Source organism: Bufo bufo, chromosome 1 (genome assembly GCF_905171765.1).
Source record: "Bufo bufo chromosome 1, aBufBuf1.1, whole genome shotgun sequence".
In the NCBI taxonomy this organism is placed as follows: Eukaryota; Metazoa; Chordata; class Amphibia; order Anura; family Bufonidae; genus Bufo; species Bufo bufo.
Window position 1 is genome coordinate 156,843,838 of NC_053389.1, and position 72,089 is coordinate 156,915,926.

Consider the following 72,089-nt stretch of genomic DNA (forward strand, 5'->3'; position numbering starts at 1 on the left):
ACGCTGCTCTGCACCTCATTTGCTTGGGTGAACTGAGTCACACAGGGGAGGAACTGCTCCATGTCCTTCAGCAAGAAATCGAATCCTGGATTTCTTCGCGACAACTGAAAATCGGAACCATGGTGACCGACAACGGGAAGAACATTGTGTCGGTGCTGCTTCAAGGAGGGCTGAGCCATGCGCCCTGCATGGCACACGTGTTCAATTTGGTTGTCAAGTGGTTCCTGAAGTCCTCAACCCATCTGCAAGACATCACAAAAATGGCCAGGAAACTTTGCATGTACTTCAGCCACTCGTACACCTCAAAGCACACCCTCCTTGAGCTTCAGCAGCAGAACGACATCCCCCAACATAGGCATCCCCCAACATCCCACCCGTTGGAATTCCACCCTCCATATGTTGGACCGACTGTACGAACAGAGAAAGGCCATAAACAATTTCCTGATGCTCCAAGCGGACAGGAGTACTCCCCTGTGTAACTTCGATGTCAGCCAGTGGCAGCTCACGCGTGACACCTGCTGTTTGCTCAGGCCCTTTGAGGAGGCCACGTTATTTGTCAGTCGCTAGGACTACGGGATGAACGATATCATTCCACTGCTTCATGTCCTGGAACAGATGCTGATAAATCTGTCTGGTCAGGGGACTGGAGATGTGGCGCCTCGATCTCACGTCCACATGAGCCTTGTGGGGGCTGAATTGGAGGAGGAGGAGGACATTGGAGCACAAGCAATGTGTAGCGAAATATGTGGTTTTTCTACACAGGTGACAGGAGAGGAGGAGCAGGAGCATGCAGAGGAGCTACAGGGCGATGAGCAAGATGAGGCAGAGGCCCCAGACACACCGTGGCAGCATGCAGTGAAGATGGAGGCAGGGAGTCCTTCCGAATCACTTGCGCAAATGGCCCGCTGCATGCTCACTTGCTTGGGTAGTCACAGCCGAATTGTCACCATTTGTCAGAGAGATGACTTCTGGCTCTCCACGTTGTTGGACCCTCGCTACTGATCCAAAATGGGGGCCTTTTTTACACCCGGTGAAAGGGAGGACAAACTGAACTACTATAGAAACATCATATGTAGTCAGTTGGCCGCTGCCTATCTGCGCCAACGTCCATCCTCTCGCAGGTCTGACCTGGGGGGCCCTCTGCGCTCACGTTCCACTGCCATGGCTGCTGGGGTGGGGTGGCAGCAGCAGTACCAGCTCCATCAGCAGCAGCCTGAGTCTAGAGTCGCTGATGAGCAGCTTTCTTCAACTGCATAGTGAAGAAACTACTCATCAGCAGCTAGACATAGAGCAGAACCTGAACCAGCAGGTGGTGTCATACTTAGAGTGCACCCTGTCAGCCGTCATTGAAGATCCGGTGGACTACAGGGCAGCCAAACTGGATTTGTGGCCGCAACTGGCCGAGTTTGCCCTGGAAAAGCTGTCCTGCCCGGCCAGTAGTGTGGTATCAGAGCGGGTGTTTAGTGCAGCGGGGGCAATAGTTACCCCAAGAAGAACTCGTCTGTCCACCCAAAATGTGGAGAGACTGACTTCTGTCAAGATGAATCAGGCGTGGATAAGCCAGGATTTCCACCCACCAATTCCTGATGCATCAGACTACATCATCCATGGTGGCACACCAACACTTTGACAAAAGAGACTGGTTTCTTCTGGCTACCTGCCTCAGCTACTATTCTGATGTGCCACATAGTGTTGATCACGAATATTCGAATTTTGAATTTTTATTGCGAATATAGTTATATATATTCGAAATTTCGAATATTCAAATTTTTTCTGTTTTTTTTTTTTTTATCAGTACACATAATCCCTCACTGCTTCTAGCTTGTGGGCCAATAAGAAGGCTGCAATATATTTGACTTTAGGAGTAGTAGTGTTTGCGAATTTTGCTCTATATTAGTTTTTTTGGAATATTCGCTATATTGCTATATATTCTTGTTTTAGAATATTACGAATATTCGAAAAAACAAAGTTATAGCAATATAGAGAATATTCGAAAAAAATCGAATAGAGCAGTTTAGCTAATATAGTGATATAATCTTCTTTGTCTAATAGTTGTAAGTTGAAAAATTCGCAATAAAAAATTCAAATCCGAAAATTCGCATATTACACAATCATTACCTTTCCGATTTTTTGAGTAAAAAAAAAAATTTCGACGAATATTCTACAAAATATTCGTGAAATATCGCGAATTCGAATATGACCCCTGCCGCTCATCACTAGTGCCACACGCCTGATGCCACACATCTGATGCCAAGTGCTCCTTCTTTTACCCACCATCTTCAGCGGATACTGGTATTGCCACCCACCTCCACACTATGTCACCTTGCCCCTCTGTGGACTTCTGATGCTGCCGCCACCTCCAAACTATGTCACCTTGCCACTCTGTGGTCTCCTGATGCTGCTGCCACCTCCACACTATGTCACCTTGCCACTCTGTGGTCTCCTCATGCTGCTGCCACCTCCACACTATGTGACCTTGCCACTCTGTGGCCTCCTGATACTGCTGCCACCTCCACACTATGTCACCTTGCCACTTTGTGGTCTTCTGATGCTGCCGCCACCTTCATACTCTTTCATTGGGCCACTCTGTGGTCTTCTCATGCTGCTTCCACCTCACCACTATGTCATAGGGCCACTCTGTGGACTTCTCATGCTGTTCTCACCCTCCCCACTTCATGACTGGACCACAACAGATCCTGTCTGTGTTGTATCTGTAAGGCCTGTATGGTCCCATTAGAATTGGCTTGTGATTTGAAAGCAGGAGTGGGTACAAAACACAGAAGACATACAAATATTCCGTTCACGTGTCATCTCTGTTTTGGATCCACTCCTGTTATTTTTTGCATTAGCAATACTGATGGATTACTGACCAAATGCTGACCGAGGGAAGGCGGATGCTCCACAGAAAGGATCTGTTTTTTGTTGGTTATTGTTCTGATGGATCAGAGGAAGGGCAAAATAATCAGTGACGTCAACACAAACTTACTGCTGACACCCTCTCCACTCTGTCGGTGGGGGGGGGGGGGGGGGCGGGGGGCGGCGGGCTCTACTTGTATAAGCGTTTAATAGAACAGTTTCTGTTGACATCTATGTGGAATAAGCTGACGACGGTGTAAAAGGAGTGCACATCTTGGCGCTAACATCGACCTGTAAGGCTGAGTTCATACTTGCGTTATTTGGTCAGTTTTGGCCCCGTGACTGCCCAAATACACTGAAGTGTGCAGTGATTCTAAGAGCGATACCTGTTATCTGCATGTCATATGGACTCACAGTATTATTTCACTACCAAAGCAGACTCCCTATGCGTGTTACTGCAAGGCACAGTGTTCTACGCCACTATAAAGGCTTTCTGCAGCCAGGAAATAGCATTTTTTTAAATGTAATTCACCGCAAATAAATTCGGATCGATTTTTTAAAAATTTGCTCATCTCTATTTAGCATAGTAGAAGGATAAAGCTGAATATTCACGTTTGCCTGCCAGTTTATCCCAAAGCCTGCTGAAACCAAGAAAAGACCGAATATTGTCTGGCTGCAAATTTATTCCAGTAAAGCTGTTGAACTTTTACCAAGTCTGGACTTAACTTATTCTCCACCTCATACAACTTTCCCCTTTATTGCTCCAGAGCCTAACCCTGGGGAGTGACGGTACCCAGGTTGGAGCACCATGACTCACACAAAAACTATTAAGGCTGCACCACATCACTTGGCCTTCCTATAAAGCTGCGACACAATCGGCCCTGGGGGGTTGTGCGTTGCATACAGAACAGGCAAACAAGCTAACAGTGCACCTTTACAGGAAACTAGCATACTAGAACCTATTGCTTAGGCATTCTCCCACAGGGGGAGTTATCTCAACTACCAAGGGTAGCCAGCCATTCGAGGGGAGAAATTAAGGTGCACACATTGTACCTTTAAAAGTCAGAGAGAAAACAAGTGCACTTTCTATGGGCAATAAGAGGCATTGTCGTTAAGAAGCAGGCCTCAGCCTGCACGGGAGGATAACTTTACTCCAGAGACCAGGACAGCTGGGCAAAGAAAAAGGGATGCCAACAAGACTGGAGCTCCAGAGCCCTGAAACTATAGAGTGGCAAGCAAGATTACAGTGCTTACGAGCCGGAGATGAATGGCGGTGGGCACAGACCACTGCCATGATACTGCTCTATGGGAAGGGACAACAATGAGACTGACCAGTTTTTTTTGATGCAGGAAGTAGCAAAGACCCTGATATAAAGGCCAGCTTAGTGCCAAGACATTCATGTGGTGTACTGCTGTGGGGCATGAAAGGAGGCCTGCTGTAGCTGGTGAACCATGATTTCTCCAACTCCAAACAAGTTTTTCTATTCTGGAGAAAAGTAAGTCGGTGTCGCACCCTAGGCCTAGAGCCATGCCTTCAGTCCATTACTGGGACAGATGGCAGAAGTCACCATAGCAATGGTGACCAAATGTCAGCCTAAAGAGATGAAGTAAGATTGCCCAGAATGAAGACTGCTAGAGAGTGGACCAGAACATCTGGAGAGTTGTAGAACATCAAGTAAGAGACTTCCTGTTTGCCCACAGCATGCCACAGTCAGGCTGCGAAAGGACAGGTGCCGCTAAGATACTGTACATAATACATGTAGTGCAGTCAGTCTACTGTGCTATGTGCCACTTGTGTAGGGACTGTGTGTCCACCTTGCTGGGGAGCCTACCGGGGATATTTACCCCTTTTCCCTATGCGTTAGTCTGTGCCTGATCAACATCATGTGTCAGCTGTCACACACATCTAACTCTAAGATAACTCTGATCCCATATGTTTAATCCCACAGATGCCATAGGCATTAGCTGTGATGGTAAGAAGTTAAGAAGGTTAAATGTGTTTCTAGTGCTTTAGATAATAAAACTAATTAAAAAAACATTCAGGGTGAGAAATATTCAATAATAGTGGGAATATGGAAGTACTTTTTTTTTTCAACTTAAACAAGTTGTATTGCAACGCTGGACCAGCCAGTAACAATACCTTAAAGGGAACCTGTCACCTCCAAAAAAAATCCCAAGCCGCCAGCAGTACCTGACAGTAGCCAGCAAGGTGTTTCCGACGATAATTCTTTTCCTGAAGGCCGATGCGGCTAAAGCTCAGAAAACGTTCTTTTATCCCCTGCCGGTGCGCTTCTCTAGTCATGCTTGAAGTCAAGGGGGTAGCGGCCTCCTTGCTTTAAGTCAAGATAACCACGCCCCCTTCCCTGTGACTGACAGCCGGCAGTTCGGCTGGCTTTGCCGAACTCTCTGCATAAGCGCTGTCAGTCACAGCGAAGGGGCAGGGAAGGGGGCGTGGTTATCTTGACTTAAAGCAAGGAGGCCGCTACCCCCTTGTTTTCAAGCATGACTAGAGAAGCGTAACGGCAAGGGATAAAAGAACGTTTTCTGAGCTTTAGCCGCATTGGCCTTTAGGACGAAAAGTATTGTCGGAAACACGCTGCTGGCTTCTGTCAGGTACTGCTGGCGGCTTGGGATGGTTTTTGGAGGTGACAGGTTTTGTCCGGCCTTGGAGCCAACAACTCCTGGGGTCCTCATCTGTCCTCAGTCCCTTCCGCTACTTCGTTCCTGGCTGCTTTCATTCCCAACAGGACCAGGAAGTGGCTTGGTCCCGTGACCGCTGCCACCAATCACAGACCTCATTGGTCACAAAGGCTTGAATGCTATGTTACAACAGTAATGCATCCTTCAAGCTGCTGTGACCACTGAGGTCTGTGATTGGCCACAGCTGACATGGGACCTGGCCACTTCCTGGACCCATGGGGATCGGCAAGAAGATGGGAATAGAGCAGCAGTGAGAGGGATTTTTTATGTTCATGGGAACAGGGAAGGAACGGGGATTGTTGGCTACAAGGTAATATACTGAACACAGAGTAAATAAATAGCTGAAGAGTTAACTCATTTACATTTGACACTCTCTCCGGTTTGTGTTCCATAAAACTGAAATAGCAGAAGAACCTCAGGCATCTCCTGTAAGAATTAGTGTGGATAAAATATTCCCACCTTCCTTCTAGGCTAGTATCTTAAGAAGTACCGCTGCCATCTGTGAAATAGGCATGTGTGTTCATATGCAGATCACACAGTCAGCAAGTGAAATTTGTCACTCACCAGACACTAATACATCTGCATTGTGTAATAGACTGCTCATGAAATTAATAGGAGCATCAGCCTTATTAATCACCTGCACTCATCCAGTATGCTTTATTACCTACTTATGAGTGGTGCGTAAATCCCAAATTCTCAACCACTGAAGACGCATCTGATTATTACACAGTGATGACACTTGGCTTTTAAGATACGGCAACAGGTGATTTAAACTGTATGAACAGTATTTTATAAATCTTTATAAAGCTGACATTACATTACTTATCCTGTACTGATCCTGTACCGCTCAATATTCTGTTGGTGGAATCACTTGTACATACATTATTTATCCAGTATGGATCCTGATTTACAGACCGTATTATACTCCAGAGCTGTAATTATAATTGTACAGGCTTCAGAGCTGAAACCAACATTATTTACTTGTTCCACATTTGCACAGATGATTCTTTGTTTGTTAAATGGCATTCCAATAAGGGCTCACACACACATCTGTATTTTGTGGTCTGCTAATTTCGGATCTGCAAAATGCAGATACTGGGGATCGTTTAATAAGAATTGCGTTTTAGACGCCAGTCTTAATACCCCTTTAGCTGGCGGTGTATCCACCGCCTGTCTAAATCTACACCAGCTCCCTTGCTGGCATAAATTTAGACCATTTTCTACCCCTAGAAAATGATAAATGAGACGGACCTGCTGGCCCACCCCCTTCCCCGCCCATGCCACGCCCCCTGGTGTGAGTTAGGAAAACTTGCAGATTGCGATGCAAATAACCTTTGCGCCGCAATCTACGACAGATATACGCAAAAAGGTGGCATATATGTGTTTGTAAATGACCCCCACCGTATTGTATCTCCATTTTTTCAGATCCATAAAATTCATTGGGTCCATGGTCCACATTTTGCAGCCAAGTATAGGATATGTTCTAACCCTTTGTGGAACGGACATACGGATGCGGAAAGCACACTGATCATTTCAGTCCTAGTTCTAAGTGTTGTCCTAGCACCTGGGACTTCAGAGTGCCCCCTGCATTATATGAACTCTGCTAATATGTTACATGGGAGTCTGCCCAAAACTTGCCAACTGTTTCCAATACTAATCAGTAGAATTTGACTCCAACTCATAGTATATGCAGCGACCGGGCCATAGGGGCATGAATGGGGTTGGATGGGTGTAGTAGTAGTTGTCCTCATGGTTCTGAAGCTCCCTGGGCCAATGTGAAGTGATGGGAAGCGTGCATCAGTACTTGCCTTTGGGGCACACTCCAATTCTTGGGATCCCTGCCTGATGGCGGTTAAAGTGCCCGTAGTGTTTATGGTGCGAGGCAGGGTCCCTGTTGTTGGGACGTCAACACTTTGAGGTGTAACTGTAGTGCAGGAAGCAATGATGAGGCTGTTATGCAGCAGAACAGTTCTTTGCTGAAAAATTCAAATGCAAACATATCAGGATAGTTCTTATCTTGCCATGGACCAGTAGATGATACACAGAATGCCCTTTCACAGATGTTAAAGGTTTCACAGCTGCACAGGTAGAAAGAGGCCAAATGGTGTCTCATTAAGGTATTTTCTCTTAATTTGTGCTTGCCTAGCTGACTCTGACATAAGCATCCAGACATGGGGTGTTTATTACAGACAATACAATGCAACCAGAGGGCAGTCCCCTCAATGACAGGCAAACACTTCTGCATCTTTTTTGAACAGGTTGGTACACTTACAGTACAGTTGCAGGATATCCACCTTGGGATTTGGAGATTCTCACAGGTGATCAAGCTGCTGTAATGCATATCCAGGCACTGGAGGGTTCTCCTGGACAGCTGTGCCATAGAGCCTAAGTCCTTTTTAGACAGTTATCTCTACTGGACTTCCTCTACATCCCTCCTTTCATCTGGTCTGCTTTTTGTAGTTGTTGGCCCTGTCCTGGGTGGTACCGGGTCCAGAATGAGCTTGCGTATCAGCAATACATTTTTCTCATGTGCTTCCTCTCCCTAGCCCTAGCTAGGCTGAACTGCACTAAATGCAACTCTCAGAGTCCTCTAGTTTAGACTGACTCTAGAATAGTCTGCCCCTTTTATATAGAGGAGGACACCAGCCCCATGTAGGGCTGGCTAAAATTATGGCTGGCTGCCACTATGTGCTCATACAATACAATAACTTTATAGTAAATGCATTTTTGAGATTTGCAATATACTGCCACCTTTAGGAGCATAGAAATAATGACCAGTACAAAATAAGTAATGTAATATATTCACTAAGGTGGGCATATCATTTAGATATGTTTGGTTTACCCTACATATCTAAATCACATACAAGGAATTTACTCTAGGCATGGAGAGCTTCTTCAAATGATTCCTGGGTAATTGTCCACATTTCTCAACAGCGCAAACAATAATCCCAGATAGAGATGAGCGAGGTCAATGCCAGAAACTCACAGCATATCAGTGCGAGGTTCCGTTCTGAACTCCGCTCCTTTGATAGGATCGCACAGCATTATACTGATTTATAATGCTGTTTCACCCTGAGAGTCCAAAAACGTATTCTAATACAATGACAGCGTTATGTCAGTGTGATTCAATATATTCTAGGACTCTCAGGGTTGCACAGCATTGTATGTCAGTATAATGTTGTGCAATCGCTGTGAGTTCCTTGCATTCAACTCGCTCATCTGTGTCTGACCTAAATGTCTACAAACTTTGCATTCATCCAGGTCATAGTATAGCAGTAGCAACCTCAGTAATATGAGAAATGTCTGTATGAAAAAAATGCAATTCTAGTTGCTTTGGTTTATTGATAGTAATACACAAACCATGAAGGGGCCCAGAACATTGTTTCATTTTTTCAGACGTATGTCAGTGGATTTTGTTGGACATCGTTCTCCACGGGACTGGTTTATTATGGCAATCTTCTGTAGAGTGTGTATGGGAGCAAGCCTGCTGGTGAATGTAAGGTATATGTACAGTATGTACTAGCAGCATCATAAACATAATCTGACATAAGACTGGCTGGTAAAGAGCTTCAGGTAGAATATGGGATATGTCTAAATGACCAGCAAAATTACAAACGAAGGGCACCTTCACACGGTCATGATTTGGTCAGTATTTTTGCTTGTGAAAGTGGCCATAGCACCAGAAGTAGCCCTCACCATGCATCAGGATTACCCCAGATTTGCAATATTCCTAGGATTATAACAAATGCAGCATATGAGACTGTGAGTTTTCTCTGCTTCCAGATGGAGTGGCCAATGTAATGACAAATGCGGGAGAACGTCTGGCGGCTGATCGGGAGCATGCTGCTAATGCGTTAATTGGTGCTTAGTCTAAACAGCTCATTAGAAAGGCTGATCCCCAGGCACATATCTGCAGTCTGTGTGACCCGGGAATGACGGCCAAGGAACAGGTCCAGCACAGGCTCTAATTAACAAGCTTGGGTCAGACAAGATGTCTCCAGGATTACTCACACGGAAGTTAGAAGAGATGACTCTTGCCACAAGCAGGCAGCAAAAGTCTGCCCGGTCAGTCATTAGACCAAAGAAAACAAATGCTGGCAGCCGAGACATCTGTGCCTCCCACTCAGTATTCTCATTAAATGAGGCTACATGGAAAGCTTGCGGCCTAATTCCTTGTTTGACCTCAAAGCGCCAGGCCCAGCAAAAGAGGAGACTTCTCCATGGCTCAGGGTGGCACTCTGCCAAATGAATGAATGATAGGATGTCCGTGATTTCATAAGGATAAAATACTTCATAAAGACTACAAAATAACGAGGAGAGATGCAAAGCTGGAGAGACTGTGGATAATGTATACGGAAAAACTTTGGCCTGGAAAATATTAAATGAAGATGTCCAACCATTCTGTAGAATATAACTGCAGCCTCTCACATGTCAATGTCATACACCAGCAGCAAACCAACGGTTCAAAGTCTTCTTTCTGAGTTATCATTACCTAGCAACACACAGTAATATTCTTCTAATATAGCTTTAAAAAACTAGCAACAACAGTTAGATCTATGTGCGGTATAACGAAATGCACTGCTATGCTCTACTAGACTCTGGGGAGATGGATCAAAACTGGTGGAAAAGAGAAATTGAATAACTATTCTATTTTTTTTTTCTTTTGGTGCCATTTCCCTCTTGTTAATTTGGAATCATTTTCAAGATCCCTGTTTTCTGTTGTAAATATGTACACCTACATGCAAAAAACAGCAATAATAATTATAATAATAATAATAATAATAATAATAATAATAATAATAAGGTACTGTGCAATAGATCTGTAAAAGAAAACAGCATCAATTTCTGGTCCACGTTTTTACAGTTAAAGAGGTTTTCCAGAACTTAGATAACCCATTCTCAAGATCAATATGAGACTGGAAGGGGTCACCTGATACCCTTACTGATCAGCTGTTTTGGACGGAGCCAGAAGCAGAAGGCTTCATCCACAATATAGCTGTCATGCAGGGGTACTGCATATGAGCTCCTATTCAAGTGAATGGGTGCTGAGCTGCAGTACAGCGGTGCCAGAATCTATCTGTCAACATGGCCGCCATGGCACCCTGGTCAATATATTAAATTAAACAGCTGCATTACAGAAAGAGAGTAAAGCACAAGGAGAGCTATACTATTAAAGGGCATCTGTCACCGGATAATCAACATTAATCCAGCTGACATGCGACATGTGCACATGTCAGCTGAATGTAATGCTTTTAGTCCCAATTCTTTATGTGGCCTGAATGTGTCAATCTTTTTTAATATGTAAATGAGCTCCTGGGTACTCCCTGAGGCTCCCCTGCCTGCTTTGCCATGATACTGGTGTATTTAGCTTTTAGAGGACGGTCTAGACCAGTTATGGCGAACCTTTTACAGACTGAGTGCCGAAACTGCAACCCAAAAACCACTTATTTATTGCAAAGTGCCAACACGGCAATTTAACCTGAATCATGAAAAGGGGAGCACTGGGGGGTCATTATACTGTATGGGGGCACTGAGGGGTCATTATACTTTATGTAGGGAACTTTGGGTCATTATACTATGTAAGGGACCCTCACACAGTATAATGACCGTCCCCACCCACCTAGTGGCCCGCTCACATTCTCCCAATTTTTGAAAAACACAAAGAGGGACAACATGCGCAGCAAGTTTTTTCATACTAGGCCATGCCTCTAACTCCGCCCAAAACATGATTATACACACCCAGTCCCCATAATGTCCCCACATAGTATTTCTTGCCCCTTTGTGATAGCACACAGTAGTCATATCCACATTTTTCCCCCTTCAAAGTAGTTATGGTCAGTTATGTGCCTCCTCACAATAGTTATGGCCAGATATGTCCCCTTCACAGTTGTTATGACAGATTATGGGCCCCCTTCACAGTAGTTATTCCAGATTATGTTCCCCCTTCACAGTAGTTATACCATATTATGTGTTCCTTCACAGTAGTTGTGCAAGATTATGTGCCCCCTCAAATAGTTATGCCCAGATATGCCCCTTCACAGTAGTTATGCCAGATTATGTGCTCTCTTTGCAGTAGTTATTCTATATTATGTGTCCCCTCATAGTAGTTATACCAGATTATGTGCCCCTTCACAGTAGTTATGCCAGATTATTTGCCCCTTCACAGTAGTTATGCCAGATTATGTCCCCCTTCACAGTAATTATGCCAAATTATGTGCCCCTTCACAGTAATTATAGCAGATTATGTGCCCCCTCACAGTAATTATGACAGATGTGCCCCTTTCATATTAATTATGCCAGATTATGTTCCCCTTTCAGACGATATAAAAAAAAACTGTAAATATTCACCTGGTTCTTCCGATGTTCAGATGCCGGCGCTCCACATCAGCAGCAGCAAGAAACCACCATCATGCTGTTGTGTAGGAGGAGGAGCGCACAGATGATTCCGGTCCCCTCCTTCTGGGAGTACATCGTGCTGCTGAGGATCGCCGGCTGAGGTCATGACGTCACTGCTGGTTGGTGCCTGGAAAAGAGAAGGAGCATGGGGAGATGAGCTGCGGTTAGTGAATGAAAGAACTGCCGGCTCCCCTGCGCTCCAGCATTGAGCGCTTCTTTCTGTAATGATGGAAGTGCTCGTAGCAGCCGCCCCTGTGCGTGTGCCCACAAAGAGGGCTCTGAGTGTCCCCTCTGGGATGAGTGTCATAGGTTCTCCACCACTGGTCTAGACTGTATAAAGCCCCAACTAGGGGAGGAAACGGTTCTGCACAGGCTTTGACTGCGAGCAAAGAGTTTAGAAATGAACAATTGATAAAGAAGATATATTCAAACAGTGGCGGATTACAATAGGGACGTTCGGGTCGGCAGCCCCGGGCCCAGCACCGATGGGGGGCCCAACGCTGACCCGAATGCCCACATACTGCGGCAGGGCACGGGAGTGCATAGCTCTCTGTCCCGTCGCCGATCACCGCCATAGGCTTCAGGCCTTGTAGGCCTGAGGCCTATGCGGTAGTGAAATCCCGGCGCAGGCGTGCGTGATGACGTCATCGCGCGCCTGTGCCGGGACGCAGCACTGTGACGCGCCTGACTCATCCTGCCTTCCTCTGCGAGCAGGCGCCTGGCCCTGGACATAGGTGAGTATTTATCTTTTTCATTTTTTGTTCATTTTATATTTTTTAATTTCATGTGCCTACTTTGGGGGGGGGACACAGGAGGACATATTAGGGAAGATAAATTGAGTACATGGGGGGGGAATGTGGGGGCTGTATGGGGGCAAATTATTATGGGAGGGAATACTATGTGGGGGCAAATTTCTATATGGGGCAGTGTGGGATGAAACTATTGTGTGGGGGTAATTGCTATGTGGGAACAGTGTGGGGAAATTGCTATGTGGGGGGAAATTACTATGTGGGGGCAAATTACTATGTGGGGGCAAATTACTATGTGGGGGCAGTGTGGTGGAAATTACTATGTGGGGGCAGTGTGGGGGCAAATTACTATGTGGGGGCAGTGTGGTGGAAATTACTATGTGGGGGCAGTGTGGGGCAAATTACTGTGTGGGGGCAAACTACTATATGGGGGCAGTTTGGGGGAAATTACTGTGTGGGGGCAAATTACTATGGGGGATTACTATGTGGGGGCAGTGTGGTGGAAATTACTATATGGGGGTGTTGCTATTGGGGAGGCACTGTAGGGGCAATTCTATTATTTCTGGGGACACTATACAGGGATTATTACCTGGAGCACAATATAGGGTGTTATTATTACTGGGGGAACTCTAGGGGACATTATAGCTGCTGTGGACACTATAGGAACATTTGGGGTAATTTATCAAACTGGTGTAACGCAGAACTGGCTTAGTTGCCCATAGCAGCCAATCAGATTCCACCTTTCATATTTGACAGCTCTTTTGGAAATCCAGTTCTACTTTACACCAGTTTGATAAATTACCCCAATTATGTCTATTAGGGTCACTATTTTTTCAGCAGTATAGTTCCTTGGGCATTGGGGAGCACAACGGGCACAGTATTGGGGGTGGCAGGATGACACTGTGGGGACACCAGGATGAGGAGGTTGATGGAAAAATTTAGAAATCTAACATGTCTGTGTTACAAACTGTAGAGACGAGATGCGGCTGAAAGAATTTGCCATGGTGGTCTGGGTCAAATGGAGGCGAAGAGGAAAGAGAAGGTCTACATGACAGGAGATGTCACTGGATGTAAGAGGTATGTGGTGCTGTATTCTCCTCCATGTCTTTTTTATTACAATTATATGTATTTTAAATTTGGCGACCAAATTTTTCAGTTTAGGATCCAATTTGGGGTATTTTTTTTTAGTCTGAAGATGTCATATGGCCTAAGAAGAGACTGTGGCGGCCATGAAGCACCGCAGCCTCTTAATACAAAAAAAAACTAAACTAAAATGGAGGAAGGGGGGGGCCCAAGTTGGGTAGACAGCCCCGGGCCTATCATGCACTTAATCCGCCCCTGTATTCAAAAGTTATAGAATTTTTCTTTATACAGTAACTAAAAGGTTATTAAAGTATAAACAAGTGTTCCCAAATAAACAAGCTTTTACTTACCTCACTGACCCCACTCTGCTGCCATTTCGGTGGCACATACTACACTCCACTTCCTGCTGATGTCTTGACACAGCAGAAAATGGCTGGGATTGCCACTCAGCCAATCACTGGCTGTGGTGGGTCATTGGTACAGCCACTAATTGGCCAGGCAGCATTCTCTGTCATTTCCTGCTGTGTCGAGAAATCTGCAGGAAGTGGATCGCAGCAGGTACCACTGGAAATGCAGTGATATGAAAATAGGATAGATCATCAGTTTAAACAAACTGCAGAACCCCTTTAAAGGGAACCTGTCATGTGGATATTTGATTATAATCTAACTAATTATATACAATCATTAACTACTAAAAAGTGCCTTAGATGTATTCACTTACTGGTGTGACAGATGGTTACCTCATAATATACACACAAAGATGCCGCATGCCACATGCTAATGAGCTGATTTGAGTCCAGCGTGATGTCATTGAGTCCAGCGTATATTTAATTCAGAGCTATAGCCACTCCCCTGCCCACCTGCTGCTGGTTCCTATGGAAACAAACTGTCATTCAGCAGCTGGTGGGCGGGGAGAGTCAGGAGCTCATGAATATTCAGGACTCATCATTATCAGCTGGAGCTTTTCAATACAAGATGTTGGCAGATTGACTGGGTCAATTAAAGAAAGTGACCCAGCATTTTGCTAAAAGAATAAGTCACTTATTTATGTTGCCCTTAGTTAGGACACCATAAAACTGGTGACAGGTTCCCTTTAAACAAAACTAGAAAACTTCTTAATGTCTTGATCTATAAGGGGATCCAGAATATCTCAGCCAGAATTATTGATAATTTTAGTTCTGTTTAATGTGTTGTAAAAGTCACTTTTAGAAAAAGGCAATCGCGTCGTATTCAGTCTAAATTGTTGTCAATGTATGAGCCCTGTCTAGCATGGCATATCTGCATTATTTGGATGCCTCTGACTCAGTGCCGGTGATGAATTACTGCAGATGAAGGGCTGTCACCTCGGACGCGATGTCTTATACATCACACTAGGACAACACTCACTCATTATTCCTGGTGCTGGTGAACAGGCTAATGTACGAGGAAGCTGGAAGCTTTCCGATAATGCTCCACTTCAAGTAATGTGTTAAATAAACAGGCCGTGCCCAGCCTTACTGAATGAGCTGCATGTTCAGAATAAGTGTTACATTACTGCAACGTGACAGCTCATAGGGCTGATCGGGTCCCAGTGTTAGGAATGCCGAGTGTTGATGTGCCCTGATAGTTTTGTGTCACGGTGTTCCTACCTGGATACTGTCACTTCCCCGGGGTTAGGCTTCGTAGCATTCAATGAGTTATAGTTGGTGGAATAAGCCGAGTCCACACTTGATAAAGTTCAACTGTTTTACTTGAATAAACTTATGTCATCCAAACAATACTTGATCTTTCTCTTGGCTAGAGCAGACTAAGGGTAAAGTTGCAGGTGAACTTGAATACTTTGCTTTATCTTTCTCTGCTGTGCTAATCTCTGGCTTCAGTCTGGTTACTGGACTTTCTAGCAGTTCTGGAACCTTTGAGTGGGGTGCCTTTGGCTGTTGACCCCCTCGTAATACTCAGTTTATGAACTGCAAGGGGCCGGGGTGCTGTACGAGTTTCTTCCCCTGGAAGACTCCAACTGCATGAAGGAGGGCGCTCCCCTTACTGTGCCATGTCTCCTCTCTTTCCAACCCTCAACTCTCCTACAGCTTCCTACAAACCCCTCCCTTGGTAGGAAGCAGGGCTAGCCCACTTCCGACTAAAAGGGGGAGAATGGAATGGTAAGTTCCATTCTATCTAAAGGTCTCTCTCTGCTGGACAGCCAGGCACAGTGCATGTAATAACAATACATAAGTTACATAGCAATATTAATAAGGCAAAGAATCAGAGGACCTGGAATTAAATACACACATGACATTCTCTGCTAGCCATTAGAGACAGTAGCTAGGTGTAGGAATAGTAGTGCCCGCTCTGGGGTACTACACAACAGTACTGTCTTGTTGTATGTTTCTGCTAATCCAGCATCAAACAAGAATAAACTGATAAGCTTAATTAGCAGTAAAAGTCACAATCATTCTGCACATTGGACTCAGAATCAGAAGCCTCAGGCCACACAATCATTATGGTGGTGTAATTTATGTAGACTTTTCTGCAAGGAGTTTCTTTCGGCTTTTGCTTTGTTTCGACAACAAACCCGTAATAAAATCTACAGATCCTAACACCACTTTTCCCCTCTGATTCTTGAAGGGCCAGCGTGCACTCTAATCTTCCTCAACCAATAGCTGATCAATAGGAGCACTTAAGATCATGCAGCGACCGGGTAGCAGGGGAAACACAAGAGGCTACGGTGGGCCGACAGGGTTGTAGTTCATTTACTCACGGTTAGCAGAGCGTCCCTGGGCTGGCGTGCAGTGATTGGTAAGACAGCACTAAATCCTCTGGGGCACTTTCTATTGCAGGGAACACCAGCCAGATGAAAGTTGAGGTGATAGTATAGGTGGTTAGGGCGCTTTGGCGGCTGGGCCCCTGTGTTCGTGATGCCAGCACCGTAAGGTGCAGTTGTTGTTGAGAGTAGTAGTAGTAGAAAGGATGTGGTGTCAGTTGTTGTAAAACTGTTGAACACTTACTGAATCACTGGTCTCAGGACAGTAGCTACAGTTCATTTATATATCAAAGGTAATAATCCAGATGTTACTTTAGCTGGAATTCTATAATACAGGTCTGGCAATTGTCAGTTGAAAAATTCTCTTAATGCTGTTACTTTACAAGCAAAGAATGGGTAAATTTGCACTCAGTCCATTATCTAGCACTCAGGTACTGAATATAATGATTTCCTATTTATCTTGAGCAATCCAATAAGGGCGTTCTCTCTCATGGCAGGCAAACTCTCTGCTACATTATTTGATGCAGGATGCTCTCCTGAAATATTCAGGTCCACTATGTCCCAGAAAGCATTTAGTGGAAAAGGACAATTCTGTGCACTAATTATCCATTGGTGTCCAGGTACCTTTAAGTTCCTTCTGGTCACTTGTGCTTATGAAGTCCCTTGGCTAGATTCAGCTCTAATCTTCACTAGACTTGCTTTATATCCATACATAGACTTACTGTCTTGTGCTGGGCTGCTGTGACTCCTTGGTCTATCATCTCCAAGCTTGATCAGAGCCCAGAGGAAAGAAAGGCAGCTACATTGTGGAACTTGCCTATTCTCCTCCTCTATTAACTTCCTTCTCCACTCTGCTTCCTACATTACTCTGAACTAACTTTATTAGCAAACCCCTGGCTATATATAATATCTGGCGCCAGCACCACCTAGGGGAGAATAGATGTAATGACAATGCCAGCCTGATATTAGGAAAATACAGTATATTATATACATTAAATATGACATTTAGCAGCAATTTAAAGTGCCCACGTATAGCACATAAGTGGGACACTGCAGTACCTTCTCCTGTGGGAGTGTGCCTGAGCCCTATGGGCTCCGAGAGGCAGTGCTGTCAGGAAGCAGGCTGCAGACTATGTGATGAGGCAGCAAGCTACTCCGGCAGCCAGGGGAGGGGAGACCAGTGGATCCAAGGCACCAGAGCAATGTAAGTCCAAACGGATCAGTTTGCACTATCATATTATCATGAACAAAAAAAATATATATATATATATTAGTTTTTTTGTTCATGGTAATGCAATCGGATCCGTTCTGAACGGATACAAGCGTTTGCATTATAGGTGTGGATCCGTCTGTGCAGATACCAGACGGATTCGCACCTAAACGCAGGTGTGAAAGTAGCCTTAGTAGAAGGTCAATTGAGGGTTAAATTTTTTTAAAACAATTAACTCACCTCCTCCATAGCTGCCGGTCTCTGCTCTTTCTTCAGGACCTGTGGTGACGTCACTGAGCTCATCACATGGTCCAATCACATGGTCCATCATCACGGTGATGGGCCATGTGATTGGACCATGTGATGTGATCTCACCACAGGTCCTTTAGCCGGCAGCTCATGATTAAAGAAGAAGAGATCGGCAACTACGCGATCAAGAGGAGGAGGTGAGTAAATATTTTTTTATTTTTAATCCCTCAATCCACATTTTACTTAGCATTCTATATTGAGAATGCTATTATTTTCCCTTATAACAATGTTATAAGGGAAAATAATAAAGATCGGGTCCCCATCCCAATCGTCACCTAGCAACCATGCGTGAAAATCGCACCGCATCCGCACTTGCTTGCAGATGCTTGCGATTTTCACGCAGCCCCATTCACTTCTATGGGGCATGCGTTGCGTGAAAAACGCACAAAATAGAGCATGCTGCGATTTTAATGCAACGCACAAGTGATGTGTGAAAATCACCGCTCATGTGCACAGCCCCATAGAAATGAATGGGTCCGGATTTAGTGCGGGTGCAATGCATTCACCTCACGCATTGCACCCACGCGGAAATCTCGCCCGTGTGAAAGAGGCCTTAGGCCGAATGCACACGGCCGTGTTCCGCGGCCGAGAGCGGTCCGTGGTATGCCGGGCTGGATTCCTGTTCAGAGCAGGAGCGCACGGCATCATTGGTTGATATGACGCTGTGCGCTCCTGCTCTGAACAGGAATCCAGCCCGGCATACCACGGACCGCTCTCAGCCGCGGAACACGGCCGTGTGCATTCGGCCTAAGTCTGTGCCTTGTGAGGAACCCAACGCATTGAAAATAAGCCTATTGGAAAATTCTCTGGATGTAAAGATTCTTATCAATATGCATAGCAAATCCCTGCATCAGTCAATCACATCAACAGACATTTAAGGCAATCATGACCCAATCCCTAGAGAGAGCAGAATCAACTTTTCAGCACAAGCTGTCAATGTAAAATGACATTAACCTACACGCCTGGATCACTTAATCAGAGTTGTTTACCTGATCCAAATTCCACTACTATTGATCTAACAATGTCTCTTCCAGATGGAGATTATTACTACTACATCATATACTGGTACTAGGTGTGGTGAGGAACTTTCCGAATAGACAAAATATTCCAGTTAAATGTAGCCTGTATGAATGACTTAACTAAACGGTAGAAGAAGATTTTATTATATTATATACACTATACTCTATATATTTTATTATATTATAGACTCTATTATAGAGTATAATACAGGATGTTACTTAGGATCAGTAAGGCAATGTATGTACACAATGACAGCACCAGCAGAATAGTGAGTGCAGCTCTGGAGTATAATACAGGATGTAACCTAGGATCAGCACAGGATAAGTAATGTATGTACACAGTGACTCCACCATCAGAATAGTGAGTGCAGCTCTGGAGTATAATATAGGATGTAACCTAGGATCAGCACAGGATAAGTAATGTATGTACACAGTGACTCCACCAGCAGAATAGTGAGTGCAGCTCTGGAGTATAATACAGGATGCAACAGTTTATGTCCCGTGCATATGGGTGCCGATTTTCTATGAATTAGGACCATTGTCCATTTTATCTCACCTCAGTTGCAGTACTGCAAGAGTTAACCTTCTTTTGCTTTGTGCGTTCACCTGTTTTCTATTGAGCTAAACAATTCTGCCATATTCTGTGTTGTGTTTCACCTGCTGTGCCTGAGCAATAGATTCTGACTGTTCTTCCTAGTCTGCTGGATCCTGAGAAGGAGCTATTATCTGTTTGTCTGTCTGTGGATCATGTTCTGTCCTGAGACCGTCTGTCACCTGGTCTGTGCCTGTTACTGTGATCTGTTCTTTTGCATGTGCTGCATCTTCTGCCTTTTGCCTTGATTTTAATCCCATGTTGCCATGGACACTTTTACAGATTTGCACAAATTGTGCCAGCCCTCTCCTCAGTCTGTGTCTTGACTATGAGTATTGCCTGATTCATGGGTGCTTTGCACTGGTGGCTTTGCAAACTACACCATGACTATTCCAAGAGGTAGCCTGGTGGCTCCTCTGCAGCGAATGCTGATCCCTGTATAGGGGTTAAAGGGTGAAAACCAGGGAACCACCAGGACAACACCATAATGGCATAACCCAAAGTCAAACTGGTTAGTTGGCACAGTGGTTCCACAACAATTGTCTGTAAAAGCTTCCGGACCAAAGAAGATAGGGCATAAGGGAGGGGGAGTACTTTTTCAATGATGGTTTATCGCTGCAGCTGTCCCATGCGAACCACTGATGGCGTTCTGGGCCATTGTTTATTGCATTTCACCTCAGTTGAAGCACTGCAAGTGTTCCACTGTTTTCTATTGGGCTAATCAGCCTTGCCATATATTCTGTGTTGGGTTTCACACGACGGGCCTGAGCAATAGGTTCTGTCTGATCTTTCTGGATCCTGTAAATCCATTTGTCTGTCTGTGGACAATATTCTGCCTGACTACAGAGTCTCTCTGTCTGCCTCCTGACCTGTGCCTATTACCCTGATTTGTTCATCTGCTTGTGTTCTGTCTTCTGCCTTTTGTAGGGATTTTGATCCTGTGCCGCCTTGGACTGTTTCACAGATTTGCATGAACAATGACAGCCCTGAGCTCAGCCTGTTTCCTTACTATGAGTATTGCATGATATCTTGGTGTTTTTAACTTGTGTCTCTGACCCCTGTGGTTATGCTGCCAACTACATCATGACTATTTTAAGAGATAGCCTGGTGGCTCCTCTGCAGTCAAGGCAGATCTCTGTAAAGGGGTTAAAGGGTGAAAACCAAGGAACCATCTAGACAACACCATTGGGAATAGCTCAAATTTAAACTGGTTAGTTGGCACAGTGGTTCCACAACCATTGTCCGTAACAGGTTGCTCCAGAAATGGAACCTGCTGGCACATCCAAAACGGGTCTGTCTCAAGTCTCTGTGAAGCTGGCCTCTCAGCCTTGGTGCTGAGAGTTTTTCCTGCAGTATCTGCATGCCATTTCTGCCCACCTGGATGCCCTGACAAGTGCCACTCCTGTATCTGCTATGTCTGAACTGTCTCCTGAAAAAACAGTATGTGAGTGTCTACTGGATTTTATGCACCTCTCACTTTGCCAGACCTGTTTTGCTATGCTTCTGTACATGTATCTGCTAGATCTTAACTGTTTTCTGAAATACATTATCTGGTCCCAATAAGTATGGTAATCTGTATCTCCTGTTAAATATACTATATATAAATATATTGCTATGTGCTCTGTTCGCCTGCTGTGCTGCATTTTTAGTTACCTAACTCCATGCTTGACCTGTACCTTGTATGTACTTGTACCCTGTACCTGACTCTGATCCTGAAACTTGCACCCTGAAAACCCTTGTTATAGAAATATTAATAGTAGAAATCCGCTCTCATCAGACTTTGTGTAAGGACAGGCGAATCCCTCAACCGCAGTCAGACAAAGGTGTTACCATCTTGAGTTCTTCTGAGCAACTGCCCCTCCTCCACAGTCTGCTCACCTTTTATTTAGTCACAGTAACAATAGAAAGGGGCTGGCCCATCACCTGACCACTTACTTCATGTAACAAGGATACAGGAAGTGATGACACAGGAAGATGAGAAAGTTCAGGTACTTGTCAAAGGACAGGGGATTGCATCAACGTGGCTGGACAGTGCAATGCACACACCCTATCCCTGTATAAGGAAGGATGAGTCATGTCCATTGTCTGATCAGCCAGGTGGCCACCCATCCCCCATCACTGTCAGCATGGATCCCATTCAATACTGCTCAAAGTGACCAGTATCTAGTGAAGATCATTCTACTGGTTCTTATAGGTTTGAGATTATCTGCGAGACATTGCTACGGCTATTGTCAGTATACGGTACGAGTATACCGACAAGGCAGATATGCATGTCTTAAAAGCAGATATGTATCCAGAAAGGGATAGCGAAGCCGCAGCAGAGGTATAATATGTATCTCTTGTTATGCAGACTTCACTTCTCTAATGTGTATAGACATTTGAAGGGAAGAAGTCCAGTGCATTGCACTTAGTGCTCACAAACCGGCCAACGCCCCCTACACACTGAGAACACGTCTCCAAGCCCATGAGAAGGTTTTCATACTGACGGTTTTACCCCTGGTCCCGATTCAACCCAAGTACCCTCTGCTAGAGCGTTCATCGGTTAAATCCGACACAGGGAGACAGATGACAATCTATAAAAACACACACACATCCTAAGATAATATGTCCGCATAATAAAATTTCCACAACACCCTGCAAGCTTGCTTTTGCAGGGAATTGGCCCTAGGTGTATAAACCTATAATCTTGTGCTTGCATCCTGTACCCTGAATCTGTCCTGTTTTCCTGTACTACCCTGTACATTATTGAGAACATGCACTATTCCTGTGTATTAAGCATGTGTCCTATTCTTTCTTACAAGTATAGAGACCAAAGAAGATAGGCCATAAGAGAGGGGGAGTACTGTTTCAATGACTGTTCATAGCTGCTGCTGTCTCGTGTGCACAGACGACGGCTTTCAGTGCGTTATTTAGGGCCGTAGTTCATTATATTTCACCTCAGTTGCAATTCTACAAGGGATAACCTTCTCATGCTTTGTGTGTTTAGCTGTTTTCTTTTTGCTAATAAGCCTTGCTACTGTATATTCTGTGTTGTGTTTCACATGCCGGGCCTGAGCAATAGGTACTGTCTGGTCTTTCTAGTTTGCTGGATTCTGTAAAGGAGCTATTATCCATTTTTCTGTCTGTGGACGGTGTTCTGCCTGACTCCAGAATCTGTCTGTCTGCCACTTGACCTATGCCTGGTATTCTGATCTGTTCATCTGCTTGTGTTCTGTCTTCTGCCTGTTGCCTGGATTTTGAACTTGTTCCGCCTGCCCTGACCTTCGGACTGTGTCATGGACTCACACACACTCTGTTAGCCCTGACCGCATATTGTTTCCTGACTATGTGCACTGCTAGATACCTTGGTGATTTGCACTGTGGGTCAGCTAAAATCTACACTGGGACTATTTCAAGAGGTAGCAGCTTGGTAGTTCCCCTGCAGTGAAGACCAGATCCCTGTATAGGGGTTAAAGTATAAAAACTAGAGGACTGTCAGGACAACACCCTCAGGAATTACCCAAACTGGTTAGGCTACTTTCACACTAACGTTTTTGCTGGATCCAGCAGGTTTCAGCAAAAACGCTTCCGTTACCGATAATACAACCATCTGCATCCGTTATGAACAGATCCGGTTGTATTATCTTTAACATACCCAAGACAGATCCATCATAAACTCCATTGAAAGTCAATGGGGGGTGGATCCATTTTCTATTGTGTCAGATAGTGTCAGAGATAACAGATCCATCCACATTGACTTGCATTGTGGATCATGACGGATCCGTCTTGCTCCGCATCCCAGGACGGAAAGGAAACCGCAGCATGCTGCGGTTTGCTCTCTGGTATGAGAACGGAACCGAATGCATTTTGGAGAATTCCGTTCTGTTCAGTTACGTTTTGTCCCCATTGACAGTGAATGGGGACAAAACGAAAGCGTTTTTATCCGGTATTGAGACGGTATGACGGATCTCAATACCGGAAAATGTTAACGCTAGTGTGAAAGTAGCCTTAGTTGGAAAAGTGGGTCCACACCCATAGCCCATAAGACTCAAAATCAGCACAAAATAAGTAATGTACTGTATATACACAATATCAAAATTAACAATAAATGGACTAATGCTTTAATATTAGTATGGTGAATACATTGCTTGTCAATGGAAGTCTCCTCAGTCAGGGCATGTAACATGACAATGTTTCAACAACCCCTGTTAAATAATCACTATTTTGCTTGTACTCTTGAAGCAAAGACAATGAGGGACATTTATCGAACCAGACACTACCGGTTTTTGGTGTAAAAATGTCACACTACATGCTAATTGCAACATTTTTGTGACATTTCTGTGACATTTAGGAGACACGCCACTTCAAAGTGGTCTGAAAAGTGAAAAGTGAGATTAGACCTAGATTATGGCACATTTACTATCTTCATCACTTGAAATGTCACAGAAAAGTTGCAGAAAAGTCGCATCCTACGCCAGGCAGCTCTCTGGTGTATTTTTTAAGACTAAGTAATACAAAACAATGCAATTGCTCCAAATACATGAAAACTGTGCACCATTTCATAAATATGGTGCAACCACACAATGCAAAACCAGACTTAAAAGTGACATGAAAACAATCTTAAATAATAAATGTCCCCCAATGAACCTACATAATTTTCTCCACCAGCTAATAGGCTGATTGTTATACTGTATTGCAATAAAAATAACGGGGGTCATTTATTAAGACCAGTGTTTTTTAGACGCCAGCGTTAATACCCTTTGCACTGGTGCATGATGCTCCTAAGTTGGCTTCTACATAATTTAGGCGCATCCACTACAAGCCAAAATTTACGCAAAGCTCCCTTGCTGGCTTAGATTTAGATCATTTTCTAAGCATAAAATAGCGTAGTAAATGACAAATGAGACGGGCCGGCTGGCCCACCGGCCCACCGGCCCATGCCCTAACCCGCCCACGCCACACACCCTTTTTTAGACCTGGCGTGAGCGGGGAAATGTTGTAGCTTCGTCCCCTTTTGCGACTGAATCTGTGACAGATATACGCTAAAAATTGGCGTGTATCTTAGAATAAATGACCCCCAACATACCTGCTCTTTTCAAGATCTGAAATATTGTTCTGGTTATTACATATACTGGCCATATTACAAACACTGACTGAGGAAACTTTAGGTAAACCAAATCAAAGAAAACATATCTCACCTCTAAATAAGTTTACAACATGACACCTTCTCTTTAACACGCTGAGCCATCAATTTCTGTCAACAGTTTGTCTTCATCTTGTCTGGCACCGTCTGGAATAGGCACTCAGGCATGCAATATTACATAATAATAACATCATGCATTTCAACGGTAAATTTTAACCCCTTAAGGACTTAGGACGTATCGGTACGGCATGGGTCCCGAGTCCTTAAGGACCCATGACGTACCGGTACGTCATAACTTGAAATCTGTATTCCGGCGCCCCAGGGGTTAATCGGAACGGGATTTCGGCTGAAATCATTCAGCCGGCATCCTGTAACAATGCAGGGGGGGGTCATTTAACCCCCCCGCATCGGCGATCACAGAAAACCGCAGGTCAATTCAGACCTGCGGTTTGCTGCGCTTTGTGCAGTTTCTGATCCCCGCGGGCCCTGACCGCGGGGATCAGAAGCTTTAGTGTCCCTAAAATATATATTTTACACCCCCCCCTGCACCCCTGCATGATTTTTTGACGGCGGGTGGTGCAGGGGGGAGTTGTGGGCGGTGGGGGCGGTGCAGGAGGCGGGCGGTGCGGCAGGCGGGATCGCGATCCCCCGCCCGCCTCCCCTTGTATAATCGTTGGTCTCTAGTGGGTATACCAGGGTACCAGCACATTGCTGGCACCCTGGTATAAACGGCTGACATCGATGATGCGATGTCAGCCGTTTAACCCTTTCCATACAGCGGTCCGTACGGACCCCTGTATGGAAAAAGTTAACAGTAAGAGGGAGCTCCCTCCCTCTCCCATCGGGGGGCTGCTGTGCCTTTGCAGCCCCCCGATGGAGAGGGAGAGAGCCCCCAGACAGCCCCCCTCAGCCCTGTGCTTACCCTTCCCCGTCTGCGAAGTTCTGACAACTACTGAGCAGACGGGGAAGGTTCCCATGGCAACAGGACGCCTCTCAGGCATCCTGCTGTCCATGGTGCTGAACAGATCTGTGCTAAAGGCATAGATCTGTTCAGACAAAGTGTAAGTAAAATACAGTACAGAACAATATATATTGTTCTGTACTGTATTATACAGACATCAGACCCACTGGATCTTCAAGAACCAAGTGGGTCTGGGTCAAAAAAAAAGTGAAAAAAAGTGAAAAAAAAGTAAAAATCCAAAAACACATTTATCACTGATTAAAAATGAAAAAAATAAAATTCCCTACACATGTTTGGTATCGCCGCGTCTGTAACGACCTGATCTATAAAACGGTCATGTTACTTTCCCCGCACGGTGAACGCCATAAAAAAAAAAAAACTATTAGGAAATTGAAATTTTGCCCACCTTACTTCCCAAAAAAGGTAATAAAAGTGATCACAAAAGTCGCATGTACGCCAAAATAGTACCAATCAAACCGTCATCTCATCCCGCAAAAATCATACCCTACCCAGGATAATCGCCCAAAAACTGAAAAAACTATGGCTCTTAGACTATGGAAACACTAAAACATGATTCTTTTGGTTTCAAAAATGAAATCATTGTGTAAAACTTAATAAATAAATAAAAAGTATACATATTAGGTATCGCCGCGTCCGTATCGACCGGCTCTATAAAAATATCACATGACCTAACCCCTCAGGTGACCACCGTAAAAAAATTAAAATAAAAACGGTGTAAAAAAAGCAATTTTTTGTCCTCTTACGTCACAAAAAGTGTAATAGCAAGTGATCAAAAAGTCATATGCACCCCAAAATAGTGCCACTCAAATCGTCATCTCATCCCGCAAAAATCATACCCTACCCAAGATAATCGCCCAAAAACTGAAAAAACTATGGCTCTTAGACTATGGAGACACTAAAACATTTTTTTGTTTTAAAAATGAAATCATTGTGCAAAACTTACATAAATAAAAAAAATTGTATACATATTAGGTATCGCCGCGTCCGTGACAACCTGCTCTATAAAATTACCACATGATCTAACCTGTCAGATGAATGTTGTAAATAACAAAAAAAAAAAACTTGCCAAAAAAGCTATTTCTTGTTACCTTGCCGCACAAAAAAGTGTAATATAGAGCAACCAAAAATCATATGTACCCTAAACTAGTACCAACAAAACTGCCACCCTATCCCGTAGTTTCTAAAATAGGGTCACTTTTTTGGAATTTCTACTCTAGGGGTGCATCAGGGGGGCTTCAAATGGGACATGGTGTCAAAAAAACCAGTCCAGCAAAATCTGCCTTCCAAAAACCGTATGGCATTCCTTTCCTTCTGCGCCCTGCCGTGTGCCCGTACAGCGGTTTACGACCACATATAGGGTGTTTCTGTAAACTACAGAATCAGGGCCATAAAAAATGAGTTTTGTTTGGCTGTTAACCCTTGCTTTGTAACTGGAAAAAAAAAAATAAAATCTTGTGCAACACCTAAAGGGTTAACAAAGTTTGTAAAATCAGTTTTGAATACCTTGAGGGGTGTAGTTTCTTAGATGGGGTCACTTTTATGGAGTTTCTACTCTAGGGGTGCATCAGGGGGGCTTCAAATGGGACATGGTGTCAAAAAAACAGTCCAGCAAAATCTGGCTTCCAAAAACCATACGGCGCACCTTTCCCTCTACGCCCCGCTGTGTGGCCGTACAGTAGTTTACGGTCACATATGGGGTGTTTCTGTAAACGGCAGAGTCAGGGCAATAAAGATACAGTCTTGTTTGGCTGTTAACCCTTGCTTTGTTAGTGGAAAAAATGGGTTGAAAATGGAAAATTAGGCAAAAAAAAGAAATTCGCAAATTTCATCCCCATTTGCCAATAACTCTTGTGCAACACCTAAAGTGTTAACGAAGTTTGTAAAATCAGTTTTGAATACCTTGAGGGGTGTAGTTTATAGAATGGGGTCATTTTTGGGCGGTTTCTATTATGTAAGCCTCGCAAAGTGACTTCAGACCTGTAGTGGTCCCTAAAAATTGGGTTTTTGTAAATTTCTGAAAAATTTCAAGATTTGCTTCTAAACTTCTAAGCCTTGTAACATCCCCAAAAAATAAAATATCATTCCCAAAATGCTACAAACATGAAGTAGACATATGGGGAATGTAAAGTAATCACAATTTTTGGGGGTATTACTATGTATTACTGAAGTAGAGAAACTGAAAGTTTGAAATTTGCTAATTTTTCTAAATTTTTGGTAAATATGGTATTTTTTTATGTAAAAAAAATTAACTTTTTTGACCAAATTTTAGCAGTGTCATGAAGTACAATATGTGATGAAAAAACAATCTCAGAACGGCCTGGATAAGTCAAAGCGTTTTAAAGTTATGAGCACTTAAAGTGACACTGGTCAGATTTGCAAAAAATGGCCAAGTCCTTAAGGTGAAATAGGGCTGAGTCCTTAAGGGGTTAAAGGGACTAAAGGCCCCCATATACATAAGTGTATTGTTGGATGAAATCATACACTTAGGCCTCTTGCACACGACCGTATGGCTTTTTTTAGTATTTTGCGGTCCGCAATAAAACGGATCCGCAAAAAATACGGATGACGTCCATGTGCATTCCGTTTTTTGCAGAACGGAAGAGCTAGCCCCTGATAGAACAGTACTAGCCTTGTCCGTTATGCAGACAATAATAGGACATGTTCTATCTTTGAATGGAACGGAAAAACGGAAACAGAATGCATACGGAGTACTTTCCTTTTTTTTGCGGATCCATTGAAATTAATGGTTCTGTATACGGTCCGTATACGGAACGCAAAAAACGTAATTTAAACGAAAAAAAAAGGCCTTAAGCTTAATTCTATGTTCTCAGTGGATGAAACCACTGGGAACATAGACTTAAAGGGAGTCTGTCACCACATTTGAGCCTATTAGACAGATCCAATAGCGTTAATAGTGCCACCCAGAAGTTTAAAACGGTACCTTTGTTGCATATACCGGAGTCTTGTTTGAGCCAAAAATGAACTTTGTAGGTTCTGTAAATGCGCCGTCTCAAGTGCCCAGGGCGGTCTCTCAATCTTCCGAGCCCAAGACCGGACCTCCCCAACGGCTCATAACCCCGCCCTCCTTGTGCCTCTGCCCGCCCGTTTACACTCCTCCTCTCTCCTGCGGCGCAGTGGAAAAGGAGAGAGGAGGAGTGTAAACGGGCGGACAGAGGCACAAGGAGGGCGGGGTTATGAGCCGTTGGGGAGGTCCGGTCTTGGGCTCGGAAGATTGAGACGCCGCCCTGGGCACTTGAGACGGCGCATTTACAGAACCTACAAAGTTCATTTTTGGCTCAAACAAGACTCCGGTATATGCAACAAAGGTACCGTTTTAAACTTCTGGGTGGCACTATTAACGCTATTGGATCTGTCTAATAGGCTCAAATGTGGTGACAGACTCCCTTTAAGCCCAGAAGGGGACGTCCCAACTCTACCCCAATGATGTCGGGGGAAGAAGTATAGGGCAAATCACTTTTTTTTTTCTGATCCTTTTGTCCTACTGGGAAATAAACCACCGCTCTCTCCCCATTGATGACACATACATGCTCTTGGCCAAACGAACGTGTATGTGTGTGAGTTGGGAGAGGGGAGAGTTATCTGTCAGCCAAATGATTATTCAGTTGACAACTACTGAATGTGTATATGGCCAGCTATAACAGGTTGAATCTGGAAGGAGATGTATTATCTTCTCTGGAGATTCCAGAATTCCATAGCAAACCCACAGTTTGAGTCATTCCTCTTACAGATGCATTACCTTTGGGGCTGGGCAGATACATCTCTCAATGGTATACCTACCATAGAACATACCATGTGACTGCTATGAGGAGGGGTGCCTTCCTTCTGTTTGCGACAAAAAAGTGCAGCATTTTCATGAAGCCACCACCCTTGGAAGCTCAATGCATAGAGATTCTACAGCTTCCATTGCAATGAGTGTTACTGTATTAATTCCTATGAACAGAGCTCCCCCTGGTAATGGCTGCAAGCATGATGTAATATAACTAGTGTTGAGCGCGAATATTCGAATCGCAAATTTTAATCGCGAATATCGCCACTTCAAGAATTCACGAATATTTAGAATATAGTGCTATATATTCGTATTCATGAATATGCTAATAATTGCGAATATCAGCACTTAGCAACTACCCTAGCAACCAATAGGAAAGTTGCTTACCCCTTAGTGTTTTATCGCAAATATATTACATTGCTGATTTTCGCAATCAAGTAAATAATGAATGGAGATCACGAATTCTCAAATTTATGGCAAATATTCGGCCAAAAATGCGTAAAATATTGCGAATTCGAATATTGCCTATGATGCTCATCACTAAATATAACATTATCCATGCTCCCTAGCTTTGCCTCGTTATAACTTTAAAGTTAACTCATCACTGGCCCAGTCCACCGCTAACGTTCCAGCAACAATGAGATGCTCAAACAGCACTAAGAATGACAGCCTAGAGCTGTGATGGCTAACCTCCGGCACTCCAGCTGTGGTAAAACTACAACTCCCAAGATGTACAGTCGTGGCCAAAAGTTTTGAGAATGACACAAATATTAGTTTTCACAAAGTTTGCTGCTAAACTGCTTTTAGATCTTTGTTTCAGTTGTTTCTGTGATGTAGTGAAATATAATTGCACGCACTTCATACGTTTCAAAGGCTTTTATCGACAATTACATGACATTTATGCAAAGAGTCAGTATTTGCAGTGTTGGCCCTTCTTTTTCAGGACCTCTGTAATTCGACTGGGCATGCTCTCAATCAACTTCTGGGCCAATTCCTGACTGATAGCAACCCATTCTTTCATAATCACTTCTTGGAGTTTGTCAGAATTAGTGGGTTTTTGTTTGTCCACCCGCCTCTTGAGGATTGACCACAAGTTCTCAATGGGATTAAGATCTGGGGAGTTTCCAGGCCATGGACCCAAAATGTCAACGTTTTGGTCCCCGAGCCACTTAGTTATCACTTTTGCCTTAATGCACGGTGCTCCATCGTGCTGGAAAATGCATTGTTCTTAACCAAACTGTTATTGGATTGTTGGAAGAAGTTGCTGTTGGAGGGTGTTTTGGTTCCATTCTTTATTCATGGCTGTGTTTTTGGGCAAAATTGTGAGTGAGCCCACTCCCTTGGATGAAAAGCAACCCCACGCATGAATGGTCTCAGGATGCTTTACCGTTGGCATGACACAGGACTGATGGTAGCGCTCACCTTTTCTTCTCCGGACAAGCCTTTTTCCAGATGCCCCAAAGAGGCTTCATCGGAGAATATGACTTTGCCCCAGTCCTCAGCAGTCCATTCACCATACTTTCTGCAGAAGATCAATCTGTCCCTGATGTTTTTTTTGGAGAGAAGTGGCTTCTTTGCTGGCTTTCTTGACACCAGGCCATCCTCCAAAAGTCTTCTCCTCACTGTGCGTGCAGATGCGCTCACACCTGCCTGCTGCCATTCCTGAGCAAGCTCTGCACTGGTGGCACTCTGATCCCGCAGCTGAATCCTCTTTAGGAGACGATCCTGGTGCTTGCTGGACTTTCTTGGACGCTCTGAAGCCTTCTTAACAAGAATTGAACCTCTTTCCTTGAAGTTCTTGATGATCCTATAAATTGTTGATTGAGGTGCAATCTTAGTAGCCACAATATCCTTGCCTGTGAAGCCATTTTTATGCAATACAATGATGGCTGCACGCGTTTCTTTGCAGGTCACCATGGTTAACAATGGAAGAACAATGATTTCAAGCATGACCCTCCTTTTAACATGTCAAGTCTGCATTTTAACCCAATCAGCCTGGCATAATGATCTCCAGCCTTGTGCTCGTCAACATTCTCACCTGAGTTAACAAGACGATTACTGAAATGATCTCAGCAGGTCCTTTAATGACAGCAATGAAATGCAGTGGAAGGGGTTTTTTGGGATTAAGTTAATTTTCATGGCAAAGAAGGACTATGCAATTCATCTGATCACTCTTCATAACATTCTGGAGTATATGCAAATTGCTATTATAAAAAATTAAGCAGCAACTTTTCCAATTTCCAATATTTATGTAATTCTCAAAACTTTTGGCCACGAATGTACACTTGCTTGGCTGTTCTCAGAACTCCATAGAAATGAATGGAGCATGCTGGGAGTCGTAGTTTCACCACAGCTGGAGTGCCGGACACTAGCCATCACTGGCCTAGAGGATGCCCCAATACTAGTGACCTGAAGAAGTTGCCATCTACTGCTTACAAACCATTCTGACTAATCAGAGACTGTGAATTGCTTTTGTCCCATGGCCAATAGCAAGATAATGCAAATCTTCTTCAGAATGGCTTAAAGGGGTTTTCCCTGATTGCTTAACTGATGACCTATCCTCTGGCTAGTAGATAAAACATTAAGAGCAGCACTCAATACCGTGTAGACACTGGAATGCATCAGCCCATCCACGACCTCAGATCAACCTTTGTCATCCGATCAGCAAACAAAGATAAATGACGGCAGCATCTCCAGAAGTGAAAAAAAAGTTCAAATAACGCCAAAAAGTGCCATGTTTCGACTAACAAGTAGTCTTTATCATGTCTTTATACTTGATAAAGACTACTTATTAGTCGAAACATTGCACTTTTTGGCGTTATTTGCACATTTTTCATGGACCCACTGTGAATAAAATTCACTTCTGGAGATGCTGCCGTCATTTATCTTTGTTTGCTATCCTCTGGCTAGGTCATCAGTATATGATCAGTGGGGGTCCAACCCCTGGGACCCCCACCACCGATGCCTTCTCAAACAGCTGATCGTTGGGGGGCCAACACTCAGGGGATAGATCATCAGTTAAAAAATCTCCCTTTAAACCCTGTTAAAACAAACATTATGGTCTTAAAAAAATCTTAAGAGCCGTGTGCCATATTGAATGTAGATCTAACTATACGTTACGACTATTGATAATTCTGACCAAAAGGCAGATTGAATTTGAGACTAATCAATGCAGTAGAATTATACCTACTGTACCTCACAGCAGAACACAAATAAATATATGAACGCATTGTGTATAATTCATAAAACATAAAGTGTCACATATCATATGTCCTACAGCCAATACAATGGGGACCACAATTCAGTCATGAATTAAGCTCCGCAAAAACTAATCAGATAAACTGGTGATTCTTGCGTTCAAGCCTCAATATTAACACGGTTGCCGTAATGAATATTATATTCTCCATGGTGCCGTCACTCACAGTCCCCATCAATGAAACATAAACCCATTGTGAGAGGTAAGGCTCCCTTAATATTAGGAACACACCAAAAGGACACAGATTCATTAGGGGCCTTGCTGGCCTGAGCAATAGAAGCTATTCAAAATGATACAAAAGACTTTACAGATTAATTTCTGCGTCTATCAATTAATACAGCAATCTTCTTTACTTCATTGCACAAAAACAATTTATTGCAGATTAGAGAGGAACTATCAAAAGCTGTATACTGTAATTTCGTCTTTGCTTTTAAAATGGCAAATGACAACAATCTGAATGCGGCCGGCTCATCCTTTGTCAATATCTGTAATTATACCTGAAAGGTCTTAAAAGTAATTAGCTCTCAATATTAACTTGCATAAAGCCTGGTAAATCACAGTGTGTACAAAGCAGAAAAATCAAATGTAATGCAATAAAATGCATAGAAGCTAACATTTTTCAGAGGCAAGGATAGAGTATTCATCAAAGATACAAAATAGAAAGGGCGATTGTAAACCCCAATTACAGCCATTATAAATAATTGTATATTCAACTCTGAACGCCATTCTACAGAGTGTATACAGCTATAATATACATAACTACTGTTAGGAATTGGATTGGGATCCACTGTGTCACTTGCCAGATTTGGCTTAGGGTTTCTCCTTGGGGCGTTACCCAAGTGCTAGTGTTGGGCGAGTATGCAGCCAATAAACATGCGGGGGAGTGCTGGCACTCACTGTAATGCCGTAGCCATGTTGGTTACTGGCATTACAGTGATTGGCTGGCCGAAACGCGTTATCATAGAAACATAGAATGTGTCGGCAGATAAGAACCATTTGGCCCATCTATTCTGCCCAATATACTGAATACTATGGATAGCCCCTGGCCCTATCTTATATGAAGGATGGCCTTATGCCTATCCCATGCATGCTTAAACCCCTTCACTGTATTTGCAGCTACCACTTCTGCAGGAAGGCTATTCCATGCATCCACTACTCTCTCAGTAAAGTAATACTTCCTTATATTACTTTTAAACCTTTGCCCCTCTAATTTAAAACTGTGTCCTCTTGTGGTAGTTTTTCTTCTTTTAAATATGCTCTCTTCCTTTACCGAGTTGATTCCCTTTATGTATTTAAAAGTTTCTATCATATCCCCTCTGTCTCTTCTTTCTTCCAAGCTATACATATTAAGGTCCTTTAACCTTTCCTGGTAAGTTTTATTCTGCAATCCATGTATTAGTTTAGTAGCTCTTCTCTGAACTCTCTCTAGAGTATCTATATCCTTCTGGAGATATGGCCTCCAGTACTGCGCACAATACTCCAAGTGAGGTCTCACCAGTGTTCTGTACAGCGGCATAAGCACTTCACTCTTTCTACTGCTTATACCTCTCCCTATACATCCAAGCATTCTGCTGGCATTTCGTGCTGCTCTATTACATTGTCTTCCCACCTGCTATATAACACACGATGACACGTGGTTCGGCTCAGTCCTAGTCAGGGCGAACTGCAGCAGAAGGGACAGATAGTGTTGGGACAGGAATATTTTTTTTTTAGGCAGGGTTTAGTGTTGAAAGGTGTTAGAAACCCAAATAAGGACTATTGTTTTATCTAGCTGCAATATATATTAGTAGCTAAATTGCGTGCAATTGTTTGGCCGCTGCTGACAGTGACACAACCTCTGCTACATCTGTTGTGTTACATTTGCGCATCCTAAATATCTGTGACATTCAGCGCAATTGATTAGCCGCTGCTGTCAGCGACATTACCTGCGCTACATCTCCTGTATAACGTTTGCACATCCTAAATATCTGTGACATTCAGTGTAATTTTTTCGCCGCTGGTGACAGCGACATAACCTGCGCTACATCTCCTGTATAACATTTGCGCATTCTAAATATATGTGACATTCAGCGCAATTCTTTGGCCGCTGCTGACAGCGACATTACCTGCGCTACATCGCCTGTATAACGTTTGCGCTTCCTAAATATCTGTGACATTCAGTGTAGTTTTTTCGCCACTGGTGATAGCAACATAACCTGCGCTACATCTCCTGTATAACGTTTATGCGCCCTAAATATCTGTGACATTAAGTGTAAATTTTTCGCCGCTGGTGACAGCGACATTACCTGTGCTACATCTCCTGTATAACGTTTGTGCATCCTAAATATCTGTAGCATTCAGTGTCATTTATTTGCGCATACACTTACAAAACCTGCGCTACTGTTTGTGTGACATACTTGCAAGCATATATACAGTCAGGTCCATAAATATTGGGACAGCGACACAATTCTAACATTTGTGGCTCTATACACCACCAAAATGGATTTCAAATGAAACAAACAAGATGTGATTTAACTGCAGACTGTCAGCTTTAATTTGAGGGTGTTTACATCCAAATCAGGTGAACGGTGTAGGAATTACAACAGTTTGCATATGTGCCTCCCACTTGTTAAGGCACCAAAAGTAATGGGACAATTGGCTTCTCAGCTGTTCCATGACCAGGTGTGCGTTATTCCCTCATTATCCCAATTACAGTGAGCAGATAAAAGGTCCAGAGTTTATTTCAAGTGTGCTATTTGCATTTAGAATGAGATCTAAAGAGCTGTCATTATCAGTGAAGCAAGCCATCATTAGGCTGAAAAAACAAAACAAACCCATCAAAGAGATAGCAAAAACATTAGGCGTGCCCAAAACAACTTTATGGAACATTCTTAAAAAGATTGAATGCACCGGTGTGCTCAGCAACACCAAAAGACCCGGAAGACCGCGGAAAACAACTGTGGTGGATGACCGAAGAATTCTTTTCCTGGTAAAGAAAACACCCTTCACAACAGTTGGCCAGATCTAGAACACTCTCCAGGAGGTAGGTGTATGTGTGTCAAAGTCAACAATCAAGAGAAGACTTCACCAGAGTGAATACAGAGGGTTCACAACAAGATGTAAACCATTGGTGAGCCTCAAAAACAGGAAGGCCAGATTAGAGTTTGCCAAACAACATCTAAAAAAGCCTTCACAGTTCTGGAACAACATCCTATGGACAGATAAGACCAAGATCAACTTGTACCAGAGTGATGGGAAGAGAAGAGTATGGAGAAGGAAAGGAACTGCTCATGATACTAAGCATACCACCTCATTGAAGCATGGTGGTGGTAGTGTCATGGCGTGGGCATGTATGGCTGCCAATGGAACTGGTTCTCTTGTATTTATTGATAATGTGACTGCTGACAAAAGCAGCAGGATGAATTCTGACGTGTTTCGGGCAATATTATCTCTTCATATTCAGCCAAATGCTTCAGAACTCATTGGATGGCGCTTCACAGTGCAGATGGACAATGACCCAAAGCATACTGCAAAAGCAACCAAAGAGTTTTTTAAGGGAAAGAAGTGGAATGTTATTCAATGGCCAAGTCAATCACCTGACCTGAATCCGATTGAGCATGCATTTCACTTGCTGAAGACAGAACTGAAGGGAAAATGCCCCAAGAACAAGCAGGAACTGAAGACAGTTGCAGTAGAGGCCTGGCAGAGCATCACCAGGGATGAAACCCAGCGTCTGGTGATGTCTATGCGTTCCAGACTTCAGGCTGTCATTGACTGCAAAGGATTTGCAACCAAGTATTAAAAAGTTAAAGTTTGATTTATGATTATTATTCTGTCCTATTACTTTTGGTCCCTTAACAAGTGGGAGTCACATATGCAAACTGTTGTAATTCCTACACCGTTCACCTGATTTGGATGTAAATACCCTCAAATTAAAGCTGACAGTCTGCAGTTAAAACACATCTTGTTTGTTTCATTTCAAATCCATTGTAATGGTGTATAGAGCCAAAAATGTTAGAATTGTGTCCATGTCCCAATATTTATGGACCTGACTGTACCATTTAATATGCTCAAGGAGAGCAGTAAGGGACGGGAAAAGTGGCAGTGCTGGCGGCCCTGGGTGCGGTGAAACTGTGCCTGCTGCCAGAGCACAAGAAACACACTCATCCATGATACATAGCTTCATTTCCCAGTTTGTAGGGCGGCGCAGGACACTACTTTCGAAGTCACACCAGTGCGACCAGGTGGTCGGTTGGATTGCAGCGGATAATGCTTCCAGTTGGTTAAGCACCACCCTGTCTTCCACAAAGTCCAGTCTCAGTAGCCAAGAGTATGGTCAACAGAATCCTCACCCTGATCCTGCAGCGTACTCAAGTTGTGTGCAATAGGTGTTTCTGGGTGATGTAGTGCAATATACACTAACCTGGTACAGCTGACTCTCTGCAAGGGCAGGTATAGGTAGAAATAGTTCGTGACGCCAGTGCCAAGTAAACGGTGGCACGCCGTTTGCGGATGCAGGAATAAATTGAGGAAACGTAGTCTTAAAACAGAACTCCAACTTTAGTAGTTTTGCAAGCAGAGACAATATAGGAAATGCAGTTCCTAAGCATACAGTCGATTTTGCAATTCGGTCGATGCAGGCAATTCAGTTATAGCAGGGTAATTACAGAGTGTTGAACACAGGACTTGCAGCACAGGAGCTAGCACTCTAATTCTGTCTGATCCTGGAATATAGCATATCTTCACCAAGGCCCATTAACCTAGTTCTGGCTTTATATCCTTGGCTATGGCTTCTATAAGTACCTCCTCTGTCTTTCTGAGTACCTCTTGCTTTCCTGATCTTTGCCTCTGTCTCTCTCAGCTTCTGGACACTTCCTCAGGCTCTAGAAACTTCTGAGCTGTGGTCTAGACTGACTTCTGCACTCCACACTAGATCAGGTTACACTGACTTTCCCTTCCTTGTCTGGCCCTTATATAAACTAGGGCTCCCTAGCTCCCTCTAATGCCTAAGAGCTGGAATGACACCCCTAGCCGGCCTGTAAGTGCAAGTTTCAGTGACAGGAAAATACACACATTACATTACATTTTATAAAACTGACATAAAGCAACTTCCCATAATTAGGAGGGACGACAGCACCCCAAGTGACCTTTTGGTAGTGACGGGTATTACAGTTCCCGTACACTACATACCCCACTGCTTTAAGCTGAGTACGACCTCGTACTCCATCATGGGTCGCCCAACTGGAATCTCTACCTGAAATAGAAAAGAGAGACATGCAGGCATACATACATGTAATTCATCTGCATTTACATTTACATCAGGTCCAATTGGCAAAAGTGAAGGGTAGTGACAAGGGGCGTCGTTCTCTTCTCTCAGGATAGTGAATGGAACGGGGGCGCTGACCTGGCACAGCGTAACATTAGAACCAGGATAGTCCATGACAATGAATAAGTCCATGATAAAACAGTAGAAAACGGTATAAAAGTTCTTGGAGGCTCAAATAACAAACATGAGTCCGTACCCAGGTTATTTCTTATTAAATCACAGAGGCTCTCATGCGGTGGAGTCCATCTCTGGGCACAATACTTTTAAAAGAGTAAGAATCTCAGAGGCTCAGGTACTTTTGAGTCTGTCTCCGGGCACGGTTCCTTGGTAACTGGTTGCACAATAAAATGGACAGCAAAGACAAGTGCTGTAATACCCCTGATCAACCTGAAAAGGGGGTGAAGGGTAAAAGGTGCAACAAAGGAACAGGCACAACTTGGCGTGGGTAACAAAAGCAGGCAGGAGGTCCTGGAAACAAACGTGGCCTTGCTGACTTTGTGATTTCAGTGGTCAACACCTACCACTGAGCCGTGGACAAACTGGCAGCTGCAACAAAGGACCAGCAACATAGGACTCCTGTCCTGGAAGGGTTAACATCACCTTCTGAAGAAATAAATCACAGGCCTAGCAGGCTGATCACAGTGGCATATTGTAGCTACTTGGCTCTGCTGGGAGGTATCTTCTGTAGTATTCCTCTACAGGAGGATGTGCCCACATAACAGTATCAGGGGGCAGCTGCAGGGTAAAGGGGCCCCTAATAGGTATTGGCCCCATAGGCCTAGGGGTAAACCCTCTGGTGGGCCGTGCCGGCCCTGGCATAATCACTGCAGGGGGTGACATGCTTGGCGCCGCCGCAGCAAGCGGTCCGGTGCTCTGGGTGCAGCAATTCACGGCAATCGCGGGTCCGTTCTGGGGCACTGACGGAGCGGTGACAACAGAAGGCGGTCGGCGGGTGGTGACAGGCACCCTTACCTCATCCTTCCTCGGCGGTGTCTGGATCCTGGCGGTGTAGGTCTTCCGCAACTCCCGCAACTTCTCCTCCAGCCGGACGATCTGCTCACCGATACTCTCTGTGTCGGAGTCGCTGTTCTCTGCTGGCGCCGCCGGCGCAGGTACAGTCACCGATGACGCAGACTCGGCCTCTTCAGGTTCTGGACTTGCATCTGGTCTCCGTCCCATCCGGATGTTCTCAAAGGTAGCACTAAGTCCTTTTAACTGTTCCAGCTCTGATATTGTCTTCTCCCGACGAGGCAGCTCGGGGGAAGGGTAAGGGCTCACCCATTTTTCCAACACGGTTGGCTGCCAGAAGACGTTCGGCCCAATGAAGGAGCTCCGCTCCTGAAAGGCGTGATGGGCCGGCTCTGGAGAGCGTTCCGGTTCTCGCTCGCAGCCAGAGTAGTCTTCTCCTTCTTCTGCCTCCCAATCCTCAGGTCCTCGCTTCGGACGGGTCACAGCAGTCGCATAGGGGCCGCGCAGGCCCTCGGCAGGGGTGTACTCCACTTCCTCTCCCTCGCGGAGGCTGTGCTGGTACGAAGGGAGGTAGTCTCTCTTGACAGACCTTCGATTCACATAGAGGTCTCTGCCAGTCAGATAGTCTTGAATAAACCCGTAGCCACGGGATTTGTCAAACGACAGCACCACTCCCTTTCTCCTTTCCAGGCGGGGTTGGGTGTGCGTATGCTTCTCGTGGATGGTCTTGGTCAATTCCTCATACACGATCTTAGTCTTTATGTTCCGCTTGATAGCGGCCTCTCGGATCTCCGCCATCAGGGAAGACCATTTGAACGATGGCTGAAAAAAGTCCCTCCATGAGCCATAGTAGGGCTCGGGTTCTTTCTCCCTGGTGCGGCAGGCGGGTTGCTCCGGTCCCGGAGCGTAGGTCGGTGGAGCCTCCTCTGGCTCTACACCGGTGTCAGTCATCTTTTCAATCCTTGGTGCGGACGCTGCAGCAACACTCTGCTCACAATCCAACATGCTCGATCCTTCTGAGGAGAGCGATAGGGTCGCGTCAATTAGAGTAGCCAGCTCCTCCCACTGCACTGGGAGGCCGCCCCCCAGGTATTCCAGTATATGGAAGGCGGTGTCCATGCTGGCAGACATGCAAATGTCCAGATAAGCCGTGGCGCCTGCCCTTGACCTTCTTCCCGCTTTTTCCTCAGAAAGGCGCCAATTTTTCCCGCCTTTTCGGGATGAAGGTGACGCAGCAGTAAATTCAGCAAGCCCAGCGGCCATCTTTAGGTACAAACGCTGTCTATTCACTGACGGCAAGCAGGAATGTTTAAAGTCCACAAAACCACACTCCAATGCGGCGATTTTCTTCCTCTGTGCAGCGCAATACTGCACAGCGCTTTTTAGAAGTTTTTGACACACTTTGGGTATGATTTTTAATCCACAAAGTCCACTTGAATAAATCAGGAAAATGTCACTTTGGTCACAGGGCAACGGTGTAAGGCACAAAGTTCACGCTTCTTGCACTATAAAGCGTGCGTATCCTCTTCGTGACGCCAAAAGAGAAGGTGCAGCGTACTCAAGTTGTGTGCAATAGGTGTTTCTGGGTGATGTAGTGCAATATACACTAACCTGGTACAGCTGACTCTCTGCAAGGGCAGGTATAGGTAGAAATAGTTTGTGACGCCAGTGCCAAGTAAACGGTGGCACGCCGTTTGCGGATGCAGGAATAAATTGAGGAAACGTAGTCTTAAAACAGAACTCCAACTTTAGTAGTTTTGCAAGCAGAGACAATATAGGAAATGCAGTTCCTAAGCATACAGTCGATTTTGCAATTCGGTCGATGCAGGCAATTCAGTTATAGCAGGGTAATTACAGAGTGTTGAACACAGGACTTGCAGCACAGGAGCTAGCACTCTAATTCTGTCTGATCCTGGAATATAGCATATCTTCACCAAGGCCCATTAACCTAGTTCTGGCTTTATATCCTTGGCTATGGCTTCTATAAGTACCTCCTCTGTCTTTCTGAGTACCTCTTGCTTTCCTGATCTTTGCCTCTGTCTCTCTCAGCTTCTGGACACTTCCTCAGGCTCTAGAAACTTCTGAGCTGTGGTCTAGACTGACTTCTGCACTCCACACTAGATCAGGTTACACTGACTTTCCCTTCCTTGTCTGGCCCTTATATAAACTAGGGCTCCCTAGCTCCCTCTAATGCCTAAGAGCTGGAATGACACCCCTAGCCGGCCTGTAAGTGCAAGTTTCAGTGACAGGAAAATACACACATTACATTACATTTTATAAAACTGACATAAAGCAACTTCCCATAATTAGGAGGGACGACAGCACCCCAAGTGACCTTTTGGTAGTGACGGGTATTACAGTTCCCGTACACTACAATCCTCCTTCCTCCCACCATGGAGAGTCTTGGCAAACAAGTGATCCCACACTCGGATCTTCTGAGGAGCTCTTTTCATTGCCATTTCTTGATTTGGCCCTCTCGCCAAGCCCGCTTGAAGAGGCATATGAGGAAATCTTGTGCACTGATTCCAAAACTCTTGAGCATCCACAGTCAGAAGAAGATGACGGTGGGGAACGGCAATTAGTGTTTCACAAGGTTGATGATGAGGATGAGACACAGTTGTCAATAAGTGAGGTTCTTGTTAGGTCAACAAGTCAGGAGGATGACCAGAGTGAGGAAGTGGAAGAGGAGGTGGTGGACGATGAAATAACTGACCCAACCTGGGAAGGTGGAAAGCCGAGCGAGGACAGCAGTACAGAGGGGAGGTATCCGCAGCACCACAACAGGCTGAAAGAGGCAGTGGGGTGGCAAAAGGGAGAAGGCGGGCCACACCAAACAGGCCCACAACTGTTCCCCAGAGCACCCCCTTTCGGCAATTGCCCTTGCGAAGGGGTAGGTGTTCCGCAGTCTGGCGGATTTTGGATGAAAAGTGTGGACGATAAAAGAATTGTCATTTGCAACCTGTGCCGTACCAAAATGAGCAGGGCGTGAACACTAGCAACCGCACCACCACCAGCATGATCCGCCGCATGGCATCAAAGCACCCTAATAGGTGGGCTGAATACCTGGGTCCGCAATCAGTGTCTGCGGGTCACACCACTGCCTCCTCTTCCCCTGTGTTACGGGCTGGCCAATCCCGTGTTGAAGACGCAGGCCCGGATGCCTCCCGCCCTGCACCTGGACCTTTGCAAGCACCATCAGCTAGCACATCCACTTCTGTGTCCCAGCACAGCGTACAGATGTCTATACCCCAGTGTAGTGTCCCACTACGTAATGGTGGGCACTACTCAAGGGTCAATTTGGTCATGTTGTTCTCCACCTCTTGTGGAACATGGTCATGGTATTTTATATATATATATATATATATATATATATAATATATATATATATATATATATATATATTATCTCCTGTGTACCAGGCCTGTTAGGGGCGAAGTTCCTCCTCCTAGGCAGTAGAGGGAGCTAGGGAACCCCCTAGTATATATAGTCAGGTCCTGTTCAGAGAGAGGGGTGTGTTCAGAAGCCAAGTGTGCACTTTAGCCTGAGGATAGCTGAAGAGCAGTTTCTGACATGCAGCTAGATAGCCCAGGCTCCTAGATTGCCACCAGGAGAAGAAGTTACCTCCTGAAGATATATAACACCTTTAAAAGTACAGTGCAGAGCCACTTTTATCCAGCCAAATAGAAAGCTGAAGGGCAGAAGGATATTTACAGCAAGAGGATATATACCAGAGGAAGGTTTCCCTACCCAAAGATAAAGCCAGCAATAGGGCATACGGGCCTTGGTGAAAGCCAGACAGGATCTGAGGAAAGTACAGCCTGATCTGTAAGTGTTATTCCCTCTGAGTATCTTGCAAAGACTTTGCCTGCCATTTGTATGAAGCCTGCCTGTATTCAACATTATACATATGGAACTAACTGAAGACTGTATATAGTTGGACTGTTCAGTAAAAAGAAGTTCTGGTTCACTGCAACTGTGTGTACCTCAATTATTCCTACAATAAATCGGTGTGCCACTGTTACCGGCACTGGCGTCACAAACCTACCACCTGGCCTGGTCCCTATACACAGAGAGGGCCCCAGAGGATCCATGTTCCAGCCTCTCCATCACTGCTGTACGCCTGCCCGGGGTATATAAAAACTGTGAGTACCAAGAGCAACCCTCAGTTTGTTAATTACCCCTGTTACCTCACATTCGCTCACCCTGCAGGGCTGCGTACTGCACCAGGCCTTTGAACGAAAGCGCAAATACCCAGCCACCTACCCACAAGCCATAGCACTAAATGCGCAACTTTCCAAATTGCTGGCCCTGGAAATGTTGCCATTTAGGTTTGTGGACACTGAGGCTTTCCGCAGCCTGATGGCGGCAGCCGTCCCTCGTTACTTAGTCCCCAGCCGCCACTATTTTACCCGGAGTGCCGTCCCTGCCTTACACTAACATGTGTCCCGTAACATCACCCGTGCCCTGACCAACGCAGTTGTTGGGAAGATCCACTTAATGACTGACACATGGACAAGTGCTTTTGGCCAGGAATGCTACATTTTCCTGACGGCACACTGGGTGAACGTTGTGGAGGCCAGGAGCAAGTCGTACTCTGGGATGGCACAGGTGCTACCGACGACAAGGATTGCGTGCCCTACTTCCATCAGGATTTCTGCCATCACCTAGATTAGTGGCTGCAACCCCCCCTTCTCCTCCTCCACCTTCTTCTCAACTTCCACCTCTAAATTCTCATCTTGCAGCACCAGTCAGCCATCAGTGTAGCACTGCAGTGGGGAAGCGGCAACAGGCTGTGTTGAAACGAATTTGCTTAGGTGACAAACAGCACACCGCCGCAGAGATATGGCAGGGTATAAGGGACCAGACTGAGCTGTGGCTCTCACCAGTAAACCTGCAACCAGGCATGGTTGTGTCTGATAATGACAGTAACTTGGTGGTGGCGGCTTTGGAGATCGGCAAGCTCACACACATACCATGCCTAGCCCACGTGTTTAACTTAGTAGTTCAGCGGTTTCTCAAAACCTACCCCAATTTGCCTGCGCTAGTGGTGAAGGTGCGCCGTGTGTGTGTCCATTTCCTTGCAATTGCCAGCTCGCCGACTGTTGTGAGACGTGAGCACACACCGGAACTTCACGTTCCACATGTTGGCCAAGCTTTGTGAGCAGCAGAGGGCAGTAGTGGAATACCAGCTGCAACATGGTCGTCGCCTTTCCATTCTGCTTCCGCTCTTCACAAGTGACGAGTGGGCATGGATGTCTGACTTCTGTGAGGTTTTATGCAACTTTGAGGAATCAACACAGATGGTGAGCGGCGATGCCGCTATTATCAGTGTAACCATCCCACTTCTGTGTCTACTGAAACGCTCGCTCCTCACAATGAAGGCAGACGCTTTGCATGTGGAAGAGGGGGAAAGGGGGGAAGACAGTACTCAGGGCGATAGCCAGACCACCATCAGTTCGTCTTCTCAGCGCGAATTGGATGAGGAGGATCAGGAGACAGTTGCCTCTGCTACAGAGGGTAGTACCCATTAGTGTTGAGCTTGCTATTCGAATAATAGAGAATTTTTATCGCGAATATCGCCATTTCGAGAATCCGCAAATATTTAGAATATAGTGCTATATATTCGTTATATCGAACATTCTGCATTTTATTCCATCTGAACACATGATTCCTCTCTGCTTCTTGCTTGTGGGCCAATGAGAAGGAAGTAATGTCAAGTTCACAACAATACTTTGGTGCACCAATCAGTAATCTGTAGTCAGACCTGCTAAAATGTGAAGTTGCACGTAGTGTGAAAAAATATTCTAATCACTGCCGATTAGCACAATTGTGAATATATTGGAGCACTTGACTTTATCTGTATATAAAGTTTCTCCAGTCTCAGGAAACTTATACCAGCTTGAAAAATTTAGCCAAAGTGACCCACGCCTGTATTTCGCGTTACGAATTTGCATTGCGCAATTTTTACATTGCTGATTATTCTACAAAATATTTGTGAAATATCGCAAATTCGAATATAGCCACTGCCGCTCATTACTAGTACCCATAGCCGGTTTATTCCATCTGTTAAGCGTGGATGGGCCGAAGAGGAGGAAGATGATGAGGAGATTGAGAGTCATCCTCCTGATGAGGACAGCAAAGTCTTGTCTGTTGGGACTCTGGCACACATGGCTAGATTTATGTTATGCTGCCTTTCCCGTGACCCTCGCGTTGTACGCATTTTGGCCAACACCTATTACTGGTTGTTCACCCTTCTCGACCCCCGCTAAAAAGAGAACTTCTCATCTCTCATTCCTGTGGTGGAGAGAACAAGCAAAATGGTGCAATACCAGAAGGTCCTTATGGAAAAATTGCTCCAAAAATTCCCAGCTGACAACACTGGCGGCAGAGTCCGTAGTTCCTTGGGCAACCAAGAAGGGAATGCGAGGGGAACACACAGCAGTTCCAACAGAGGCAGGGCAACACTCTCCAAGGCCTGGGACAGTTTCATGGCACCCCGCGTCCTTAGTGATCCCTCTGTGCCTTACAACTATTAGGTGTCCAAGCTGGACACGTGGCACGAACGCTCTCTACGCCTTGGAGGTGCTGGCCTGCCCTGCCTCCAGCGATTTGTCAGAGTGGGTATTTAGTGATGCTGGGGGCATAATAACTGATAGGCGCATCCACCTGTCAACTGAAAATGCTGACCGGTTGACTCTTATCAAAATGAACAAGGCCTGGATTGCCTCTGACTTCTCTACTCCACCAGAGGAAAGTGGCTGAACATAAAGGCACTTTAAATGTGGCTTTTATGGTGTATTGAATACACTGTATTCCCATGCACCCCTTCCACCACAAAAAAGGGTATATGGTTCAATATTCCTTTTCTTGTCCTCCTCCTCCTCCATCATATCAACATGCTTATTAGGCTGCCCTCGCTCCTAATGTTTTAGAGGGTCAGCTCAGTAGCAGACCCTCACCCCTAATGTTTTTGAGGGTCACCAGCAGGCCATCAATCATAATTTTTCAACGGTGTGTATGATGCCCTCCTTTATGTGTAATAAAGGGTCCATTGGAGTGTCGCTTCCTTGTAATTTTTGGCAGCCCTTTCACTTAGTGCATAGGCTTTATAAGTGTAGGAGTCCCACTACCTGAACAATTGTACCACAATGTGAATGAGGCCCTACTTTATTGGGATATACAGGTTGTATCGGAGTGCCTCTTCCTTGTAATTTTTAGCAGCGCCCTGCACTTTATATACAAGTAAATATACAGGAAAGATTGTTTCCTAACAATTTTTCCTCTAAAATCGATTTTATCTTCGGTTTAGTGCGTATTATTGTCAGTCTGTAAAAGAGGCGTACTACTCGGACAACATCGTTCCCAGCAGCGACCTGGGAGTCCAAGATGCATCCAGACATGCTCCGCATGCTGTTCCCGAACCATTTCAGTGGTGTTTCCATCAATTTCTGACCTTTTCCTGTGAACCAGACACCCTCCCCTCTTCAGAGCAGGGGGTGCCTGGTTTAATGCTCTGGTTCTCCCATTGACCTCCATTGTGCTCTGGTGCTCTGTAGAGCACCCAAGTATCCCAAAGTGTTCTACTTGAGCGCGAGAGCACTTTGGTTGTCAATCAAAACTACTAAGTGCCCCCCCTAGAATTCACCCTTTAACCCCTATACAGTGATCTGTATTTAAGGCCCTTTTACACTGCCTGAACATTGGCAGATTATCACTAGCAAGCGTTTATATGAACGCTCGTTAGCGATATTCTGCCTGTGTAAAGATGCCGCTGATTTCCTGGGCAAAGCTCTCATTGATTGAGTAATGCGATCATTCATGGGGTCACTGAATCATTGTTTGCTAATGAATTCTAAATGAATGGAATTTGTTTGGATGTTTTCTAAACTAAACCAAAGTTTTTGGGATTGCACTTGTAAGAATTGCGCAAAATGGCATCTGCCATTATACATAGAGTACAGTAGTGAGCACAGCAGGGCAGGTAAGATGAAGGCCCATGATCATGGTAGGGGTCATGGCTGGCACTCTCATCAATAACCAGCCACAAGCAATCAGGAAATACAATATATATATGTGTTAGGCCTCATGCACACGACCGTTGTGTGCATCCGTGTCCGTTGTTCCGTTTTCCGTGATTTTCTGCGGACCCATGGACTTTCAATGGGTCCGTTGAAAACTCGGAAAATGCACCGTTTGTCATCCGCGTCCGTGATCCGTGTTTCCAGTCTGTCCAAAAAATAGGACCTGTCCTATTTTTTTGACGGACAACGGTTCGCGGACCCATACAAGTCAATGGGTTCGTGAAAAAACACGGAGGCACACAAGATTGTCATCCGCGTCCATGATCCGTGTCCGTTTTTTTCCTATCATTTTCAAGGCAAGCTTGACTTAGATTTTTTTTTCACTTTTCATGTCTGGTGATCCTCCAAAAATCAAGGAAGACACATGGGGAAAAAAACGGACATGGATCACGGATCAATGGAACCCCGTTTTGCGGACCATGAAAAAATACTGTCGTGTGCATGAGGCCTAATAGGCACGATGATCCAAAGCAAACAAATTATGTCACTGTGGGGTTTTTTAAGCTGTTAACTTTTGTGCCTTTTTTTCAATAAACTTGTTGCAAAATATCTTCCTTTAATGGGAATCTGTCACCAGCAAGCACTCTATTAACCTGTTTGAATAGTCACATACAGTAGCTGTAGTTCACCTGATCATAGCACTGTTTTTCTTTAAACTGCTACTACTTGCCAGAAGGTTGGTGCTGACTGTGCTGCTACTGTTTGCACTACTACATTATTTTCCATTACCCGGCCCATTGCCCCTCTGTCATATACCATGCATTTTATTTTGAAGTCTATTTAAACAATGATAACTCATAGGTTTATGAAAAATCTGTGTACCAAACCTATGATTTGTCATTGTTTAAATAGGCTTCAAAAGAAAATGTATTGTAAACAACAGAGTGGCAATGGGCAGGGTAATTGAAAATGAAAGACCCCTGCCACATCATCTACAAGTGAGAATATGGGTGGCTGTAGTAGTGCATACAGCAGCATGGCACCAACCATCTGGCCAGTAGTAGTAGCAGGCCCCAGTTCTCCCTGGTTCCCAGTAGGCAACAGATTAATATTGTGGAGGAAAAGGATGCCATTGTGGACTTATCTCACTCACAGCAGGATGATTTTGATGGTACCTCAGAACCTGACACTGTCCCTTTCAGCCAGGGTTCAGTGCATTCCTCCTGCTCTTCCTACTTATGGCCCCAGAGAATCCTTTCATTTACATTATCTCTGTCTTCACTGCTTCCACCTAGTGGGGCACTGTAAGCACAGTAGGCAGGAACACACAGACAGTGAGCCCTAACTGGAACCCAGCCCGCTTTCCCTGAGTACTTTCAGTGCAAGCCCTAGGTGGCAAGTCCACAACTGGTCGACATTGCCTACTCTGCTAGGTGCAGGACTGACACGGAACAAACGACACAAAGACGAAGACATGCACGAATGGCTCAGAACTGGCTGAACAATGCAGTACCAAATCAGCGAGCAGTCAAATAAGCAATCCAAAAACACACAGAACAGAACTGGAAGCACAGCTAGGGAGTGAAAACCTATCACTGGCAATGGTATCTGGCCAGGAAGAGGTTGAAATAGAGCACCAAATCCTAGGATCAGAACCTAATAGGTCATGACTCAGTTCTCCATTAGTCAAAACACTAGCACACAGGAACAGAACAGCTGAGCAATCAACCCACTGCTAGTTTCCTTCAGCACACCCACTGTGGGAAGAAACAGAGCATCGCATCCTGTTGCTAAGGATGCTGTTGCGTCACCAGGGAGCATGGCTTTGTAGCACGTCTTTCCCGGCTGGAGATCTCATTGCTGGGGCCTGGACAGGTAAGTTTGTGACAGGCACCTTCTTTTTTTTCCCTAAGAATATACAGAGAGAACAGTCCAGATGCCAAGGGACATATTTCAGATAGTGTTTCTGTTGATGAGTTGTGTGAAAACAGTCAGCATTTAGACTGCCATGAGAAGGAGTTTCAAGTGGATGACTTGATGACCGAAACACATAACAAGAAATGGAACAAGATTGCCCTCCTTGTCCCTGTCATCAGTCTAGCAGCCAGGCCCCATCCACTCCATGGTTAGTCATCTATAACAGAACGTGTGAGCAGGAAACAACAATGTGCCCCTAGTAATCCACTTGTGTGCAAACTGAACTCCCACTCTCCAAGTTGCTGGCAGTGGAGTTGCTGCTGTACTACTTAGTGGATTCCAGTGCCTTTAGGGAACTGATGGCATGTCCTCAGCATCGCTGAAAGATATTACCCACCATTATCTCTCAAAAAATGAATCCATGTCTTGTACTCTCATGGGCAATTGTCTCTGTGTGGCACAATGGAAATGTGGAACATATATTACTGCCAGGGACAGCACAATACATGTCTTTCATGGTGTAAAAGGTATAAGAATGGAAAATGTTGCACAAATAAGCCCAAAAAGTGAAAACAACTTATTTTTCTGGACAGCAGGGCTTGATAAATTTCTTCAAAAGTTTATTGCCTGATGCAACCAAATGTAGCAGTTTTAGAAAATGTTCAGTTTAGAGCAGGTCTGACCACATGTGGCTCTCCAGAATGCTGTCAGTCACAGTTTTGGAATAACTGGAGAGCCATATATTGGAGGCCATTGCTTTAGAGTTAATTAATACTCGTGAATAGTGATAAGCAAATTTCTCAAAAATTTGATTTGGTTGGTTCACCGAATTTCCCCCAAAAATTTGTGGCGAATCGTGTTAAAAAAACTGCTACTTCCTGGCTGCAGAGAGCCTGTATAGTGGTGTAGAACACTGTGCCTTGCAGAAACATGCATAGGGAGTCTGCTGTGGTAGTGGAACAATACTGTGAGTCAGTATGACACGTAGATGACAGGCATCTCTCTTAGAATCACTGCACACTTCACTTATTGTATTTGAGCAGTTATGGGGCCAAAACTGACCAAATAGCTCAAGTGTGAAATCAGCCTTACAGGTCAATGTTAGCACTAGGTATAAAGAACCGTGCAGAGACCCAAGATCCTACTATAGCGTCAAAGAGCGCACCCTTTTTACACCGCCGTCAGCTGATTTCTACAGAACCTGCTCTATTTTAAACACTTATACAAGTAAAGCCCCCCTGACAGAGTGGAGAGGGTCTCAGCAGTACGTTTGTGTTGATGTCACTGATTATTTTGCCCTTCCTCTGATCCATCAGAACAATAACCCCCAAAATCAGATCCTGTCTGTTCAGCATCCGCCTTCACTCGGTCAGCATTTGCTCAATAATCCATCAGTATTGCTAAAGCCCAAAAAAACAAACAGGAGTAGATCCAAAACAGAGATGACACGTGAATGGAATATTTGCATGTCTTCTGAGTTTTGTACCCACTTCTGCTTTTGGCTACCAAATCATAAGCCAATTCTGATGCAAAATAGGGACTATGTCATACAGGCCTTACAGGCCTTAAATTATGATGTCAACCAGACCAAAAAGGAAAAATAGTGGCCCAGTTATGGAGTGGGGAGGGTGGGAACTGCATAAGAAGTCCACAGAGTGGCCCAATGACAGTGTTGAGGTGGCAGCAGCATGAGGAGACCACAGAGTGGTAAGGTGGCAGCATCATGAGGAGACCACAGAGTGGCCCAGTGACATAGTGGTGAGTTGGCAGCAGCATGAGGAGACCACAGAGTGGCCCAGTGACAGAGTGGTGAGGTGGCAGCAGCATGCGGAGACCACAGTCACAGAGTGGCCCAGTGACAGAGTGTTGAGGTGGCAACAGCATGACGAGACCACAGAGTGGCACAGTGACTTAGTGGTGAGCTGGCAGCAGCATGAGGAGACCACAGAGTGGTGATGCGGCAGCAGCATGATGAGTCCACAGAGTGGCACAGTGACATAGTGGTGAGGTGGTGGCAGCAGCATGAGGAGACCATAAAGTGGCCTAGTGACATAGTGGTGAGGTGGCAGCAGCATGGGGAGACCACAGAGTAGTAAAGTGGCAGCAGCATGAGGAGCCCACTGAGTGGCGCAGTGACATGGTGGTGAGTTGGCAGCAGCATGAGGAGACCACAGAGTGGCACAGTGACAGAGTGGTGAGATGGCAGCAGCATGCGGAGACCACAGTCACAGAGTGGCCCAGTGACAGAGTGTTGAGGTGGAAGCAGCATGACGAGACCACAGAGTGGCACAGTGACATAGTGGTGAGCTGGAAGCAGCATGAGGAGACCACAAAGTGGTGATGCGGCAGCAGCATGATGAGTCCACAGAGTGGCCCAGTGACATAGTGGTGAGGTGGCAGCAGCATGAGGAGACCATAGAGTGGCCCAGTGACATAGTGGTGAGGTGGCAGCAGCATGAGGAGACCACAGAGTAGTTAAGGTTACAGCATCATGAGGAGAACACAGAGTGGCCCAGTGACAGAGTGGGGAGGTGGGGGGCAATACCAGTACCAGCTGAATATGGTGGGCGGCAGTAGGAGCACCTGGCACCAGGTGTGGCATCAAGCGGGTGGCAGCATCAGAATGGTAGTTGAAGCAGGTAACCAGAAGAAACAGTTCTCTTTTGACAAAGTTTAGGTGTAGCACCATGAATGATCTAGTCTGATGCATCAGGCACTGGTGTTTGTAAATCCTGGCTCATCCACGCCTGATTCATCTTCAGAAAGGTCAGTTTCTCCACATTTTGGGTAAGCAGGCAAGTTCTCCTTGGGGTAACTATGGCCCCCGCTGCACTAAACACTCGCTCTGATGCCACACTGCTGACCAGGCAGGAAAAATTGTCCAGGGCAAACTCGGCCAGTTGTGGCCACAAATCGAATTTGGCTGCCCAGTAGTCCAAGGGACCTTTGATGTGGGGTGGCAGGGTGTACGCCAAGTATGCCACAACCTGCTGGTTCAGGTACTGCTCTATGTCTAGCTGCTGCTGCTGGTGAGTACGATATTTTTTCATTAGGCAGGTGAAGAAAACTACTCATCAGCGACTCTAGACTTAAATTGCTGCTGATGAAGCTGGTACTGCTCCTGTCCACCCTCCCCCAGCAGCCATGGCAGTGTAACTTGAGCACATGGGCCCCCCCGGTCAGACCTGCGTGAGGATGGGCGATGGCGCACATAGTTAGAGGCCAACTGACTACATACTGTAGGATGTCTCGATAGTAGTTCAGTTTGTCCTCCCTCTCAGCAGGTATAAAAAAGGTCCCCATTTTGGACCGGTAGCAAGGGTCTAACATGGTGGAGAGCCAGTAGTTATCCCTCTGCCGAATGGTGACAATTCATCTGTCACTACGCAAACAACTGAGCATGCATCGGGCCATTTGCACAAGTGACTCAGAGGGGCTCCTTGCCTCCATCTCCAATGCATACTGCCATGGTGTGTCTGGATCATCTGCCTCGTCTTCCTAATCGCCCTGTAGCACCTCTGGTTGCTCCTGCTCCTCCTCTCCTGTCTCCTGTGTATAAAAACCAGCCATTTCTCTACACATTGCTTGTGCTCGAATGTCCTCCTCCTCTAGTTTAGCCCCCACAGGGTTCATGTGGCCATGAGATTTAGTCGCCACGTCTCCTGTCCCCTGACCAGCCAGATTTAGCAGCATCTGTTCCAGGACATGAATCAGTGGAATGACGTTGTTCATCACGTAGTCCTAGCGACCGACAAATAAAGTGGCCTCCTCAAAGGTCTCGAGCAAATGGCAGGTGTCACGTATGAGCTGCCACTGGCTAACATCAAAGTTACACAGGGAAGTACCTCTGTCCGCCTGTATCATCGCAAAATCATTTATGGCCTTTCTCTGCTCATATAATCGGTCCAACATATGGAGGGTGGAATTCCAACGGGTGGAAACGTCACATATCAGCCTATGTTGGGGGACGCCGCTCTGCCGCTGCAGCTCAAGGAGGGTGTGCTTTGCGGTGTATGAGTGGCTGAAGTGCATGCAAAGTTTCCTGGCCATTTTCACAATGTCTTGCAGATGGGCTGAAGACTTCAGGAACCGCTTTAAAACCAGATTGAACTTGTGCGCCATGCAGGGCGCATGGCTCAGCCCTCCTTGACGCAGCGCTGACACCATGTTCTTCCCGTTGTCGGTAACCATGGTTCCGATTTTTAGTTGTCAAGGAGAAAGTCAGAATTCGATTTCTTGATGTAAGACGCAGAGCCCAGGCAAACTAGGTGCAGAACAGCGTGACACCGCCGTGCCCTGCACATGTGGTATGCTGGAGGAGCACTGTGAATTGTCCCTGCAGTGGAGGCTGAGGACACGGTGAAGGATGAGGAGGCAGAGGTGGACATTGTTGCAGGACCAACTGCGTGAGAATGTGGAGGCGGAAGCGGCATCACCTGGCCAAGTTGCTGGTGTGGCTGGGCAGAATCCACATTCACCCAGTGGGCCATAAAGGACATATATTGTCCTTGACCGTACTTACAGCTCCACACGTCGGCACTACCGTGCACTTTGGCAGACACCAACAGGGTCAAGGACTGGCCCACCTACTGTTCTACATATGTGTGCAGGGCTGTTTCTGCCTTTTTTTTTCAAAGAAATTACGTTTTGGGACTCTCCACCTTGGCTCGGCACAAGCCATCAGTATTCTGAAAGGTGCAGTCCACCACTAGGAAACGGAGGGACTGCAGCACCAACAACTTGGCCTGGAGCTTCATCTTCTGCGCAGTTGGATGAGTGCATGCATACTGTTGTCTCTTGGCAATCGCTTCAGTGATCGATTGCTGGCGGAATGACTGATGAGGAGGAGGAGGAGGAGAAGAAGGAGCATCAGGACCAGCAGATGATGGGAAGGACAGATAGCTCCCTTCGGCTTAGGTGGTGGAGCCTTGATTGCCTGAAATCGGGTGCGTGCCACTGGGTGATGCAGCGGTTGCTGCGGCAGGCTGGACCACCACATCGGAGCCACGGTTCTCCCAGGCCACTTCATGGTGACGGTGCATGTGGTAACGCAGGGCCATGGTGCCAACATAGGCACCTTGGCCATACTTCACCTTCTGCCCACAAATTTGGCAAATGGCCATGTTCACCTCCTCCAGCGGCCTAACAAAAAATTGCCACACCTCCGAGTATGGCATTTTCCCTCTAACACTCTGCGCTGACTGCCTGCTACTGCTGCCTCCGTGAACCCCTGCACCGCTACTTTCTGGGCAGGTAGGCTCCTGCGAAGTGGGTGGTCTACCCCAGGCACGTTTGGCTCCCGACCTCCCACAGCTGCCACCCTACTGACTCACGGCCATGCTACCACCATGCTGGCTCAGCTGCTGCCTCACGCGCAAGCTGCCACCCTCTTCTCCTGATGATGATGATGATGATGAAGCCCTTTCTTCACCCGTCTCCCAAGTGTGATCGGCTACATCATCATCCGCTACTGCCTGCACTGTTGTCCCTCTCAATGATATCAGGGCCAGGGGCTTGACCGCCTGAAACGCCTGCTCCCACGCGACTCTCATCATCACTACTTGCCCGCCTACCAGAGGAAACAGCAGATGTCTCCTCCAGATCTTGACTGGGCAATAGCCTCTGACTGTCCTCTAGTAGCTCGTCCTCGCTGAAAAGTGGAGCCGAGCCTACGGTGTATAATACTTCTCACGCTGAGGGAACAGAAAATGACAGAGGCAGATTGAGGACAGTTGGGGGCACAGGGCCTGCTCCTGGGCCATGCCAACTAAGTGTCGTGTCAGAGGAACCCACCGACTCTTGGCTGGGGGTATCTGATGTCACTTGCGACAAAGTCAAAGACTGAGTCAAGCATTCAAGCACTGCTGGGTTGCTGGTCAAGACACAACCGCTAGATGACACAGGGAGCTTAGGCCTCTCGCTGAGACTCCTGCTGCCACACCCCCTTACCCTGCTGCGACCTGTGCCTGCACCAGAAACATTTAGGCCTCTGCCACTCCCCTGTGTAGGGCCTGGCACTTCTCTGTCTGACATACTGTTAGATCAGATAAATAAATAAAAAGGAAATGAAAACACCCCAAAAAGTCTGTAATTTTCTCACTTCACCACACAACGGCTAATAAGCCCTTTTTTCCCACTTAGGCCTCTTTCACACTTGCGTTGTCCGGATCCGGCATGTACTCCACTTGCCGGAATTACACTCCGGATCCGGAAAAAACGCAAGTGTACTGAAAGCATTTGAAGACGGAACCGTCTTCAAAATGCTTTAAGTGTTACTATGGCACCCAGGACGCTATTAAAGTCCTGGTTGCCATAGTAGGAGCGGGGAGCGGGGGAGCGGTATACTTACAGTCCGTGCGGCTCCCGGGGCGCTCCAGAATGACGTCAGAGCGCCCCATGTGCATGGATGACGTGTCCAATGCGATCACATTATCCATGCGCTTGGGGCGCCCTGACGTCACTCTGGAGCGCCTGGGGAGCCGCACGGACGGTAAGTATGCTGCTCTCCCGCTCCCTGCTCCACTTTACTATGGCTGCCAGGACTTTAGCGTCCCGGCAGCCATGGTAACCATTCAGAAAAAGCTAAATGTCGGCTCCGGCAATGCGCCGAAACAACGTTTAGCTTAAGGCCGGATCCGGATCAATGCCTTTCAATGGGCATTAATTCCGGATCCGGCATTGCGGCAAGTGTTCCGGATTTTTGGCCGGAGGAAAAAGCGCAGCATGCTGCGGTATTTTCTCCGGCCAAAAAACGTTCCGTTCCAGAACTGAAGACATCCTGATGCATCCTGAACGGATTTCACTCCATTCAGAATGCATTAGGATAATCCTGATCAGGATTCTTCCGGCATAGAGCCCCGACGACGGAACTCTATGCCGGAAGACAAGAACGCAGGTGTGAAAGAGCCCTAATACACACCAAAAAGGACTGTAATTTTCTTACTTACCCACACAACGGCAAATACTTTTTTTGTGCCACATATAACTGCACTGCTGAAAGGCAAATATATATTTCTTTTTTCCACTAATACACGCAAAAAAGGGCCTTAGAACATATAACTGCAACGCTGAACGGCAAATAGGTCCTTATTTTTTTCCACTTATACATGCCACAGAAGGCTTTAGAACATATAACTGCACCACTGAATGGCAAATATATTTTTCTTTTGCCACTAATACACAACAAAAGGGCTTTAGAACATGTAACTGCACCGCTGTATGGCGAATATATATATTTTTGCCACTAATACACGACAAAAAGGGCTTTACAACAAATAACTACACCGCTGAACGGCAAATATATTTTTCTTTTGCTACTAATACACGACAAAAAGAGCTGTAATTTTCACACTTCACCACACAACGGCTAATAAGCCCTTTTTTCCCACTAATACAAGCCAAAAAATGCTTTATTACATGTAACGGCACCGCACAAGGGCAAATAAAACATAGAAATATTTCCTTGTAATAAACCCTGTTAATGGCTGTACCAAACAGCACTTGCACCCCAATAACAAGAACGGTGTGCTGGAATTACAGAGCTGTATAATGGCAATTTTGGTCCCCAATCAATAGAGCAAGTTGTAATAGGATTGTTCCTATTACCCAGGCTGTAACCTCCCCTACTGAACCCTGTTCAACATAAATGCTGTGGAATGATTCCTCCATATCCTTTCCCTACACCTTGAATAATCTTTCCCTGAACTTGTAAATCGTTTTTTTTAGCACAATTAACTTTTTTCTAGCACTGTCCCTAGCGCCTTCTGGCATCTCTTCCTGCACTAAGTACACTGGAAAATGTCAGAATCCAAGATGTCTGAGGCTGTTTACAGTATAGGGCTGTGACATCACAGGGCTGGCTGCTGATTAGCTGCATGCATGGGATTATGGGTGATCCCGCCTTCCTAGAATTCCTTGCTTCATGTCTTGACACGTGCAGCAGTCATTTTAGGAAAAATGTGATTCGTTACCACGAAGGATGAGGAAATTCGGAGCTAATCAAATTTTTCCTTAAATTCGGATCAAATTCCACTTTGTCAACTTCGATTCGCTCATATCTAGACTTCACCACAGAACGGCAATTATGACATTAATTTTTTCCTTTTTTTTTTCTATTAATACACCCCAAAAAAAGAAATATCACAATTCACTGCAGAACGCCTAATAGGACGTACGTATATTTTCTTTTTATACACCTCGTAAATGGCTCTATTGCAATGTAAGTTTACCGCAGAACGGCAATTAAGACATATATTTTTTCTGATTAATAAACCCCCCAAAAAAGCAAAACAATCAAAATTCACTGCAGAATGGCTAATAGAACGTACGTTTATTTCCTTTCAATACACCCCGTAAAAGGCTGTAGTAAAATGTAACTTCATTGCTGAACGGCAATTATAATATATATTTTTTCCTTTTTTTCCCCCTATTAATACACCCCAAAAAAATATAACAATCACAATTCACTGCAGAACGACTATATTTCCTTTTAATACACCCTGTTAATAACTGTAGTACAATGTAACTTCACCGCAGAATGGCAATAAAGAAGTATTCTTTTTACTATTAATAAACCCCCCCCAAAAAAGAAAAACAATCAAAATTCACCGTAGAACGGCTAATAAGATTTACCTATATTTCCTATTAATACACCCCGTAAAAGTCGCCTATTAGATAGGTGGGGCAGAAGTGCACATGAATGCTATTCCCAGGATAGAAGCGAATTTACACCTGTGGGTGCCACTTCTTTATGACAAATAAAAAAAAAATCCCAGAAAAAAGATACAAAACATCTTGCACGGTATGATAGTAAATATGCGGATGTGCATGGCTACATTTATAAAGTCACGGAAAGCAGCATTCATGTGCACTTTTGCCCCACCTATCTAATTGGCGATTTTGATTAAGGTGGTACATATAATAAGTGTGTTTGCTCCTCCTCTCATTGGTTGCTGATGCACACAGAGGTAACTAGGAGCAACACACTATATGTGCAGGGTCTGCTCTCCTGAACATAGATGCAAAACTGCATAGGTAGGTATACAGTAGGACCTGCCTGAACCTGATACCACCTTGTCACGGGTAAGTGGGCACAGATGTGTTTTGATCAAAATACTGTATATTGGCTAAGAGTCTCAGATTTTATCATGAGAGTGAGGGCTTAGTCCATATGTTATGTTTGCATCTATTGCTATAGTGCATTATTTTCTGTGACTTTATATAGTGCAAACAACCTAAATGCAGCAGTATAACTGCAATTTGGATCCCCAATTAGAGCAGCAAGGTGTAATAGAATCGCTCCTATTACCCAGGCTGTATACTCGCCTATTCCACCATGTTCTCCTTTTATAGTGTAGATTATGCCTTCCTATCATTTCCCTACACCTTGACTAATCTTTCCCTGAACTTCTAAATCGATTCTCTCCCTGCACTAAGTACACTGGAAAATGGCTGAATCCAAGATGGCTGAGGCTATTTATAGGGCTGTGACATCACAGGGGCTGGGTGGCTGCTGAGTGGCTGCATGCATGGCATTGTGGGTGATCCCTCGTTCCCAGAGTTCTTTGCTCCATGTCCTAAGATGTGCAGCAGCCATTTTAGGGGAAAAAAATGCGATTCGTTACCACAAACCGTGAGGAAATTCGGCTTCAGTGTGAATCGAATTCCACTTCGTCAACTTCGATTTGCTCATCTCTACTCATGAACATAGCTTGTTTTATGGATTACGTAGATATTATACAAAATGGTTGAACAGAAGAGTAGCAAATCAAAATGTAGACACTTGAAACCAAAAAATGCTTTGCTCTTTATGAATGTCAAGTGGCAGCACTTAAAGAGCTAAACAAGCAGCTAAACTTCTTGTTCCATTCTCCGAAACGTCAAGCACAACAGCAGTACACTACAACTTAAGGCTGATAGGGGAAAACTTTGAAAGGTGAATAGGTGATAGGTGAAACTATGAAAATACTGAATATCCTGGAGAGCCAGCAGGAATACAGAAACACTCAGTAGTAAATAAAAGTATGGTATCATACTCAGTTCTATTAAGGAAATCCGAAATGTTAAAATCTTCCATCAAATTTAAATTTGCTTAAAGGGGTTGTCCGGATTCAGAGCTGAACCTGGACAAATCCCCTTCTTCCTTTACTCAGCCCTCTCCGACATGAGCATAAGAGCATTTCAAGGACTTTTTTTTTACATTTGTTTACATGAATCCCACTTGTTCTTTATAATGCTATGTAGTCAGCCAGAACTCCAGGTGGAAATATCACATTGCAGTCCATCGCCGATTTGCTCCAAAAAACACTTTTATACCATATGGTAATTAGGTTCTGAAGGTGCCCAGGGGCGGCGTTCATGCGGACGGTGCCCAGGCCCCTCTGCGCTTTGCTTACCAAACCCCTCCTCTTTCACCCCTCTGGCCCGACCTTGTTTAATCTGATTACCTCCTCCTCTCCATCTGAAATCCCGTGCCTCCGCCAGCTGGATCGGGTTGCACAGGCTGGCGCATGCGCATTGAAAGTCCCTGTTCTTCTGTCAATAATGGACAATGCAGTGAGCACGCCCTGGGAATGTGTGGAGCGGTGAGGACGCGGGATTTCAGACGGAGAAGAGGAGGTAATCAGATTAAACAAGGGCGGGCCAGAGGGGTGAAAGAGGAGGGGTTTGGTAAGCAAAGCGCAGAAGGGCCTGGGCACCGGTCGCATAAACGTCGCCCCTGGGCACCTTCAGAACCTAATTATCATACCATATGGTATAAAAGTGTTTTTTGGAGCAAATCGGCGATGGACTGCAATATAAAAGGTACCATAGTAATCTGGGGAAAGTAATAGAGAACCTGATCTGAGTGGTCTGTAATGGTCATATTTGGTGAAAGACTCCCTTTAAGCTCTTCCAGGGCACAGTGGACGCACTTACATCTGCCTTTGCATCTATGTGGCCCTTCTCCTCTAGTACATGTCTTGGGCTTTGCATTTTAATCTCTTGCCCTTTACTTTATCAATTACCCCCCATTCTTTACTCATTTTAGGAATCTTCTGCAAGAATGGAGCAAATATCAGATATTGTGGATGGGTTGTATCTATGCTAGTAAAATGACCTTTTTGCCTAAGTTGCTCTTCTTTTTCCTGTGTCACCACTTTCCCTTCAGCTTAAACCTCCTCACAGCCTTTTAGGGTGTGGCTTCTGAATAGCCTTACCCTTTTTACCATTATCTCCCCATTTATGAAGTTAGCTCTTTCATGGACTTGCTGGAAAAACATCAACTCCCGTCTAATGAACTGTTCCGATACCTTCAGATTGAGTAGTTCATTTGTAGTCTTCTCAAAAACACCTCACAACTCTTATCCCTCACTCCCTTTAATAACAGTTAAATAACAGCGCCTTTCTGACCCTCATGCTCCCTGGCTATTTTTGTCTGTGCTGCATCTATATATATATATAAAAGGATGCATATATGTGTGTATGCATTGTAGGAAGGCGCAAGGGTCCGTCATTGACGGAAGGTACGTTTCACCGAGGTTCCTTTCCTCGGTGAGATAGGAACCAGTAATTTTGTGTATCAGCAGTAGAGATGGCCCGAACTATCCGACGGCGAACAGTTCCCGGCGAACATAGCTTGTTCGCGTTCGCCTCTGCCGGGCGAACACATGCGATGTTCGGTCCGCCCCCTATACATCATCATTGAGCAAACTTTGACCCTGTACCTCACAGTCAGCAGACACATTCCAGCCAATCAGCAGCATACCCTCCCTCCCAGACCCTCCCACCTCCTGCACAGCATCCATTTTAGATTCATTCTGAAGCTGCAGTCTTAGTGAGAGGAGGGAGACTGTAACTGCTGCTGATTTAATTGGGAAATCGATAGCTAGGCTAGTGAATTCAGTGTCCACTCCAGTCCTGAAAGACTCATCTGATCTCTGCTGTAAGGACAGCGTCCTGACAGCACCCCAAAAAGCCCTTTTTAGGGCTGCAACATTAGTCTGCTTTTTTTTTTTCCTTTATATACATATTGCAGTTGCCTGGCCTGCCTGTGTGTGAGGAGCTGCAGGCCCACAGACTGTAGTGTGCCCACTGCCAGTGCTCACCCCTGTCATTCCGTGTGGCACAGGACTTTGCTTAAAAAAAGGCACTTAATTTTTACACTTTAATCTAAGGTTAGTTGCCTGCCAGTGTGTGTCAGGCTGACTTCCACTGACTGTAGTGTGCCCACTGCCAGTGCCCACCACTCATACCGGCTGGCACAGGACTTTGCATAAAAAAGGCATTTAATTTTTACACTTTAGTGTAATTTCAGCTGCTTGCCTGCTGCTAGTGTGTGTCAGGCCGACTTCAACTGACTGTAGTGTGCCCACTGCCAGTGCCCACCCCTGTCATCCCGTGTGGCACAGGACTTTGCTTAAAAAAAAGGCACTTCATTTTTACACTTTAATCTAAGGTTAGTTGCCTGCCAGTGTGTGTCAGGCCGACTTCAACTGACTGTAGTGTGCCCACTGCCAGTGCCCACCCCTGTCATCCCGAGTGGCACAGGACTTTGCTTAAAAAATAGGCACTTAATTTTTACACTTTAATCTAAGGTTAGTTGCCTGCCAGTGTGTGTCAGGCTGACTTCCACTGACTGTAGTGTGCCCACTGCCAGTGCCCACCACTCATACCGGCTGGCACAGGACTTTGCTTAAAAAAGGCATTTAATTTTTACACTTTAATGTAATTTCAGCTGCTTGCCTGCTGCTAGTGTGTGTCAGGCCGACTTCAACTGACTGTAGTGTGCCCACTGCCAGTGCCCACCCCTGTCATACCGAGTGGCACAGGACTTTGCTTAAAAAATAGGCACTTAATTTTTACACTTTAATCTAAGGTTAGTTGCCTGCCAGTGTGTGTCAGGCTGACTTCCACTGACTGTAGTGTGCCCACTGCCAGTGCCCACCACTCATACCGGCTGGCACAGGACTTTGCTTAAAAAAGGCATTTAATTTTTACACTTTAATGTAATTTCAGCTGCTTGCCTGCTGCTAGTGTGTGTCAGGCCGACTTCAACTGACTGTAGTGTGCCCACTGCCAGTGCCCACCCCTGTCATACCGAGTGGCACAGGACTTTGCTTAAAAAATAGGCACTTAATTTTTACACTTTAATCTAAGGTTAGTTGCCTGCCAGTGTGTGTCAGGCTGACTTCCACTGACTGTAGTGTGCCCACTGCCAGTGCCCACCACTCATACCGGCTGGCACAGGACTTTGCATAAAAAAGGCATTTAATTTTTACACTTTAGTGTAATTTCAGCTGCTTGCCTGCTGCTAGTGTGTGTCAGGCCGACTTCAACTGACTGTAGTGTGCCCACTGCCAGTGCCCACCCCTGTCATACCGAGTGGCACAGGACTTTGCTTAAAAAATAGGCACTTAATTTTTACACTTTAATCTAAGGTTAGTTGCCTGCCAGTGTGTGTCAGGCTGACTTCCACTGACTGTAGTGTGCCCACTGCCAGTGCCCACCACTCATACCGGCTGGCACAGGACTTTGCTTAAAAAAGGCATTTAATTTTTACACTTTAATGTAATTTCAGCTGCTTGCCTGCTGCTAGTGTGTGTCAGGCCGACTTCAACTGACTGTAGTGTGCCCACTGCCAGTGCCCACCCCTGTCATACCGAGTGGCACAGGACTTTGCTTAAAAAATAGGCACTTAATTTTTACACTTTAATCTAAGGTTAGTTGCCTGCCAGTGTGTGTCAGGCTGACTTCCACTGACTGTAGTGTGCCCACTGCCAGTGCCCACCACTCATACCGGCTGGCACAGGACTTTGCATAAAAAAGGCATTTAATTTTTACACTTTAGTGTAATTTCAGCTGCTTGCCTGCTGCTAGTGTGTGTCAGGCCGACTTCAACTGACTGTAGTGTGCCCACTGCCAGTGCCAACCACTGATACCGGGTGGCACAGTAGCTTGCCGATAAATAAGGCATTTAATTTTTAGACAGTAGTCTAAATTCAGTTGCTTGCCTGCTGCCAGTGTGTGTCAGGCCCTCTTCCACTGACTGTAGTGTGCCCACTGCCAGTGCCAACCACTCATACCGGGTGGCACAGTAGCTTGCCGATAAATAAGGCATTTAATTTTTACACTTTAGTGTAATTTCAGTTGCTTGCCTGCTGCCAGTGTGTGTCAGGCCCGCTTCCACTGACTGTAGTGTGCCCACTGCCAGTGCCAACCACTGATACCGGGTGGCACAGTAGCTTGCCGATAAATAAGGCATTTAATTTTTAGACAGTAGTCTAAATTCAGTTGCTTGCCTGCTGCCAGTCAGTGTGTCAGGCCCTCTTCCACTGACTGTAGTGTGCCCACTGCCAGTGCCAACCACTCATACCGGGTGGCACAGTAGCTTGCCGATAAATAAGGCATTTAATTTTTACACTTTAGTGTAATTTCAGTTGCTTGCCTGCTGCCAGTGTGTGTCAGGCCCGCTTCTACTGACTGTAGTGTGCCCACTGCCAGTGCCAACCACTGATACCGGGTGGCACAGTAGCTTGCCGATAAATAAGGCATTTAATTTTTACACTTTAGTGTAATTTCAGTTGCTTGCCTGCTGCCAGTGTGTGTCAGGCCCGCTTCCACTGACTGTAGTGTGCCCACTGCCAGTGCCAACCACTGATACCGGGTGGCACAGTAGCTTGCCGATAAATAAGGCATTTAATTTTTAGACAGTAGTCTAAATTCAGTTGCTTGCCTGCTGCCAGTCAGTGTGTCAGGCCCTCTTCCACTGACTGTAGTGTGCCCACTGCCAGTGCCAACCACTCATACCGGGTGGCACAGTAGCTTGCCGATAAATAAGGCATTTAATTTTTACACTTTAGTGTAATTTCAGTTGCTTGCCTGCTGCCAGTGTGTGTCAGGCCCGCTTCTACTGACTGTAGTGTGCCCACTGCCAGTGCCAACCACTGATACCGGGTGGCACAGTAGCTTGCCGATAAATAAGGCATTTAATTTTTAGACAGTAGTCTAAATTCAGTTGCTTGCCTGCTGCCAGTGTGTGTCAGGCCCGCTTCCACTGACTGTAGTGTGCCCACTGCCAGTGCCAACCACTGATACCGGGTGGCACAGTAGCTTGTCGATAAATAAGGCATTTAATTTTTACACTTTAGTGTAATTTCAGTTGCTTGCCTGCTGCCAGTGTGTGTCAGGCCCGCTTCCACTGACTGTAGTGTGCCCACTGCCAGTGCCAACCACTGATACCGGGTGGCACAGTAGCTTGCCGATAAATAAGGCATTTAATTTTTAGACAGTAGTCTAAATTCAGTTGCTTGCCTGCTGCCAGTGTGTGTCAGGCCCTCTTCCACTGACTGTAGTGTGCCCACTGCCAGTGCCAACCATTCATACCGGGTGGCACAGTAGCTTGCCGATAAATAAGGCATTTAATTTTTACACTTTAGTGTAATTTCAGTTGCTTGCCTGCTGCCAGTGTGTGTCAGGCCCTCTTCCACTGACTGTAGTGTGCCCACTGCCAGTGCCAACCACTGATACCGGGTGGCACAGTAGCTTGCCGATAAATAAGGCATTTAATTTTTAGACAGTAGTCTAAATTCAGTTGCTTGCCTGCTGCCAGTGTGTGTCAGGCCCACTTCCACAGACTGTAGTGTGCCCACTGCCAGTGCCAACCACTCATACCGGGTGGCACAGTACCTAGCACGCGTAGTACCACTTATCTAAAAAAAAAATGACAGGCAGAGGCAGGCCACCCCGCAGGGGCCGTCGTGGTCGTGGTGCTGTGATTTCCACTGTCCCTGGAATAATGCCCAGTTTTCAGAGGCCACGTACCCTGAACCCGAAAAATTCAGAGGACGTAGTTGACTGGCTTAGACAGGACACCCAATCTTCAACAGCTTCCGCTAAGAACCTTGACGCACCATCCTCCTCCAACTCAGCTTCGGTCACCTGCTCTCAAGTTACCACGCACCCGCCCGTCGCCACTACCACCACAGCCACCACAGCCGCTTCACTTGATCCGTCAGAGGAGTTATTTACACATCAGTTGGATGCAATTAGTGATGCGCAACCATTATTGCCAGATGATGTAGATTACGGGGATATGTCTCAGTCAGGCAGGATTACACACATGGACGTACAGTGTGATGATGATGATGTTGTACCCGCTGCTGCTTCCTTTGCTGAGGTGTCAGATACAAGTGAAGCGGTTGATGATGACGATGTGTCCACGGATGCCACGTGGGTGCCTGCTCGAAGAGAAGAAGAGGGGGAAAGTTCTGAAGGGGAGACAGAGAGAATGAGGAGACGAGTTGGAAGCAGGGGGAGGTCGTCGCAAGGAGTTAGTGGCACAGTCAGACAGCATGTATCGGCACCTGGGGTCAGCCAGACAGCACGCCAGTCAACGCATGCTGTTGCCACCACTAGAATGCCGTCATTGCAAAGCTCAGCAGTGTGGCATTTTTTTTGTGTGTCTGCCTCTGATAAAAGCAATGCCATTTGCAACCTGTGCCAAAAGAAACTGAGTCGTGGGAAGTCCAACACCCACCTTGGTACAACTGCTTTGCGAAGGCACATGATCTCACATCACAAACGCCTATGGGATCAACACATGAGTACAAGCAGCACACAAACTCAAAGCCACCATGCTCCTCCTGGTCCTGCATCTTCAGCCACGTCAACCACTGCTGTCCTCCCTGCCCCCTCTCAACCACCCGCCACTCCATCTCTCACCTTCAGCAGTTCCTGCTCATCTGCCCACAGTCAGGTGTCTGTCAAGGACATGTTTGAGCATAAGAAGCCAATGTCACAAAGTCACCCCCTTGCCCGGCGACTGACAGCTGGCTTGACGGAACTCTTAGCCCGCCAGCTTTTACCATACCAGCTGGTAGAGTCTGAGGCCTTCAAAAAATTTGTCGCTATTGGGACACCACAGTGGAAGGTACCCGGACGAATTTTTTTTTCAAAAAAGGCAATCCCAAACCTCTACCATGTCATTGAAAAGGAAGTCATGGCATCTCTGGCATACAGTGTTGGGGCAAGGGTCCATCTGACCACTGATACCTGGTCTGCAAAGCACGGTCAGGGCAGGTATATCACGTATACTGCGCATTGGGTCAACCTGCTGACGGCTGACAAGCATGGAATGCGTGGCTCTGCAGCGGAGTTGGTGACACCACCACGACTTGCAGGCAGACCTACTGCCACCTACTCTACTCCTACTCCATCCTCTTTAATTTCCTCCTCGGCTGAGTCCTCTTCTGCTGCGGCGTCTGGCTGCACATCAACTGATTCCCCCCAGCTCCCCAGGGGCTATTCCACATCCCGGATACGACAGTGTAACGCTATCTTGGGGTTGACTTGCCTGAAAGCAGAGAGCCACACAGGACCAGCACTCCTGTCCGCCCTGAACGCACAGGTGGATCAGTGGCTGACCCCGCACCAACTGGAGATCGGCAAAGTGGTGTGTGACAATGGAAGCAATCTGTTGGCGGCATTAAATTTGGGCAAGTTGTCACATGTGCCGTGCATGGCACATGTGTTGAATCTCATCGTACAACGTTTTGTGTCTAAGTACCCAGGCTTACAGGACGTCCTCAAGCAGGCCAGGAAGGTGTGTGGCCATTTCAGGCGTTCCTACACGGCCATGGCGCACTTTTCCGATATTCAGCGGCGAAACAACATGCCAGTGAGGCGCTTGATATGCGACAGCCCGACACGTTGGAATTCAACACTCCTAATGTTCGACCGCCTGCTCCAACAAGAAAAAGCCGTCAACGAGTATTTGTATGACCGGGGTGCTAGGACAGCCTCTGCGGAGCTGGGAATCTTTTTGCCACGTTACTGGACACTCATGCGCAATGCCTGTAGGCTTATGCGTCCTTTTGAGGAGGTGACAAACCTAGTCAGTCGCACCGAAGCCACCATCAGCGACCTCATCCCATTTGTTTTCTTCCTGGAGCGTGCCCTGCGAAGAGTTCTGGATCAGGCTGTAGATGAGCGTGAAGAGGAAGAGGAAGAGTTGTGGTCACCATCACCACCAGAAACAGCCTTGTCATCATCGCTTGCCGGACCTGCAGCAACGCTGGAAGAGGAGTATGAGGAAGAGGAGTCAGAGGAGGAATGTGGCGGCTTTGAGGAGGAGGAAGACCAACCACAGCAGGCACCCCAGGGTGCTCGTTGTTGTCACCTATCTGGGACCCATGGTGTTGTACGTGGCTGGGGGGAAGAACAGACCGTCAATGACATCAGTGAGGACGAGGAACGGGAAATGAGAAGCTCTGCATCCAACCTTGTTCAAATGGGGTCTTTCATGCTGTCATGTCTGTTGAGGGACCCACGTATAAAAAGGATAAAGGAGAACGATCTGTACTGGGTGACCACGCTACTAGACCCCCGGTATAAGCAGAAAGTGGCAGAAATGTTACAAAATTACCGAAAGTCGGAAAGGATGCAGCAGTTCAAAACCAAACTAAAAAATATGCTTTACACAGCTTATAAGGGAGATGTCACAGCACAACGGGAATCTAACAGGGGAAGAGGTGAGTGTAATCCTCCTCCTACCACGGCGGCAAGGACTGGACGATTTACAGATGTGTTGTTGATGGAGGACATGCGGAGCTTTTTCAGTCCTACTCATCGCCACAGCCCTTCGGGATCCAGCCTTAGAGAACGACTCGACCGACAGGTAGCAGACTACCTCGCCTTAACAGCAGATATCGACACTCTGAGGAGCAATGAACCCCTTCACTACTGGGTGTGCAGGCTTGACCTGTGGCCTGAGCTATCCCAGTTTGCGATAGAACTTCTGGCCTGCCCTGCTTCAAGTGTCCTGTCAGAAAGGAGCTTCAGTGCAGCAGGAGGCATTGTCACTGACAAGAGAAGTCGCCTCGGTCAAAAAAGTGTTGATTACCTCACCTTCATAAAGATGAATGAGGCATGGATCCCGAAGGGACTGACAGTGGGGGATACGTTTGACTAACAAAAGGCCTGATTACATGCCTTGGCCTCAAAATGGTCCCCACGCTGCTGTATTTAATGTCTGCATACCGGATGACTTTCGTGAATTCTCCACCACCAACTAGGGTTCAAGCCGTAATGTTTTAGTCACTTTTCTGCCTGGAAAACATAAATTTTTCCGGCCGCTGCTACAATAGCGTCTGCAACAGTGCCATTATTTTTCAGGCATGTGTACATGCCTAATTTTTCTGTCCTATGGTGCAGCACTGTGGCTGCAAAAACAAACCAAAAAAAAAAGGCACATACAAGTGTCAATTCCCCTTCGTGATCGTTACCTTGTTGTGGTGAAGGGGCTTGCGTATCACAATGAAGCAATCATCATCACCTCTATAAAAGTGTGTTGGCAATGTTGCCACACCCCAGATGATAAGGCCGTTGCTTCATTATGGTCAGACCAAAAGCGATCGGGTGGCCACGCTACTAGACCCCCGGTATAAGCAGAAAGTGGCAGAAATGTTACCAAATTACCAAAAGTCGGAAAGGATGCAGCAGTTCAAAACCAAACTAAAAAATATGCTTTACACAGCTTATAAGGGGGATGTCAATGGGGGATTCGACAATGGTTAATCAATTCGACCGGATAGGGTCCGTAACAGGGATTAAACTGATAGCAATAGTACTAGTTAAGACACCACTCATATAGGGTGTCACAGCACATTGCTCTGTGCACGCGCAGTGCCCCAATTTGGGAGTAAGAGGACCGACCAAGCTGCTTTTTCCATCTCCCGGTTCCTGAAATCAATTCAGTTTAGTGTATGAGAGTTTGGTCTGTCACTGTGAAGGCAGTCGAAGGTACCCGGCCTAAATTTTTTTTCATAAAAGGCAATTCCTGATATGGGACGTAACAGGGATTAAACTGATGAGAATAATACTACAGAAAATACCACTCATATCGGTGGAGGGAGCCAGCGTTTTTTAACCATCTCCCCGTTCAAAAAATCTATTTAATAAATGGCCCCCAGATTGGGGATGTTAGAGGGATTAAACTGATGAGAATAGTACTACAGAAAATACCACTCATATCGGGTGTGACAGTAAATTGCACGGCGCAGATGCAGTCACCGTGGTTTAAAACAGAGTGGAGGGAGCCAGCGTTTTTTTAACCATCTCCCCGTTCGAAAAATCTATTCAATAAATGGCACCCAGATTGGGGACGTTAGAGGGATTAAACTGATGAGAATAGTACTACAGAAAATACCACTCATATCGGGTGTGACAGTAAATTGCACGGCGCAGACGCAGTCACCGTGGTTTAAAACAGAGTGGAGGGAGCCAGGTTTTTTTTAACCATCTCCCCGTTCGAAAAATCTATTCAATAAATGGCACCCAGATTGGGGACGTTAGAGGGATTAAACTGATGAGAATAGTACTACAGAAAATACCACTCATATCGGGTGTGACAGTAAATTGCACGGCGCAGACGCAGTCACCGTGGATTAAAACAGAGTGGAGGGAGCCAGCGTTTTTTTAACCATCTCCCCGTCCGAAAAATCTGTTTAATAAATGGCCCCCAGATTGGGGAGTCGGGGACGTTAGAGGGATTAAACTGATGAGAATAGTACTACAGAAAATACCACTCATATCGGGTGTGACAGTAAATTGCACGGCGCAGACGCAGTCACCGTGGATAAAAACAAAGGGGAGGGAGCCAGCGTTTTTTTAACCATCTCCCCGTTCGAAAAATCAATTCAATTGACCTTTCGGGGACCCTTGGTGTTGTACGTGGCTGGGTGGAGGAAGAAACCTTCAATGACATCACCGGGACGTGGCTAGCTTGGTATCCAACCTTGTGCAAATGGGGAGTTTGCGGTTGTGCAAATGAACTGTTTGCGGTGCATTAAAAGGGGAGTTTGGTCTGTCAATGTCTGTGATGCGGGCGTAACCCTTACACTACCTGATCGATACAACATCATACCTGATCGTATACACACACTGGATGTTTTAAAGCACGTTATTCCAAACAATTTAGGAATGTTAGTTGATTTATGCCCTTTATGGATTAAAACCCGACTCTGCGTCCACTACGTAATTTTCCATGGGAGTTTTGCCATAGATCCCCCTCCGGCATGCCACAGTCCAGGTGTTAGACCCCTTGAAACAACTTTCTCATCACTATTGTGGCCAGAAAGAGTCCCTGTGGGTTTTAAAATTCGCCTGTCTATTGAAGTCTATGGCGGTTCGCCCGGTTCGCCAGTTCGCGAACATTTGCGGAAGTTCGCGTTCGCTGTTCGCGAACTGAAAATTTTATGTTCGCGACATCACTAATCAGCAGCAGCTAGTGCTGGCTGACACTGTTGTTTTATTTAGTATGGCTGTAAAGCCGATCCGGGACGGTTCTTATTGGGAGCAGCCAAAGAGCAGGGCAGACTGTTCCCAACATTTCCAGGCCGGGTTTTGGGCTGGGCTATAAAAACCCAGCCAGCAGTCTCAGCTGGGTGGAACGTATTCTCCATCTGACAGTGGAGCTTGGTCAGGCTCTGTTTTGGGACCTAGACATTTGGTACTGTGCTGGAGTGACACTGCTGGGAATCAGGCGCCCTAAAGCATGCTGTGGACAAATCAGCCTGCCAGGTGACATCTTTGTTCTGTGGACTTTGTGCGGTGTGAATTAACACCAGGACTCTGCTAAGTGTTTGTGTTACTTTTTTCCTTTGGTGTGAATAAACACTGAACCTTTTGCTTTACTACCGTGTTCTTGCCTCGGTACTGCGACCGCTTACCGTGCCTACCATAGCAAATCCCTACAGTATGTATGTATGTGTGCATGTTCTGCGAAAACTCAAAAACCATCCATTTCAACGAAACTTGGTATACACATCCCTTGTTACCTGGAAAGAAATCTAGCGGGGGTCTCAGCTCTCTAGGACGTACCGTTCCTGAGATATTCAAAAAAAATGACCTGCATTATCCAATACAAGCCTGCCAGCCTTTCACTTAAATCCTAACAGCCATACAGATGGTCACATGTCCCTTATCAGCCAATAGAAGCTCGCAGGTCCTACTCCAGGTTGCCATAGCAACTGATCACAGGTTTTAGCAGTTCGCAGGTCCTGAAATATTCAGTCATATTACGTATGACGGCACAACTACACTGCTACATGCATGGGGGGCAGGAGCCACTGTTAAAAGGGCGGTCACAGTTAAAGGGGTGGCCACTGTGAAAGTCACTGTTAAAGGGGCGGTCACTGTAAAAGTCACTGTTAAAGGGGTGGTCACTGTAAAAGTCACTGTTAAAGGGGCGGTCACTGTGAAAGTCACTGTTAAAGGGGTGGTCACTGTGAAAGTCACTGTTAAAGGGGGGGCCACTGTGAAAGTCACTGTTAAAGGGGGCGGTTCCTGTTAAAGGGGCGGTCACTGTGAAAGTCACCGTTAAAGGGGAGGTCACTGTTAAAGGGGTGGCCACTGTGAAATCACTGTTAAAGGGGAGGTCACTTAATGGGGCAGCCACTGTGAAAGTCACTGTTAAAAGGGCGGTCACTGTGAAAGTCACTGTTAAAGGGGCGGTCACTGTGAAAGTCACTTTTAAAGGGGTGGTCACTGTGAAAGTCACTGTTAAAGGGGCGGTCACCGTTAAAGTGGCGGCCATTGTGAAAGTCACTGTTATTTAATATAAAATTGCAATAAATAAATAAATACCCGAGCAATGCCGGGTCATCAGCTAGTATGCCTATAAATAAAAGGCTCTTCACTCTCCAGTGCTGAATGGCTCCAGATGTTGGAAAGCATTGCCCAAAGATCTATAAATACGCTGACATTGGAATGTTCCTGTAAAGTCCAAGTAAGGTCTATATTGCACATGTTGTGCCAGGATACCTTCCAACTTACTTTTAAGCTTGTGTCTTCCTGGGTGACATGCTCCACACCTGCTGGACCTGTCTGGGAATTAGTAGGTTCTGGATGCGATTCTACCATCTCATTCACACTTTACCTCTAGGAAGCACTTCTCCACAGAACTATGGAAGCATTGCCTAGTGCAAAGCTGCCAAGCAGACAGCAGTAAAGGCTTGGAAACAGTAAAGACTTTTAAGATGTCAAGAAATGAATGAATTATATAATATATGATTAATTGAAGATTAGAGGCTTACTTTC